General features: G+C 43.1%; 2 protein-coding genes and 1 pseudogene across 2 annotated transcripts; 2 read left to right on the top strand and 1 right to left on the bottom strand.

Annotated features, from left to right (window-relative positions):
* Nucleotides 1-19,213: 19,213 nt before the first annotated feature.
* LOC120017531 (molybdenum cofactor sulfurase-like) lies at nucleotides 19,214-28,458 on the top strand. The gene is made up of 16 exons (XM_038960353.1): nucleotides 19,214-19,571; nucleotides 19,829-19,918; nucleotides 22,062-22,128; nucleotides 22,256-22,900; nucleotides 23,050-23,126; nucleotides 23,337-23,536; nucleotides 23,734-23,850; nucleotides 23,959-24,345; nucleotides 24,583-24,745; nucleotides 24,882-24,969; nucleotides 25,742-25,866; nucleotides 26,064-26,160; nucleotides 26,367-26,505; nucleotides 26,604-26,708; nucleotides 27,024-27,109; nucleotides 27,427-28,458. The coding sequence occupies exons 1-16, from the start codon at nucleotides 19,427-19,429 to the stop codon at nucleotides 27,437-27,439; spliced, it is 2,544 nt and encodes an 847-aa protein (XP_038816281.1). The 5' UTR covers nucleotides 19,214-19,426; the 3' UTR covers nucleotides 27,440-28,458.
* Nucleotides 27,522-28,266, bottom strand: LOC120017387 (annotated as a pseudogene).
* An 8,449-nt stretch (nucleotides 28,459-36,907) lies between the features above and the next one.
* On the top strand, nucleotides 36,908-54,539 carry LOC120017530 (lysophosphatidylserine lipase ABHD12-like). The gene is made up of 13 exons (XM_038960352.1): nucleotides 36,908-37,168; nucleotides 40,811-40,938; nucleotides 41,036-41,141; nucleotides 41,355-41,474; nucleotides 41,551-41,581; nucleotides 41,676-41,721; nucleotides 42,093-42,222; nucleotides 51,235-51,272; nucleotides 51,413-51,492; nucleotides 51,614-51,696; nucleotides 53,492-53,570; nucleotides 53,759-53,883; nucleotides 54,004-54,539. Exons 1-13 carry the CDS (start codon nucleotides 37,083-37,085, stop codon nucleotides 54,029-54,031), a joined length of 1,080 nt encoding a protein of 359 aa, XP_038816280.1. The 5' UTR covers nucleotides 36,908-37,082; the 3' UTR covers nucleotides 54,032-54,539.
* Nucleotides 54,540-58,179: the final 3,640 nt, after the last annotated feature.

Raw genomic sequence — 58,179 nt, 5'->3', positions numbered from 1 at the left:
CAGCGGCCCCTAAATGGCATAAGCTGCTCATCAAAAGTAATGTTGGGGAAAGGGGTCCACCCACTTGTCCCACACTGACCTGATTGCAGCTAGCTTGTCTCTCTGCCGCCGAGCTGGTCTGGTGTCTCGATTATCGAAGCAGATAATCCTGGAAATAATGTGGAAGTTTTCCAGAGACATTGCTGCACGGAAAAGTTTTCTGCCAGTTTCTGCATCCCACAGGGATTCTGTGGATTCCCCATCGGATCTGAAAATCTGAAAACACCAGCAAGGATAAGAACCCCAAAGTATGCATGTAAATGAGTTTAGTCCATCTCCTTCCATCTCTATCGAAAAACACACATTCCCTCCAAATTAGTGCAGTCCAGAATGATTTTGTGGATGGTGTCTGGGATGAACAGTTCAACATTTGACTTTAAGTCCTGCATATGAGTAACCGCCATCCAAGTCGGCCTTGGTTCCATCCTTATCACATAGGCAGCCATGTGGGGTGGCTCATTCCTTGCGCAAGAAGACCATTCAATTTCACTATTTTTTTTACATCCATATTTCACCTCCTGCAGGCTGCTGATGAGCTGGTTGCTGACGGGCTAGTCCTTGGGCTGGCTGCTGACGGGCTGGTCCTGGGGCTGGCTGAGGGTCAATCTCATCCTCTTCTTCCAACTCACTGTCAGACTCTGAATTGCCAGAGACAAGATCCTCATATTCTGAAAATTCTTCATCTTCCAACGTGGAAGACGCTCCTTCCACACTAGCTTCTCACTCTGCAAAAATGATTTCTAAGGCCCTCTAGGCAGACATTCTTTTTGCCATACTGATTGATTGTGGTAAGGAGCCATACACGCAAAGCTATTTATTTGTTGTGTCCCTCCCACAATTTGCACCTGGCTGTGGTAGTGTGGGAAAATACAGCATTTTTTACAATGTATGGAAATAATGTATAGAAATAATGTATTGTAATAACATTGTGCGAGTTCCGGCAAGACGTTGTGTAGTTTCACACACTACAAAAGGTAAAGAGCGTGAGAAAAGCGGGAGACAGACAGGTTCTTGGTGCTATGTTGAAACAGCAGGCCAAGGGAAGAGGAAGACAGAGTGAAGGCACACAGCAAACCTTTTTGCCAACTTTTACTTGATTTCACATACACACACTTTTCCAGTGGACCCGAACACCACATGTAATATGTAATAAAAATGTGTAGGGGGGTGCACAGTGTGCACTCAATGAAAATGTGTTATTTTACATGTTCTTCACAGAAAATGAGCGAAGGCCAATGAGTCTGAGGTATCATTTTTCTTTTAGTAAACATTGAAAATGGGTCACACAGACCAGAACACCAGACAGCGGTTAAAAGGCCACTATTAAACAGAAAGACAATTTTAAAAATAACTGGAAAATAATTTATAATAGCTTAGTCCTGTAATTAAAGGCTACAGATTTGTTCAAACGTAAAATCGTTTTATTTTCTGTCATCTTAATTAAGAAGGAAAAGTTCTCAAATTTAGGTTACCGTAAAATTATTTTTGTTCAAAATGTGTGGTTTTAAGAACCAAAACGCAATTACATTATGTATGCAGACAGTGCTGTTCTATGTTCTTATGAAAGAAACGGTTGGAGACCCCTGCTCTTGTCTTGCCCGAACCGTTCAAATTTGATCCATATTAACAGAGCTACATTATATTATTTTTATTGCAGAGGTGCAATTTCAGGATATATATATCGGTCAAAAAAGAATCACATTGGATAATGCTAATTATTAATTAATAATAAGTATGCAATATTGTTTTAATGTGAACTTTTTTTATTTATTTCACCTTTATTTAACCAGGCAAGTTGAGAACAAGTTCTCATTTACAATTGCGACCTGGCCAAGATAAAGCAAAGCAGTTTGACACATACAACAACACAGATGGAGTAAAACAAACATACAGTCAATAATACAGTAGAAAAATAAGTCTATATACGATGTGAGCAAATGAGGTGAGATAAGGGAGGTAAAGGTTAAAAAAAAAGGCCATGGTGGCGAAGTAAATACAATATAGCAAGTAAAACCCTGGAATGGTAGATTTGCAGTGGAAGAATGTGCCAAGTAGAAATAGAAATAATGGGATGCAAAGGAGCAAAATAAATAAATAAATAAATACAGTAGGGGAAGAGGTAGTTGTTTGGGCTAAATTATAGATGGGCTATGTACAGGTGCAGTAATTTGTGAGCTGCTCTGACAGCTGGTGCTTAAAGCCAGTTTCAGAGATTTTTGTAGTTCGTTCCAGTCATTGGCAGCAGAGAACTGGAAGGAGAGGCGGCCAAAGGAAGAATTGGTTTTGGGGGTGACCAGAGAGATATACCTGCTAGAGCGCGTGCTACAGGTGGGTGCTGCTATGGTGACCAGCGAGCTGAGATAAGGGGGGACTTTATCTAGCAGGGTCTTGTAGATGACCTGGAGCCAGTGGGTTTGGCGACGAGCATGAAGCGAGGGCCAGCAAACGAGAGTGTACAGGTCGCAGTGGTGGGTAGTATATGGGGCTTTGGTGACAAAATGGATGGTACTGTGATAGACTGCATCCAATTTATTGAGTAGGGTATTGGAGGCTATTTTGTAAATGACATTGCCGAAGTCGAGGATCGGTAGGATGGTCAGTTTTACGAGGGTATGTTTGGCAGCATGAGTGAAGGATGCTTTGTTGCGAAATAGGAAGCCAATTCTAGATTTAACTTTGGATTGGAGATGTTTGATGTGAGTCTGGAAGGAGAGTTTACAGTCTAACCAGACACCTAGGTATTTGTAGTTGTCCACATATTCTAAGTCAGAACCGTCCAGAGTAGTGATGCTGGACGGGCGGGCTGGTGCAGGCAGCAATCGGTTGAAGAGCATGCATTTGGTTTTACTTGTATTTAAGAGCAGTTGGAGGCCACGGAAGGAGAGTTGTATGGCATTGAAGCTCGTCTGGAGGGTTGCTAACACAGTGTCCAAAGAAGGGCCAGAAGTATACAGAATGGTGTCGTCTGCGTAGAGGTGGATCCGAGACTCACCAGCAGCAAGAGCGACATCATTGATGTATACAGAGAAGAGAGTCGGCCCAAGAATTGAACCCTGTGGCACCCCCATAGAGCCTGCCAGAGGCCCGGACAACAGGCCCTCCGATTTGACACACTGAACTCTATCAGAGAAGTAGTTGGTGAACCAGGCGAGGCAATCATTTGAGAAACCAAGGCTATCGAGTCTACCGATGAGGATGTGGTGATTGACAGAGTTTAAAGCCTTGGCCAGGTCAATGAATACGGCTGCACAGTATTGTTTCTTATCGATGGCGGTTAAGATATCGTTTAGGACCTTGAGCGTGGCTGAGGTGCACCCATGACCAGCTCTGAAACCAGATTGCATAGCGGAGAAGGTGCGGTGGGATTCGAAATGGACGGTAATCTGTTTGTTGACTTGGCTTTCAAAGACCTTAGAAAGGCAGGGTAGGATAGATATAGGTCTGTAGCAGTTTGGGTCAAGAGTGTCTCCCCCTTTGAAGAGGGGGATGACCGCAGCTGCTTTCCAATCTTTGGGAATCTCAGACGACACGAAAGAGAGGTTGAGAGAGATCCTTGATGGACACCTGCTCCAGAGTGCTCAGGACCTCAGACTGGGGCAAAGGTTCACCTTCCAACAGGACAACGACCCCAAAACAACGCAAGAGTGGCATCGGGACAAGTCTCTGAATGTCCTTGAGTGGCCCAGCCAGAGCTCGGACTTGAACCCAACATCTCTGGAGAGACCTGAAAATAGCTGTGCAGCGACACTCCCCATCCAACCTGACAGAGCTTGAGGATCTGCAGAGAAGAATGGGAGAAACTCCCCAGATATGTGTAGCGTCATACCTACGAAGACTTGAGGCTGTAATCGCTGCCAAAGGTGCTTCAACAAAGTACTTAGTAAAGGGTCTAAATACTTATGTAAATATGATCTGTTTTTTTGTTTGTTTTTTATTTGCAATATTTTTGCTTTGTCATTATGGGGTATTGCGTATAGATTGATGAGGGGAAAAGACGATTTAATCAATTTTAGAATGAAGCTGTAACGTAACAAAATGTGGAAAAAGTCAAGGGGTCTGAATAATTTCCTTTATGCACTGTATGTCCACCCACGCTCTGACACTGGAAAAAACACAGTTCAGGCCCGGCTAATACTTATACGCTTGAGAGAGCATGCAACGGACCGAACTGGCCAGCGATGGGCTAGTTCGGAGCATCTGACCAATCACAGGATGCATGATCCTTTACCAAAAAGTCATACAGCATTCCTGCACAAAAATAGGAAGTCCTGCAGGATATGCCAAATTGTTTTCAGGGCCACTTCCTGTGGGACAATTCCTGCAAGAATCCTGCAGGATCCTGTAGGAATCATGCAGGTAGTCTTTCAGGAAAACAATCCTGCAGGAATCCTGCAGACATTTCTCAAATAAATCCTGCAGGTTTGTTTCCTGAAGGACTTCCTGCAGGAATTGTCCTACACCAAAAGGGACCCAAAATCCTGTGGGTACTGCAGGTAATTCCACAAGATTTCCAGGGTCATTTTCCTGTCGGAAAACCTGCTGGATTCCTTTCTCATCCTTCAGAGAATTTCATGTAGGACAATCATTCTTTCAACAGAATGGACAGATTGCACAAGATAAGATTGCATGGCAATTTTATTATCCCAATGATGAAACAGCTGATGTGTTTGATTGTCCATTTCCCCCGCACTGCATAAAATATTATTTGGAATAAATATGGTAAAAGCATATTTTGTAACAAGAGTGAGAGTAATGGTGACATCACATGAACAGCTTATGTGTATTCGTGTGAAGGGAAACAGATGACTGCAATGATACACTTGGTGGTAGTTAGTTGTAATGTGGCTGGTACACCAACAACATCTGTGAGTATCCATGTGTGTTAAGCTAAGTTTCAAAGGGAGAAATGAGAGGCTGAAACTATGTGTGGTGTTACCTTCGCCTGCATTGCAGTCCATTGCTGCCTTCTGTGGTAGTCAGTCTCACTGTTTACCGGCTCTGTCTTAACTGGGAAGGACAGGAGAGAGATGAGGCAGAGTTCAGAATATAACTGCAGAACATCTTGTGGGTTACATGAAAAACAGTGTAAATGTGTGTAAATTATATATTGTAAAAGACAACCTACACACCTTAATCTAGTAGACTACTGGACTAATTGATCTCATAATGAGACAATCGGAAACAGATGACTTCGTAAATGTATTATTTTCTTATGCACTTACCAACTCTAATGTGGTGTGGTGGCCTTCTGCTAAACTGTTAGAAATACAAGGTAAAGAACTACAGCGAAATACTAGGTGTGTGTGTGTGTGTTTTCTGTGCTCCCTGTATTATAAGTTGTAAGGGAAAAGAAGAGAACTCACATGGTGGTGGTGAAACTGTTCAAGCAAGCAAAAAGTAAGAGAGAAAGTCATGTTGAAATGATCCATTTCTATTTAAATCAAACTATTTGTATATTCAATTGTGACTTAATATATTTCAGTGAAAATAATGTGATATTTCATAAACGTTGTCTCTGTTCCACATTGCATACTTGTTCTATCTAGAGCGTATAGCTAGTACTAAAGTCAACTGTCATTTTTCAACTGCAATTCCAAACCTAAGAACGTGAAATGGCAAGTATGTACTAGATTTGCCGGAAGTTCTATAAGCATACTTGGGAGGTCTGGAAAACAAATCCTGCATATGACCATAAATTTCCGTTCCCTTCGCCAGGGACGCTATCCCATAATCCCTTGCAACACAATGAAAATTCCCCAAACTGCTGAATTAATGGCAGACTGAAGTAGGGTTGCCAACTTTCTCACTACCAAATAAGGGACAAAAGGTCACGTGCCAGTGCACGGTGCCACGGCGGTATGGGTATGGTGTTGTGTGAATGAATATACAGTGTATATTCTTATTCAATTGGAAATGCAAAACATTTGTATATTCCATTTAGTCTATAGCTTTACTAAAACATCATTATGTAAACTTATGTGAATAAAACTCAAAATAAATGATAAAAGAAATCACAATTTGGACCTTTTACAGCAAAAAAACAACTTTTCAAATGCAAAAGTGGAAAAGAGTGGCATGAGTCACTCACCAAGTCTACTTATTTTTTGCTGCTCTTGACTGATTCAAGCAGTCCTTTCTCCTCTTGCTTAGCCAGAGAGAAGTCATTACATGACAAGTCACAGTTCACAAATATTTGATGTTCATTTTTGATCAGCTCTGTGCTACATCTGTTTCTTGAGTCTGACCATTTAATGGTCATCAGACAGAAAATCTTCTCCATAAAGGCATTTGAGCCTGGCACACTGAGGACAAATGAGACAATCCTGAACATGTTGATCAATTTGGCTTTCCCTAGGTTTTGGAAAACTGCCACCCACTTCTCACTGGCGGATTTTGTGGTATCCTGTCTGGCTTTATGTATTTCACAAAACTCTTCATAGAGTTGGTCCATACTGACCGTCTCTGTCATTTTGAGGGCAACCACCACCTGCTCCAGGTCAGTGAAGGAGAGCTCCTCATAGAGGCCGATCAGTTTCACCATTACATTTACTGGTGAGAAATCAAACCACTTGTCAATGTATGTAATGACAGTGTCATAGAACTTCAAAGTCCTGTTGCTGCTTGGACCTTTATGCTGATAATTGTTTGTCCATCAGCTGCTTGGTCTGGTATCGGGAAAAAACTGTTCTGTTTCAGCTGAAGCATCTTAATTTTTTACTTTTAGACTTCCTCGTAAACATCTGTGATGGAGAGCGTTGTTTCCTCCAGCTTTTTTACGAGTTGGTCAAAAACACACCCACTTTGTGGAAAAAGCACAGATAAATCTCAGCAGCTTCTGTTTTTTCTTCATACTCAAAAATACTCTTCAGTGCCACAGGACAGGTCTCCCTAAGGGACCTGATGTATGATGTAAGAGCTGGCCAACTTTGCAGGAGACGATCGACAGCTGGATGAAGAGAGAGCCATCGTGTGCAAACATGTCGCAGAATTTCACGCCACTCAATGTCAACAAAGGCAAAAAAAAATGCACGCAGTTCCTCTCTTCGGGAAGCAGATGCTGATAAGTGGCTGTAGATCTGTAAAACAATTGTCTCAATATCCACTGACAGCTGATCGCAGGCGTGCTTGCAGGCATTATGAGCTATGTGGTGTGGGGGCTGTGCTTTGGCAAAGTGGGTGGGGTTATATCCTGCCTGTTTGGCCCTGTCCGGGGTTATCATTGGATGGGGCCACAGTGTCTTCTGACCCCTCCTGTCTCAGCCTCCAGTATTTATGCTGCAGTAGTTTATGTGTCGGGGGGCTAGGGTCAGTCTGTTATATCTGGAGTACTTCTCCTGTCTTATCCGGTGCCCTGTGTGAATTTAAGTATGCTCTCTCTCTTTCTTTCTTTCTCTCTCTCGGAGGACCTGAGCCCTAGGACCATGCCTCAGGACTACCTGGCATGATGACTCCTTGCTGTCCCCAGTCCACCTGGCCGTGCTGCTGCTCCAGTTTCAACTGTTCTGCCTGCGGCTATGGAACCCTGACCTGTTCACCGGACGTGCTACCTGTCCCAGACCTGCTGTTTTCAACTCTCTAGAGACAGCAGGAGCGGTAGAGATACTCTAAATGATCGGCTATGAAAAGCCAACTGACATTTACTCCTGAGGTGCTGACTTGTTGCACCCTCGACAACTACTGTGATTATTATTATTTGACCATGCTGGTCATCTATGAACATTTGAACATCTTGGCCATGTTCTGTTATAATCTCCACCCGTCACAGCCAGAAGAGGACAGTCCACCCCTCATAGCCTGGTTCCTCTCTAGGTTTCTTCCTAGGGTTTGGCCTTTCTAGGGAGTTTTTCCTACCCACCGTGCTTCTACACCTGCATTGCTTGCTGTTTTGGGTTTTAGGCTGGGTTATTGTACATCACTTTGAGATATCAGCTGATGTAAGAAGGGCTATATAAATAAATGTGATTTGATGTGAGCTGGGCAATTAGCTTTCAGAATGCGATTGTTGGCACTGCTCAATAACTGGTAAACGGAGAGGTGTTTTCCAATTTTGTCAGTTCCCGCAGTAGACGTCACGAAGAACGCACCGATATTGCTAGCACCTTTAGCTAGCGTGGCCTTGTGCATTTCTGTGGATGCATGCTGAGTTAGGTCATTCTCCCCTTCATGGCCAATTGAGAATTCCCGATGCATAAAGTACAGAAAGCTTTCGTCGAGTCACCACTGACGGGCTTTTTTGCTTCACATTGTTTGTTGTAGCTGCAGTCTTTTTTGCATGTTTATCCATATTTCCTTGATATGTCAAACCGACCGAACAATAACAGGTATGACTTTGCAGGAATTGGCGCGTTTATGCTATACTGTGATTGGATGAATATACGGGACAAGGGAGGTCCCGTATGGGACAAACCAATTTAGCCGAATATAATGGACATCCCAGCTAATACGGGACAGTTGGCAACCCTAGACCCTGCTTTGGAGAAAATGTTCCAGTGGAATAAGGAATAACTTTGTCAAATGTAAATATGTTTATTTATTCAGCAAATCATGTTAAAATGTTCAACAAATTGCTTTCATATGAATTTTGAAATGTAAATGTTGGGCCAAGCTACTTTAGTTCGTCGGACAGAATGGATAGCTAGCAGGCGATCTCATCCTGGTTATCAGCTGTTTAGGGATGCCAGGTTATTTGTGCATTTTTACATGATTAGTAAATACAATCATGCAGTGTCTGTTTACCTAACTTTCTTCTTGTCACTTCCCCTCTGTAACGATGTACGCTGAGAGTCGGGAAGCAAGTTCAGGGAGTGAATACATTTAATAAACAAACATGAACAGCACACCGACATGAAACAATAACATCTGGGGAAGGAACCAAAGGGAGTGACATAAATAGAGCAGGCAATCAAGGTGATGGAATCCAGGTGCGTGTCAATTGGCGCTGGTGCGCGTGCCGATGGTGACAGGTGTGCGTAATAATCAGCAGTCTGGTGACCTAGAGGCCAGAGGGGGGAGAATACGTGACACCCTCCCGTCGTGTTTCACCATTGCATACAAAGAAAATATTTTAAATAATGAAATTATCAAATAAACTTGATCAAGCCTATGAATATGAAAAACTGTTTACAAAACCATTGCACATTAACAAAGGTAGTTGCGGGTCTCAGCAACTTGAACCAGCACTGAAATTTGAGCAGTGAGGTTAATTTCTCCTCCCTTGGTCTTATGTTTCTGTTCTGTTCACCTCAGGTTGAAGCACATCCCACGCCATCACCCAGACAGATGTAAACCTCCCATCCACCAGGAAAATCACCCTTTCCCAGGAGTATAGTAAGGAGTTTATTCAGCAGTGTGCAACGTCACTATGTTAGAAGTAGATCCACACGTTATTCTCTATCATGCAGAATTGTCAGCTCATTGTAACATATGACACTCATTCTAAAATACAGACGTGGGTGATTTCTGCCCCAGGGTACTGCACTGTGTGCAAGTTTTTATTCCTGCCCAGCAAACACCATGTTCAACTATTCATCGTCTACAATTTAGACCACAATGAGTTGAGTGAAGTGTACTGAACAAGCTTTTGAATGTGAATCTCCTTGATGTTCCTCACTTTGGAACTAAAACATTTTATATTCTTTTGAGACATTTACTTTATGTTCGTAATATGATTTATTTCTTGTTAGATCTAGAGCAAAATGGGTTGAGGAGGGTGAGAAAAACACACTTGTCGATCTCCAAGGCATTTCTAGTCGAACGCCAAACATTTCTGTAAAAAACCCAACGAAAATGCCTTGTGTTCCTATTTTTTGTATTAGTCTCGGGCTATTGTTGGTAGGTGCAGACAATTCAGCTGCCCTGCGCGGCGGGTAGGCAAACTGTTGCCATTTCATGTGTCGGAAGGTACAAACTCTCCCTTCCCGGTAGGCGTGGAGAGGAAATCAAGTGCACTATGCTGTCGCTGGCCAATCAGATTGCTCAGATGACCGAGTCTGCAGTAACGTAGCAGGCATAGAAGAAAGCTACGACAAAATTGATACTGTGAGATTTCAAAACTTTTAAAACCATGACTAGAGAGAGACTCAACGAATACAGCAAAGAGCTGCGGTTTACGTTCTTACTCAGCACTGTCAACACTTTGTATTCAACACTTTTATAAGCCATAAAATGCGCGTTCTTCCTATTTCCACTCAGTGCTACAACAAGAGGTGCAGCAGTAATTAATAATTAGGAAAGTGTATCTATAGGCGTTATCATTAGCGGCTTGGATCTTTTTTAATATCAAGGAATATTTCACTTTCTCTGTTCATAGGAGTAACAAAATAATGCGGTGCGACTCGAGTTTCGACATCAGCTGGAAGACGGTGTGTCCCGTTTTGGTCAGTGTCAGTGGAGGAAAGGGAGAGCGGAGGGATGTTGAGTGACGGACCCTCAGTCAGCGGCTCTCTCCCTCCACTGAGACTGAACATCAGATGCAGGCACCATCAGCCCAGTAAAATAAAAAGCTAATTATTTAAATGTATGCTCACTCAGCTGTGCCTCACAAGTAATACAACAATGGATCTATTACCGGTGTGATTATATAGCCTACCTCAAATGTTGAAATATATCTTATAAAAATGTCCCGAACAACAATGCATTGGCAGGTAAATTAAAGCAAAGCCAGTATGCGGAGATAATGGCCTATAGCTTACTGCACAAACCTCATTGCTACAGTACTGTTTTTAATTGGTTAATGTTGCATAGGCTTACATTTTTTAAGTCATGAAATCCGAGCGGTAGATCTCGGCATGCATTTTGACTCAGAAAATGATTTTGACTGTCACGTCCTGACCTTAGTTCCTTTTTTGTGTCTCTATTTTAGTTTGGTCATGTCGTGAGTTAGGGTGGGCAGTCTATGTTCTTTTTTCTAGGTTGTTTGTTTTCTATGTGTTTGGCCTGGTGTGGTTCCCAATCAGAGGCAGCTGTTTATCGTTGTCTCTGATTGGGAGCCATATTTAGGTAGCCTGTTTTCCATTGTGTGTTGTGGGTGATTGTTTCCTGTGTTTGTTTCACATTTCAGGACTGTTTCGGTTTTCGTTATTATTCACTTTGTTATTTTTGTATTTTGTCGTGTTCAGTTTTATTAAACTATCATGGACACTTACCACGCTGCGCATTGGTCCGATCCTTCATACTCCTCGTCTGAAGAGGACGAGAATCGTTACATTGACTGCTTTAGCTTATGCTAATAGATTTAAAATGGGCCTAAACCACCATATTAATGAAACCCAAACTGGTTTCACGGAAGGTTGCTAAATAAGCTGTAACATTAGGTTCGTTTTAGACTTGATTGATGACGCTGATTCAGTTGACTCAGAGGCTATTATTTTATTCCTAACTTTTGTAAAGCATTTGATACAATTAAACACAAAATCCTAATACATTCGTTGTACACTTTTGGTTTCGGGACTAGCTTTGTCTCTGTTATCAATATGTTTTATAAAGATATTAATAGTTCTATTATGATTAGTCGCCGGAGGCTCCGGACTAGAGGGCGTCGCCGGAGGCTCCTGACAGACAGGCGGCTCAGGACAGATGGGCGGCTCAGGCGGCTCAGGACAGACGGGCGGCTCAGGCGGGGATTCCTGCAAGAATTGTCATGTCCTACAGGACTTGCCATATTCTGCAGGATTATCAAAATCCTTCAGGTTTCGATCCTACAGGATTCCTGCAGGAATTGTCATGTTTGTGCAGGATTTTCAAAATTTCTGCAGGATAAATCATACTCTTGCAGGATTTTGTCAATAATACAGGATTCCTGCAGGACACCTACACTATTCCTTCACAATGTCACGTTCCTGACCTGTTTTCCTTGTTTTTGTATTTGTTTAGTATGGTCAGGGCGTGAGTTGGGGTGGGCATTCTATGTTATGTGTTTCTATGTTTAGGTTCATTGTCTATTAGCCTGATATGGTTCTCAATCAGGGGCAGGTGTTTTACGTTTCCTCTGATTGAGAACCATATTAAGGTAGGTTGTTCACACTGTTTGTTTGTGGGTGATTGTTCCTGTGTCTGTGTATGTCGCACCACACGGGACTGTTTCGTTTTCGTTCGTGTAAGTGTTCGTTCCTGTTAGTGCGTTATGTTCTCTAGTTCAGGTTTGTTCACATCGTTTATTGTTTTGTATTTATCAAGTGTTCTTCGTGTTCGTCTTGTTTAAAATAAATCATTCATGTATTCATCACCCGCTGCATGTTGGTCCGATCCTTGCTCCTCCTCGTCTGAGGAGGAGAACGACTTAGACGAACGTTACAGAATCACCCACCAACCAAGGATCAAGCAGCGTGGGAAAAAGCAGCAGCAGCGATCGCAGGATTTCTGGACATGGGAGGAAATACTGGACGGTAAAGGTCCATGGGCACAACCTGGAGAATATCGCCGCCCTCGTGAAGAGCTGGAGGCAGCTAAAGCCGAGAGGCGGCGGTATGAGGAGGCAGCACGGAAGCAGGAGCAAAATCTGGACTACACTACGTGGGAGGAGATCGACAGGTGGGAGATCAACCCAGGGAGAATGCCGGAGCCCGCCTGGGATTCTCTGGCGCAGTGTGAGGAGGGATACCGGCGAATGGAGGCAGCACGACGACGCGGTAGGAAGCCTGTGAGTCAAGCCCAAAAATGTCTTGGGGGGGGCTACAGGGTAGTGTGACGAAGTCAGGTAGGAGACCTGCGCCAACTTCCCGATCTTACCGTGGAGAGCGAGAGTACGGGTAGACACCGTGTTATGCGGTAGAGCGCACGGTGTCTCCTGTACGTGTGCATAGCCCGGTGCGGGTTATTCCACCTCTCCGCACTGGCAGGGCTAGATTGAGCATTGAGCCAAGTGCCATGAAGCCGGCTCAACATATCTGGCCTCCAGTACGTCTCCTTGGGCCGGTGTACATGGCACCAGCCTTACGCATGGTGTCCCCGGTTCGCCAACACAGCCCAGTGCGGGTTATTCCACCTCCCCGCACTGGTCGGGCTACGGGGAGCATTCAACCAGGTAAGGTTGGGCAGGCTCGGTGCTCAAGGGAGCCAGTACGCCTGCACGGTCCGGTATATCCGGCGCCACCTCCCCGCTCCAGCCCAGTACCACCAGTGCCAACACCACGCACCAGGCTTCCTGTGCGTCTCCAGAGCCCTGTTCCTCCTCCACGCACTAGCCCTATGGTGAGTGTCTCCAGCTCGGTACCACCAGTTCCGGCACCACGCACCAAGCTTCCTGTGCGTCTCCAGAGCCCTGTTCCTCCTCCACGCACTAGCCCTATGGTGAGTGTCTCCAGCCCGGTACCACCAGTTCCGGCACCACGCACCAAGCCTCCTGTGCGTCTCCAGAGTCCTGTGCGTCCTGTTGCTGCTCCCCGCACTAGCCGTAAGGTGCGTGTCCTTAGCCCGGTACCTCCAGTTCCGGCACCAGGCACCAGGCCTACAGTGCGCCTCAGCCGGCCAGAGTCTGCCGTCTGCCCAGCGGCGCCTGAACTGCCCGTCTGCCCAACGCCGTCTGAGCTGTCCGTCTGCCAAGCGCCGCCTGCACTGCCCGTCTGTACTGAGCCTTCAAAGCCGCCCGTCTGTCCTGAGCCTTCAAAGCCCCCCGTGTGTCCTGAGCCTTCAAAGCCGCCCGTCTGTCCTGAGCCTTCAAAGCCGCACGTCTGTCCTGAGCCTTCAGAGCCGTCCGCCAGACAGGAGCCGCTAGAGCCGTCCGCCAGACAGGAGCCGCTAGAGCCGTCCGCCAGACAGGAGCCGCTAGAGCCGTCCGCCAGACAGGAGCCGCTAGAGCCGTCCGCCAGACAGGAGCCGCTAGAGCCGTCCGCCAGACAGGAGCAGCCAGAGCCGTCCGCCAGACAGGAGCAGCCAGAGCCTTCCGCCAGACAGGAGCAGCCAGAGCCTTCCGCCAGACAGGAGCAGCCAGAGCCTTCCGCCAGACAGGAGCAGCCAGAGCCTTCCGCCAGACAGGAGCAGCCAGAGCCTTCCGCCAGCCATGAGCAGCCAGAGCCTTCCGCCAGCCATGAGCAGCCAGAGCCGCCAGCCAGCCATGAGCAGCCAGAGCCGCCAGCCAGCCATGAGCAGCCAGAGCCGCCAGCCAGCCATGAGCAGCCAGAGCCGCCAGCCAGCCATGAGCAGCCAGAGCCGCCAGCCAGCCATGAGCAGCCAGAGCCGCCAGCCAGCCATGAGCAGCCAGAGCCGCCAGCCAGCCATGAGCAGCCAGAGCCGTCAGCCAGCCATGAGCAGCCAGAGCCGTCAGCCAGCCATGAGCAGCCAGAGCCGTCAGCCAGTCCGGAGCTGCCCCTCAGTCCGGAGCTGCCCCTCAGTCCGGAGCTGCCCCTCAGTCCGGAGCTGCCCCTCAGTCCGGAGCTGCCCCTCATTCCGGTGCTGCCCCTTAATCCAGTGGGGTTAATTTGGAGGGTGGTCATTAGGAGGAGGTTACGAAAGCGGGGATTGACTATGGTGGGGTGGGGACCACGTCCTGAGCCAGAGCCGCCACCGTGGACAGATGCCCACCCAGACCCTCCCCTAGACTTTAGGTGGTGCGCCCGGAGTTCGCACCTTGAGGGGGGGGTTCTGTCACGTTCCTGACCTGTTTTCCTTGTTTTTGTATTTGTTTAGTATGGTCAGGGCGTGAGTTGGGGTGGGCATTCTATGTTATGTGTTTCTATGTTTAGGTTCATTGTCTATTAGCCTGATATGGTTCTCAATCAGGGGCAGGTGTTTTACGTTTCCTCTGATTGAGAACCATATTAAGGTAGGTTGTTCACACTGTTTGTTTGTGGGTGATTGTTCCTGTGTCTGTGTATGTCGCACCACACGGGACTGTTTCGTTTTCGTTCGTGTATGTGTTCGTTCCTGTTAGTGCGTTATGTTCTCTAATTCAGGTTTGTTCACATCGTTTATTGTTTTGTAGTTATCAAGTGTTCTTCGTGTTCGTCTTGTTTAAAATAAATCATTCATGTATTCATCACCCGCTGCATGTTGGTCCGATCCTTGCTCCTCCTCGTCTGAGGAGGAGAACGACTTAGACGAACGTTACACACAAAAGGTTGAAATCCTGCAGGATTCCTGTCACACTTTTTTGTAAGGGCAGGATGAACAGTAATTCTTAAAACCCATTATAATCTCATGAGTCATAACTATTTAAAACTACTTAAGACAGTTTATGACAAATGCTATGTGTTATGTAGCCGTTATATAGGCTTTATAAATGCATGCATAAGGACACCTACAGTAAAGTGTTCCAGTACCCAAAAATCAAAACAGATCATCAAAATGGCAAATGTTTCAAAACTCTAACTCCATTTTCAATTGACGGAGTACAACAAACAAATTCACAAAGTCACTTGTTCACTGCACCGAATCAATCACCCGTACCACGGCTGGGTCTGAGTTGCAGGACGCGGAGATGGATTTGGTCGTTGGTTTGGGTCGAATGTCTCCCGACTCCTGTGTGCTCTGTCGCCGGTTACGGGAGGTTACTCGAAGAGAAAGGGGAACCAGGTTCTGTACAAGAAGAGAAAGGGGAACCAGGTTCTGTGGGTATTCCCAGCAGCCTGTCTGCCTTGGTTAAGCACCAATTTCCTCTCTTCCCAGAAGAGTTCGAGTCCCACCTCTGTGAGCTGATCCTATGTGGATTTTCGAGACCAGGCTAGCTAACAAGCGCTTCATAGTGTGCTAGCCAGGTTAACTAACTTGCCGAGGCAGCTAGCTATTCTGGAATCCTAATGGTGAAATTGCTTGGGTAGATCTTATGTTTAGTATACTGTACGTGGCTAGCTAGCATTGAGTCGCTTGGTTATTCTAGCATGCATAATTTCTGTCTAATGAAGCTTACTAGCTTTCCCCCTGGCAACCACAGTCCTATTGCCAATTCCAGAAGGTGGAGGAAGTGGGGCTTGCGGGCACCTCCGATGAGGAAGAAGCCTCCGGGTACTTGGCTCGGGTAACCCCTGGAGCGAGGGCCGAGTGGCCGATGAGCCACTCCACGAAAACATTACTGGGACATCAGTGGTTATGGCCAAACGGGGTGCTATGTCAGCCTTTGCCAGAGGCCTCTGTGTCCATAAGGGGCCAGAGTTCACCCAGGCTATACAGTCTCACGGACCCACAACTTAGTTTGGAAGCTTTTCCAAACTAAGCCATCTCCCAAGGGTGAGTAATAATTTGCTCTCTGTCCACAAAGGGGCACTCCCCCCCACTTGTGTAAAACGAGTCCGTTGTGACAGAAGTACCCCCAAGGGGCACTGCCAATCGAGGTACATCACTGATTGTGGGAGCCACCAAACACAGAGTGGACCGGGCTTCGGCAAACCTTGGCACATAAACACGATTGTGTCAACCCAAAGTTCCAGTGTTCACGGGTGTCAAAAGGGTTGCGTCTCCCACATGAAAAGTTCCAGCTAGCACGGTGGATCTGAGAGTCGGGGAACTCGGCTGAGAGTCAGACTCGGCCGACTTCATGTGGCCCGAGTCTGGGCCACCTTCGGCAGTATTACTTATGACTAGGATGCAGGGATTGAGCTCGGGACGATTCCAGTGTGAGGTATCTGGCCCAAATGTATTACTTGAGGTTCGGGATGATTGTGGCTTCTCTCTGGCAGATGATTACACAGGCTGCTTTATATAATTAACATTTCATTATTTATTTATTTTTCCATATTTTCTCATTGTTTTTGTGATCAAAAAATTAAATGTACATTTAAATTAAATTCTTTAAAAGTCCTTTTTAAGTAGTATTTTAGTATTTTACCAAATAGGGCTCTCTTTTGTATACCCCCTACCTTGTCACAACACAACTATTTGGCTCAAACGCATTTAAAAGGAAAGAAATTCCACAAATTAACTTTTAAGAAGGCACACCTGCTAATTGAAATGCATTCCAGGTGACTAACTCATGAAGCTGGTTGAGAGAATGCCATGAGTGTGCAAAGCTGTCATCAAGGCAAATGGTGGCTATTTGAAGAATCTCAAATATAAAATATATTTTGATTTGTTTAACACTTTTCTGGTTACTACATGATTCCATATGTGTTATTTCATAGTTTTTATGTCTTCACTATTAATCTACAATGTAGAAAATAGTACAAATAAATAAAAACCCTTGAATGAGTAGGTGTTCTAAAACTTTTGACCGGTAGTGTACATGTCAGTATAAACACAAAAAGTAGGTCACATGGAGGAGAGGCGTTGTGCCGTGAGGTATTGCTTTATTAATTGTTTCTTTTACCAGGTTTGCTGTTCACTTGCGCCATATGGGATGGAAGGGAGTTCCATGCAATCATGGCTCTGTATAATACAGTATGTTTCCTTGAATTTGTTCTGGACCTGGGGACTGTGAAAAGACCCCTGGTGGCATGCCTGGTGGAGTATTTGTGTTTGTCACTGCTGTGTTTAAGTTCACTGTACAAACAATATTCATGTTTCCTGAACTCTTAGCCAAGAGACACTGGCATGTATATTGATATTAGCCCCGTGATTACAATGAAGAGCAAAATGTGCCGCTCTGTTCTGGGCCAGCTGCAGCTTAATTAGGTCTTTATTTGCAGCACTTGACCATATGACTGTACAACAATCAAGATAAGATCAAACTAGAGCCTGCAGGACCTGCTTTGTGGAGTGTGGTGTTTTGATCATGACAGTTTACAATCTAAGGTAACACCAAGTAATTTAGTCTCCTCAACTTGCTCAACAGCCAGACCATTCATTACCAGATTCAGCTGAGGTCTAGAACTTTGTACAAAATATAATGTTCTTAGTTTTAGAGATGTTCAGGACCAGTTTATTACTGGCCACCCATTCTAAAACTGACTGCAACTCTTTGTTTAGTGTTGCAGTGATTTCACTAGCTGTGGTTGCTGACACATATCGGGTTGAATCATTGGCATGGACACACAGGATTTGCTTAATGCCAGTGGCAGGTCATTGGTAAAAATAGAAAAGAGTAGAGGGCCAAGAGAGCTGTCCTGCGATACACCACAATTTACATGTTTAACATTAGAGAAGCTTCCATTAAAGAAAACCCTCTGTGTTCTATTTAATAGTTAGCTCTGAATCCATGACATGGCAGAGGTTGAAAAGCCATAATGCATAAATTTTTTCAAAAACAGGTTATGGTCAATAATATCAAAGGCTGCACTGAAATCTAACAGTCCAGCTCCCACAATCTTCTCATCTGACATTTGTGTCAGTGCAGTACATGTTGAGTGCCCTTCTCTATAAGCATGCTGAAAGTCTGTTGTTAATTTGTTCACAGAGAAATAGCATTGTATTTGGTCAAACACATTTATTTTCCAACAGTTTGCTAAGAGCTGGCAGCAAGCTGATAGGTCAGCTTTTAGAACCAGTAAAGACCGCTTTACTATTCTTGGGTAGCGGAATGACTTTGGCTTCCCTCCATGACAAATCTATGCACAGTCACTTTAATAACTCTACCTACATGCACATACTACCTCAACTAACCGGTGCCCCCGCACATTGACTCTGTATCGGTACCCCTCTGTATATAGTCTCGCTATTGTTATTTTACTGCTGCTCTTTAATTATTTGTTACTTTTATCTCTTATTCTTATCCATATTTTTTTTTAAACTCCATTGTTGGTTAGGGGTTCGTACGTAAGCATTTCACTGTAAGGTCTACACTTGTTGTATTCGGCGCATGTGACTAATACCATTTGATTTGATGCCTGAGGACAAACACTTTCCTCTAGGCTCAGATGAACGATATGACAGATAGGAGTGTCTAGAGTCAGCTACTATCCTCAGTAGGTTTCCATCTAAGTTGGCAATGCCAGGAGATCGATAACAATCATTTTCCCACCTCTCCCCCACACTAACTTAACAAAATTAAAACTTACAACGATTTTCTTTCGTTATTTGTTTTGGAATGCATGAGTATGATGGCTCACCGTTCGTTGGTGGCATTTCCTGCCTAAGTTTGCACACTGCCAATGAAGTAATCATTTAAATAATTGGTCTTGACTGAATAGGAATTTTAATTGTTCTGGTTAACACACTAAATCATTGATAACAGCAACAGTATTTTATTTTCATTAGCCAGTAATGTGTTTTGCTCACTTATTGCCCCCTATTGACAGACTCAGTCCACTTCCATACGTACTGTAGTTGATGTTCTATTCCATTTCCTGCTATCCCAGTCATAGACCTAGTATTATCTCAGTCCCCTTATCTTGATCTGTTGAACGCGAGGTAAATCGTTAAGATACAAATGACTGTTACTGTCCGTTAGAGATGCAGTGTGGACTTAGAACTTTGTCAATGAGTAAGTGTTTGTCTTTTAGCTACCACTACTGTCATTCGACATGTGCAAGTTCAGTTGTAGACAGAACTTCAAAGTTACATTTTTAGGTAGGTAGACGCGAAAATGCCGCTGCAAGAGGCCACGGAGAAGGAATCGTTGAATTTTAATCAACTGTGCACGTTTGAGCGCTTCGAGGAAGTTTGGAGTCATTACGGTTATAAGAGTGACTTCAAAGACGTAATAGAACGGGAGTTCTCAAGGACTAAAGGTACAGTACTTTTGCGTGGGGCTTCAGTCACAGCGCCAAACCTGTTTAAAGTTAGTAAATCAACTTATGCTGATCCATCGCAAACCGGTGCAGCACATTGTAACACAGGCCTACTGTATATGTTGTTGTGTCCTTATGGCAATACGTCTACTTACCACTAAGTGGTGCAAGTGTTGTTATTCGATGCACATAAGTGATTATCCACAAAGAAACTCATTACTAAGATTTCTCAAATTCAAAAACCAACTTTTTGACAGGCATTACATACCTGGATCATGCTGGAACAACACTATACCCTGAGTCACTGGTGAGAGAATTCTATCAGGATATCTCCAGGAATGTATATGGTGAGTCTTTCCTCACATACCAAATATAATTAGGTTCAACTGATATAATGTGCTGAGTTGTTAAAAGTGTTAAAAAAAAAAGACATAATTCTATTAAAGGGGAAATCTGGAATTGCTACATACATTTTTGGACTGTTTATGTAAATGATGCCCTTGTTTTCATTAACGAGTTAAGTATTGGCCATTGCATGTCAATTGTATTACCATTCAAGCATATTATTAACACTGTCTATTGAGAATTGACCTGTTTAAAGTTGTATGCCAGGTTAGGTCAGGTCCTTTTAGGGCCATGTTCTCCTTATTCATGGAGAGCTGTTTGTTGAGGTAACATTCTGTTACATTTTAGTCATTTAGCAGATGCTGTTATCCTTAGCAACTTACAGGAGCAATTACAGTTAAGTGCCTTGCTCAAGGGCACATCGACAGATTCTTCACCTAGTCATCTCAGAGATTCGAACCAGCGACCTTTCAATTACTGGCCCTACGCTTTTAACTGCTAGGCCCTACGCTCTTTAACTCTGCCAAACTCAGATGTGTGAGTTTATGGGCGTTTTGCCCTGTGTTAAATTTTTTGTCAAAAAATTATTTTTGTCAACTATTTTTCAGAATACACTTAAATACTGAACTTTGTATCCAGTCTTCATCACTTCCTGCACTGTAAATAAATGCCTCCTATTTTTGCACCTGAACCTCCTACTCTGAGACTGTTGTTGCTCCTCATCAACTAAATAGGCTGCCGGGTCCTCTATTAACACATCATTTGAGTCAATCGGAGGTGTACCTGTGGATGTATTTCAAGGCCTACCTTCAAACTCAGTGCCTCTTTGCTTGACATCATGTGAAAATCAAAATAAATCAGCGAAGACCTCAGAATTTTTTTTTTTGATTTCCACAAGTCTGGTTCATCCTTGGGAGAAATTTCCAAACGCCTGAAGGTACCACGTTCATCTGTACAAACAATAGTACGCCAGTATAAACACCATGGGACCACGCAGCCGCCATACCATTCAGGAAGGAGACACATTCTGTCTCCTAGAGTTGAACGTACTTTGGTGTGAAAAGTGCAAATCAATCCCAGAACAACAGCAAAGGACCTTGTGAAGAAGCTGGAGGAAACAGGTACAAAAGTATCTATATCCACAGTAAAACGAGTCCTATATTGACATAACCTGAAAGGCGACTCAGCAAGGAAGAAGCCACTGCTCCAAAACCGCCATAAAAAAGCCAGACTACGGTTTGCAACTGCACATGGAGACAAAGATTGTACTTTTTGGAGAAATGTCCTCTGGTCTGATGAAACAAAAATAGAACTGTTTGGCCATATTGACCATCGTTATGTTTGGAGGAAAAAGGGGGATGCTTGCAAGCTGAAGAACACCATCCCAACCGTGAAGCACGGCTGTGGCAGAATCATGTTGTGGGGGTGCTTTGCTGCAGGAGGGACTGTTGCACTTCACAAAATAGATGGCATCATTAGGTAGGAAAATTCTGTGGATATATTGAAGCAACATCTCCAGACATCAGTCAGGAAGTTAAACCTTGGTCGCAAATGGGTCTTCCAAATGGACAATGACCCCAAGCATACTTCCAAAGTTGTGGCAAAATGGCTTCAGGACAACAAAGTCAAGGTATTGGAGTGGCCATCACAACGCCCTGACCTCAATCCCATAGAAAATTTGTGGGCAGAACTGAAAAAGCGTGTGTGAGCAAGGAGGCCTACAAACCTGACTCAGTTCTGTCAGGAGGAATGGGCCAAAATTCACCCAACTTATTGTGGGAAGCTTGTGGAAGGTTACCAGAAACATTTGACCCAAGTTAAACAATTTAAATGCAATGCTACCAAATACTAATTGAGTGCATGTAAAATTGTGACCCACTGGGAATGTGATGAAAGAAATAAAAGCTGAAATAAATCATTCTCTCTACTATTAATTCTGAGATTTCACATTCTTCAAATAGTGGTGATCCTAACTGACCTAAAACAGGGAATTTTTACTTGGATTAAATGTCAGGAATTGTGAAACTGAGTTTAAATGTATTTGGCTAAGGTGTATGTAAACTTCCGACTTCAACTGTGTGTATGAATACACCTGTATCCCGATTTTAATATATTCTTCTATTCTTTCAATATTTTTGTCTTTAGGCAACCCTCACAGCCATAACCCCAGCAGCAGACTGACGCATGACACAGTAGAGCATGTCAGATACAGGTAAGCCTCTCCTTTCACAGAAAGAATTACTCATCATTATTCCATCCGAATGAATGTAACTGTGTGAACACTTATTTATGCCCTGCTATTGAGGATATGTCCTGAACAGAAATGTATTTTCTTGCAGGATATTGCAGCATTTTAACACCACTCCTGAAAAATACTCTGTGATTTTCACCTCTGGCTGTACGGCAGCTCTCAAATTAGTCGCTGAGAGCTTTCCCTGGAGGCCTCCCACTGCTACGGAGCCAGCCAGTCAGTTCTGCTATCTGACTGATAACCATACCTCGGTGGTCGGCATAAGAGGAGTTACTTCAGCACTGGGTGTAGTTTCTCTACCTGTCTCCCCCGAGGAGATAGAGGCCAGAGCCAAAGATGTAGCCCAGAGTGAATGCAGAAGTGGCCAGACACCACACCTCTTCTGTTATCCAGCACAGAGCAATTTCTCTGGCAGAAAGTACTCCCTGGGGTACGTGAGGGGCATCCAGGCGAGGAAGCTCTACCCAGCGTGTGACAGCCAGGGCCGGTGGTTCGTCCTGCTGGATGCGGCCTCTTTTGCCAGCTGCTCTCCGTTGGATTTGCAGGAGCACCCAGCGGACTTTGTTCCCTTCTCCTTCTATAAGATGTTTGGCTTCCCCACAGGTTTAGGGGCTCTTCTGGTCCGGAATGATACAGCTGCCCTCCTAAGAAAAGCATACTTTGGTGGGGGGACAGCAGCGGCCTACCTAGCGGGGGAGAACTATTATGTGCCAACGCCAAATATGGCTAACCGGTAAACTATTCCATGAGCCTTGAAATTATATTATGGTTGTGAATGCACAAAAAATCTTTATGAAGTTGAATGAGCCTGGCTTAGAGAGGATAACATTGTATTGTTTGCTACTTTTTTTGTGATCAACCCTGTTTGTTTTCTGATTTAAGGTTTGAAGATGGCACCATCTCTTTCCTGGACGTCATTGCTCTAAATCATAGTTTTGACGCTCTACACACACTCACAGGTATGTACATATGAATAATTTAAAGGCACGGATGAAACAAAACGAAGTTGCTCATATAATGCATCAATATCATCTGCCATTACATTAAGTGTCAAAGTAAGACCTGTGCATTTAAAATAATTCAATTGGTTGAGTGGTTGTTCATTACATCAATATGACAGAAATCTAAACTATTGTAATGTAACCTTGTTTCCTTGTTTTCGCCTTCAGGAGGCATGGACAAGGTCCAGCTGCATACATTTGGTTTAGCACGCTTTACTTACATGTTGCTGTCGAGCCTTTGCCATGGCAACGGACAACCAGTTGCTCAGATATACTCCGACAGCGAGTTTGAGAACCCGAGCACGCAGGGAGCCATCCTCAACTTCAACTTGACGGACTGTCACGGACAAATAGTTGGATACTCTCAGGTTCACTCAAATGAGCCTATTTGATTCACTGCACCCTACAGTGTTTGCGTTTAGTAATTTCGCTCATCCAAACTTATGTGAAAGAGGAGATTACCAAGTCAATTCATAATTAACATAGCCTGGGTATTATGAATGCCCCCCAAAAAATTCTGCTGATTGATTAACATTTCCAACCATTTTTCTTTTTCTCTTCTCAGGTGGACAAGCTGGCTAGTCTTTTCAATATCCATGTGCGGACAGGTTGCTTCTGCAACACAGGTGCCTGTCAGCTCTTCCTTGGCATCACCAATCAAGACGTGAAGAGCAACCTACAGGTGAGTCGTGGATTTGAGGTGTCGTCGCGCATGTGTTTGTGCAAAAGACGATAAAAGACGATGAAGATGATAATTCATATACTGTTGTCCTCTCCTGTTTTCTTCAAGGCGGGTCATGTCTGTGGAGACGACATAGACTTGGTTGATGGTCGTCCAACAGGATCTGTGCGTGTGTCCTTCGGTTACATGTCAACCTTCCAGGACTGCCAAAACTTCTTGAATTTCGTGGTGGAGTGCTTTGTGGAGAAACCAGTCGAAGTGGACCAGGTGAAACTAGACAGACTGAAATCGAACACCTCTTCTAAAGGCTCCAGTCAGTGTCTGCTTACCAATGGGAAACCTAAACACATAGACAATAGAGAGCATGCCTCTACAGATCCAGTTGTGAATGAATATGGAGGCAAGGCCATCACCAAGGAAGCAAAGAGCCAAGGGAAGGCCCAGTATCTGACTAATATCTACATATATCCAATCAAATCCTGTGCAGCGTTTGAGGTTTGTGCACATTTCTCTTTCAGTATTGTTTTCCTCTCGTTAAATCGACAATGCAAATGATGATCGTTCTCCAATACCCATGTTATGTTTGGATAAAAGTCACCTGTTGTTGAATATTTGTGGTAAGAATGACTTTCATCAACTAAACAGAATTATAATGTGTGTGCCTATCGGTATACTGTATCAATTGACTTGTTACTACTTCTGTGTTTTTAATTGTGATGTGTGTTTATGCAGGTGACTGACTGGCCAGTGGGCCCTCTGGGTCTGCTCCATGACCGGGGCTGGATGGTGGTGAATGGTAATGGAGTGTGTCTGAACCAAAAGAGAGAACCACGCCTATGCCTCATTCATCCGCAGATCTACCTGCCCTCGAACACACTGCTCCTGCAGGCCTCAGGTCAGACATTATAAATATATCGTCTTTTTTGTTGTTGTGACACTCCAGGAGTCTTTATTCAGCAGCAACCCTCACATATATTTCAGTCAGACATTGTTTTTAAAACTCTTCTAAAGGAGTTCCTCTTATCTTTCAGGAATGGACACTATTTCTGTCCCTTTGGAAAACCACAATACGCCACACCAGAGTCATGGGGTGTGTCAAAGCAAGGTGTGTGGTGACAGGTGAGTTTTTTTATTTATAATAATAATGAAACTACTAGCTATGTCTTTGAAAGACATGTATGATCAGTGTCAGGAATGACATACAGTATTTATTATGATCCATTTTTTTTTCATAATCATTGGTCGACCAGAAGTCTGCCACTTTGACTTCAGATGGTATAACAGATCACTTAAAATAAGCATACAGTGGCTTGCGAAAGTATTCACCCCCCTTGGTGCTCCGTGAGATGTTCAAAGTTTCAAATATTTTTTTATAACCCAACCCTGATCTGTACTTCTACACAACTTTGTCCCTGACCTGTTTGGAGAGCTCCTTGGTGATGCCCCTTGCTTAGTGGTGTTGTAGACTCTAGGGCCTTTCAGCACAGGTGTGTATATATGCTGAGATCATGTGACACTTAGATTGCACACCGGTGGACTTTATTTAACTAACTATGTGGCTTCTGAAGGTAATTGGTTGCACCAGATCTTATTTAGGGGACTCATAGCAAAGGGGGTGAATACATATGCACGCACCACTTTTCAGTTTTAATTTTTTTTAACTTTTTTGAAACAAGTTCCTTTTTTTAAATTTCACTTCACAAATTTGGACTATTTTGTGTATGTCCATTACATGAAATCCAAATAAAAATCCATTTAAATTACAGGTTGTAATGCAACAAAATAGGAAAAACGGCAAGGGGGATGAATACTTTTGAAAGGCACTGTATTTGACCATCACCTTGATTCAGAAATGTTGTAGTGGTTGTTATTGTATTCTCTCCTTCCCAAGGGTGCAAACAGTAGATTGTGGCGATGAAGCTGCATCATGGCTTTCAGAGTTCCTTGGACAGCCTTGTCGTCTGATAAGGCAAAGTCCTGATTTCATTCGCAACATGAAAAAGGGCCATGAAAAAGGTGAAAGGGAAATGTCCTTGGTAAACCTAAGTTCAGATACCATACTAGGGTATCCATCATAATGGTTTCTTCAGTAATTCCTATTGTCTGCAAAAATCTATTTTGTATGCATGAATGTTGAAATTTACTTTACCCCAATGGGATTTCTTTGCTCTCTTTAATTCATAATGATTTAGACTTTTTTGTCATTGCCCCAGGGGTCTCATCCACTGCCCTCTCCTTGGTGAATGAAGCCCAGTACTTAATGATCAACCATGCCAGTGTTGATTTGCTTCAGAGACACATCACCAGCAGGTATAGTATAACATGTTATTATGCCTACGGGACTCACACATTCCTGGTGGAGCACATTTGGAATTTGTGACATACTAAATTATACAGTATGTAGGCCTAGTGAATTACATGTACAAAGATCGTCATAGGTAAACCTTTTGCTATTGGTTAATGTGAGCCATCCTTTTTTCTTGTTCCTTGTGGTTTGTCTAACCACTACGGGACAGACAGGAATCCTCTGACCATCAGCCTCTTGACATCCATGAGCTTATCAGTCGGTTTCGTGCAAATTTAGTCATCTCTGGATTGGAGCCATTTGAGGAAGATGATTGGTCCCACTTGATTATTGGAAACACCCATTTCCAGGTGAGGATGCAAATTGGTTTTCATATATGGTGACACGTATTACTGAAATGGTAACAAAAATCTATAACTGCATCAACTCTTTGTGATATGACGTGAAGGTGGAAGGTCGCTGTGGCAGATGCCAGATGATCGGGGTTGATCAGAACACAGGAGCCAAGACCAAAGAGCCTCTTCTGTCTCTCTCTGCCTATCGCAAGGGGAAGGTCAGTGCGGGGGGGGGTTGAGTTTTCAGATAGTCCCTATCCCATGACATGTTATCTGACTTACTACTGGGTCGACTGCATTTGCAACGGTCTGTGTCATTGACCTTAGACTAGAGGTAGGTATAGTACATAAAAAACAAGAGCATTAACTGACAAGGAAAACACACAGCAGAGTATTCAATATACAGTATCCCTTATCTGAGAAGGACCCCATTTTGGATACATTTTTAGGTTTGTTGTCTGTTGTTCTCACTACCATTCTGGCCATTCAGTGAGTATGCTGTAAATGTGTTGTGTTGTGATTTTGTTTTTTAGGTGACCTTTGGTGTGTACCTTGTCCACCAATCACTGGATGGCTCTAATGCAACCCTATCTGTTGGCGCTCCTGTAATGTCTCAATGGTCAGGATAAGGTTACCATTTCCAGATGTTTTTATTTGTCTGCACTCAAAATTATTTTAAGAAAACATTGTTCGGTTACCATTTTAACTTAAGTGTTTGCATATTGTAGGAAGACGACCCAGGTAATCACAGAGCTCATACAGACCAAAGTGTAAATCAATTACTGTACCTTTTAGTTTACATGATTTTAATGTTTCGTAAATTAACAAAAAAAAAAACAGTTTCTGTTGTCTTTGAATAACTGATTTGGTTGACTTTTCGTTTTAAATAAGTTGAGTGTGTTTGCCTTCCCAAATAATGTTTTTTATCTTTACCAGGGTGCCAACTTAAAAAGCAATCACACCGTTCTCGGTCATGTTGCCATCCCCTCTGTTCCTGAACCCAGTTAGAAAGACTGGGGACTTGCCTTTAAAATAATTGTATTAAATTCATTGGAGGACATTACTTTAGGAAAGTAATGCCTTCCCTTTTTTTGAACGTTCCACCATAAGCATCCTGCACCTGACCTAGGATTATGATGGGTTTTCCATTCACCTCACTCCCCGCTGTGTATCCCAGCTTCCTTGCACTTGGCTTCCCATTGATCCAAACCTGACTGAGTCCCGTGGCGGAGTCCCAGCTCCCACACAGAGACATCCACATGTTCTGCTTGCCTGGCAGCCCTGTGAATGCACTTCCCACATATCTGACAGGTAGCTCCATGGCACCATTGGACTCTTTGAACAATAGAAAGTCATTGGTGCTTGTTGGAGTTGCCATGGAGAAGAGAGAACACCCTCTTGACATCTGTGAAATATATTTAAGAGGTTCATAATACAAACATTAGCTAGGCCTTGGAATTACATTATGCAGCTGAAATTAACTAAATGCTAAATATACATATTATTAACACCTTATTTACCAAGCACTACCACTGATAAAGCCAATAATAATTCCAAAGGTTTTTGACTGCTGCTCACACCATGGTATTTGCCAATATGCATTGCAAAGCTTTCTAATGTGAAATACAAAAACATATGGAAGTATGGAATATCACATTGATTACCTTAGACATACTGTCACAGAAGAATAGTTTTCTCACTTTTTGTCAGTAGCCTCACATGATCAATGTCAAACTCCTTTGGAAATGTGAACATTTTACCTGACAGAGAGGACATGGTAAATACTGGTAGCCTCTGTACGATGAACCAAATATTTACAGTACAATGTATGCTCTGATATAAATGTCAATGGCCTATAGGATGGAGATATATCTGAATAATTATCATATTTGCCATGTGGAGAGAGTGATGTCAAGCACCAACACCATTGAGAGAATGTATTCATTTTAATTAAGTATTTTAATTATTCATCTTTGCATTTATTGCCTTCATTTCTAACCTGTTTTCTCCAGAGCTTTTGGATATTTTGGCACCTACTGTCTGTCTCAGAAAAAGGATACATACATAAAGAAATAGAATACATAGACAATATACATGTCACATGACAAACTTTAGGGCACATTGTAAACAGGACATGAAATTGAAGTACATTTATTTTTCTTAATAGAAAATTACATAAAAGAATACAAAATATACATTACATTATATTTACACATCTGTACACATATACAGTGCATTCGGAAAGGATTCAGACCCCTTTTTCCACATTTTGTTACATTACAGCCTTGTTCTATAATGACAAAGCAAAAGCAGGTTTTTATACAAAAAAAGTCTTAAAAATAAGAAACAGAAATATGTTATTTACATACAGTACCAGTCAAAAGTTTGGACACACCTACTCAATCAAGGATTTTTACTATTTTCTACATTGTAGAATAATAGTGAAGACATGAAAACTATGAAATAACACATATGGAAACATATAGTAACCAAAAAAGTGTTAATTAAACAAATCTAAATATATTTGAGATTATTCAAAGTAGCCACCCCTTGCCTTGATGACAGCTTTGCACATTCTTGGCATTCTCTCAACCAGCTTCACCTGGAATGCTTTTCCAACAGTCTTGAAGGAGTTCCCACATATGCTGAGAACTTGTTGGCTGCTTTTCCTTCACTCTGCGGTCCAACTCATACCAAACCATCTCAATTGGGTTGAGATCGGGTGATTGTGGCGGCCTCCTCATCTGATGCAGCCCTTACACAGCCTGTAGGTGTGTCATTGTCCTGTTGAAAAACAAATGATAGTCCCACTAAGCGCAAACCAGATGGGATGGCATATCACTGCAGAATGATGTGGTAGACATCCTGGTTAAGTGTGCCTTGAATTCTAAATAAATCACAGTGTCACCAGCAAAGCACCCCCACACCATCACATCCTCCTCCTAATTCACGGTGGGAACCACGCATGCGGAGATAATCCGTTCACCTACTCTGCGTCTCATAAAGACACGGCGGTAGGAACCAAAAATCTCACATTTGGACTCATCATACCAAAGGACAGATTTCCACTGGTCTAATGTCCATTGCCTGTGCTTCTTGGCCCAAGCAAGTCTTTTCCACTTAGTGGTTTCTTTGCAGCAATTCGACCATTAAGGAATGATTCACGCAGTCTCCTCTGAACAGTTGAGATGTGTGTGTGTGTTACTTGAACTCTGTGAAGCATTTATTTGGGCTGTAATTTCTGAGGCTGGTAACTCTAATGAACTTATCGTCTGCAGCAGAGGTAACTCTGGAGATGTGTTGGGTCATTGTCCTGTTGAAAAACATTTATTTTTAAGTGTATTTTTTATTTCACCTTTATTTAACCAGGTAGGCCAGTTGAGAACAAGTTCTCATTTACAACTGCGACCTGGCCAAGATAAAGCAAAGCAGTGCGACAAAAACAGCAACACAAAGTTACACATGGGAAAAACAAATGTACAGAGAGATACTGGGGTGCAAAATAGCAACAAAAAAAATAACAATGTGGGGATGTGGTGTGCTATTTACAGATGGGCTGTGTACAGGTACAGTGATCGATAAGCTGTTCTGACAGCTGATGCTTAAAGTTAGTGAGGGAGATATGTCTCCAGCTTCAGTGATTTTTGCAATTCGTTCCAGTCATTGGCAGCAGAGAACTGGAAGGAAAGGCGGCCAAGGGAGGAATAGGCTTTGTGGATGACCAGTGAAATATACCTGCTGAGGCACGTTCTACAGATGGGTGTTGCTATGGTGACTAGTGAGCTGAGATAAGGTGGGGCTTTACCTAGCAAAGACTTATATATGACCTGGAGCCAGTGGGTTTGGCAACGAATATGTAGCGAGGGCCAGCCAACGAGAGCATACAGGTCGCAGTGGTGGGTAGTATATGGGGCTTTGGTGACAAAATGGATGGCACTGTGATAGACTACATCCAATTTGCTAAGTAGAGTGTTGGAGGCTATTTTGTAAATGACATCGCCGAAGTCAAGGATCAGTAGGATAGTCAGTTTTACGAGGGCATGTTTGGCAGCATGAGTGAAGGAGGCTTTGTTGCGAAATAGGAAGCCGATTCTAGATTTAACTTTGGATTGGAGATGCTTAATGTGAGTCTGGAAGGAGAGTTTACAGTCTAACCAGACACCTAGGTATTTATAGTTGTCCACATAGTCTAAGTCAGAACTGTCCAGAGTAGTGATGCTAGGCGGGCGGGCAGGTGCGGGCAGCAATCGGTTGAAGAGCATGCATTTAGTTTTACAAGCATTTAAGAGCAGTTGGAGGCCACGGAAGGAGTGTTGTATGGCATTGAAACTCGTTTGGAGGTTTGTTAACACAGTGTCCAAGGAAGGGCCAGATGTATACAGAATGGTGTCGTCTGCGTAGAGGTGGATCAGAGAATCACCAGCAGCAAGAGCGTCATCATTGATGTATACAGAGAAAAGAGTCGGCTCAAGAATTGAACCCTGTGGCACCCCCATAGAGACTGCCAGAGGTCCGGACAACAGGCCCTCTGATTTGACACTGAACTCTATCAGAGAAGTAGTTGGTGAACCAGGCGAGGCAGTCATTTGAGAAACCAAGGCTATTGAGTCTGCTGATAAGAATGTAGTGATTGACGGAGTCGAAAGCCTTGGCCAGGTCAATGAAAACGGCTGCATAGTACTGTCTTTTATCTATGGCGGTTATGATATTGTTTAGGACTTTGAGCGTGGCTGAGGTGCGCCCATGACTAGCTCGGAAACCGGATTGCATAGTGGAGAAGGTACCGTGGGATTCAAAATGGTCGGTGATCTGTTTGTTCACTTGGCTTTCGAAGACTTTAGAAAGGCAGGGCAGGATGGATAGGTTGGGTCTCCCCCTTTGAAGAGGGGGATTACCGCAGCAGCTTTCCAATCTTTAGGGATCTCAGACGATACGAAAGAGAGGTTGAACAGGCTAGTAATAGGGGTTGCAACAATTTCGGTGGATAATTTTAGAAAGAGAGGGTCCAGATTGTCTAGCCCAGATGATTTGTAGGGATCCAGATTTTGCAGCTCTTTCAGAACATCAGCTATATGGATTTGGGTGCAGGAAAAGCGGGGTCTATAAGGGGGTCTATAACAAGTGGCAACAGTGAGAGACTTATTAATGGAAAGGTGGATTTTTAAAAGTAGAAGCTCGACCTGTTTGGGCTCAGACCTGGATAGTATGATAGAACTCTGCAGGCTTTCTCTGCAGTAGATTGCAACTCCACACCCTTTGGCAGTTCTATCTTGACGGAAAATGTTGTAGTTGGGGATGGAAATTTCTGAATTTTTGGTGGACTTCCTAATCCAGGATTCAGACACGGCTAGGACATCAGGGTTGGCGAAGTGTGCTAAAGCAATGAATAAAGCAAACTTAGATAGGAGGCTTCTGATGTTAACATGCATGAAACCAAGGCTTTTACGGTTACAGAATTCAACAAATGAGAGCGCCTGGGGAATAGGTGTGATGTTGGGGGCTACAGGGCCTGAGTTAACCTCTACATCACTAGAGGAACAGAGGAGGAGTAGGATAAGGGTACTGCTAAAGGCTATAAGAACTGGTCATCTAGTGCGTTGGGAACAGAGAATAAAAGGGGCAGATTTTTGGGCGTGGTAGAATAGATTCAGGTCATAATGTACAGACAAGGGTATGGTAGGATGTGAGTACAGTGGGGGTAAACCTAGGCATTGAGTGACGATGAGAGAGCTTGCATCTCTGGAGACACCAGCTAAGCCAGGTGAGGTCTCCCATGTGTGGGGTCTGTGACAAAAGAGCTATCTAAGGCATATTGAGCTGGACTAGGGGCTCTACAGTGAAATAAAACAATAATTAACCGAATTAACATAGTAGCGACAGAAAGCTAGCGGGCCGGGGCTAGCAGATGGGTGACATCGCAACGGAAAAGCCTGTTGAAACCACATCGGATGATTACGTCGGCAGACCAGTCATGATGGATCGGCGGGGCTCCGTGTCGGCAATAAAGGGCCCAGGCCAATTGGCAAAAGAGTTATTGTAGCCCACGAATTAGCGGGTATACCTCTTCGGCTACCCGGGAGATGGGCCTAGCTCGAGGCTAGCTCAAGGCTAACTGGTGCTTGCTTTGGGACAGAGGCGTTAGCTAGTTAGCTAGTGGTAGCCACTCGGTTGCAGCTAGCTAGCTGCGATTATCCAATGTAATGGCCCAGAGCTTGCGGCAGGAATCCGGTGATGAGGTGGAGAAAAGCAGTCCGATATGCTCTGGGTTGATATTGCGCTATGCAGACTGGCAGGTATTGACCGAGCTAAAGCTGGCTGGTGTCCGAGCTAAAGGTGAAGACCGCTAGCCATGGTTAACAGTGACTATTAGCACGTAGCTAGTTAGTTGGCTAGCCTCTGATGGAGGTTCCAGTTATAACGTATAAAAATAGCAGATCTGTACCACATTGGGTGAGGCGGGTTGCAGGAAAGTATATTTAGATCTTAGGTAGAAAGTGGGATTAAAATATATGAAAAAAACGATAAAACCGACAATTTACATGGGACAAGACAAACACACGTCCGACTGCTACGCCATCTTGGATGCTAGTTAAGTGATAGTACCACTAAGCCAAAACCAGATGGGATGGCGTATCGCTGCAGAATGCTGCGATAGCCATGTTGGTTAAGAGTGCCTTTGAATTCTAAATAAATCACAGACAGTGTCACAAGCAAAGTACCCCCACACCATAACACCTCCACCTCCATGCTTTACAGTGGGAAATATACATGCGGAGATCATCCCTCACAAATACACTGTGGTTGAAACCAAAAATGTCCAATTTGGACTCCAGACCAAAGAACAAATTTCCACCAGTCTAATGTCCATTGTTCATGTTTCTTGGCCCAAGCAAGTCTCTTCTTATTATTGGTGTCTTTTAGTAGTGGTTTCTTTGCAGCAATTCGACCACGAAGGGCTGATTCACACAGTCTCCTCTGAACAGTTGATGTTGAGGTGTGTATGTTACTTGAACTCTGTGAAGCATTTATTTGGGCTGCAATTTCTGAGGCTGGTAACTCTAATGAACGTATCCTCTGCTGCATAGGTAACTCTGGGTCTTCCTTCCCTGTGGCGGTCCTCATGAGAGCCAGTTTCATCATAGCGCTTGATGGTTTTTGCGACTGCACTTGAAGAAACTTTCAAAGTTCTTGACATTTTCTGGATTGACTGACCTTCATGTCTTAAAGTAATGATGGACTGTCATTTCTCTTTGCTTATTTGACCTGTTCTTACCATAATATGGACTTGGTCTTTTACCAAAGGGCTATCTTCTGTATACCACCCCTACCTTGTCACATCACAACTGATTGACTCATACGCATTAAGAAGGAAAGAAATTCCACAAATTAACTTTTAACAAGGCACACCTGTTAATTGAAATGCATTCCAGGTGACAACCTCATGAAGCTGGTTGAGAGAATGCCAAGAGTGTTCAAAGCTGTCATCAAGGAAAAAGTTGGCTACTTTGAAGAATCTCAAATATAAAATATATTTGGATTTATTTAAAACTTTTTTGGTTACTACATGATTCCATATGTGTTATTTAATAGTTTTGATGTCTTCACTATTATTCTACAATGTAGAAAATGGTAAAAACCAAGAAAACCCTTTAATGACTAGGTGTGTCCAAACTTCTGACTGGTACTGTAAGTATTCAGACCCTTTATTATGAGACTCAAAATTTAGTTCAGTAGCATCCTGTTTCCATTGATCTTCCTTGAGATGTTTCTACAACTTGATCGGAGTCCACCTGTGGTAAATTCAATAGATTGGACATGATTTGGAAAGGTACACATCTGTCTATATAAGGTCCCAAGGTTGACAGTGCATGTCAGAGCAAAAACCAAGCCATCAGGTTGAAGGAATTGACCGTAGAGATCTGAGACATGATTGTGTCGAGGCACAGTTTTGGGGAAATGTACCAAAACATTTCTGCAGCATTTTAGGTAACCAAGAACACATTGACCTCCATAATTTTTTAATGGAAGAAGTTTGGAACCACCAAGACTCTTCCTAGAGCTGGCTGCTCGACCAAACTGACCATTCGGGGGAGAAGGGCCTTGGTCAGGGAGGTGACCAACAACCCGATGGTCACTCTGATAGAGCTCCAGAGTTCTTCTGTGGAGATGATGAGAAACAAGATTCTCTGGTCTGATGAAACCAAGATTGAACTCTTTGGCCTGAATGCCAAGTGTCACGTCTGGAGGAAACCTGGCACCGTCCCTACGGTGAAGCATGGTGGTGGCAGCATCATGTTGTGGGTATGTTTTTCAGCGGTAGTGATGGGAGACTAGTCAGGATCGAGGGAAAGATTAACGGAGCAAAGTACAGAGAGACTACTGTACAGTAGTTCCCTGATGAAAACCTGCTCCAGAGCGCTCTGGACCGACTGTCCACCTTCCAACAGGACAACGACCCTAAGAACACAGCCAAGACAACGCAGGAAGTCTCTGAATGTCCTTGAGTGGCCCAGCCAGAGCCCGGACTTGAACCCTATCGAACATCTCTGGAGAGACCGGAAAATACCTGTACAGCAACGCTCCCCATCCAACCTGACAGAGCTTGAGACAATCTGCAGAGAATAATGGGAGAAACTCTCCAGATACAGGTGTGCCACGCTTGTAGCGTCATACCCAAGAAGACTTGAGGCTGCAATTGCTGCCAAAGGTGCTTCAACAAAGTACCTTGTAAAGGGTCTGAATACTTATGTAAATGTGATATTTCAAACTGTTTTTGTTTTTTCATTATGGGGTATCGTGTGTAGGTTGAGGAAATGCACTGTATATTACACAATATAATGCTTTAAATATGTTCATGTTATAATAATGTTATCTTAATGTTATGATATGTTGCCTACCTTGTAGGTTTTGTGAGATGTAGCTTAGAGGATCCCTTCTCCTGTTATTTAAATACTCATCATCATTCATTGCATAACAACATGCAAGGGAGTAGCCTTTATTGTAAAAAGCCCCTGGCTGGCAGAATTTACATTTAGCAAGTTATGCGCTTTCACACAGAAATAGTGTGGTTTGAGCCAGTGCCTAAAAATGATGGTCAAGAAATAGTTTTCTGACTTCCCCATTACCATTAACCATGCTACAGTAGGAGTTCTAATGTATCTTCAATTGTATGATGGTCTTTTTCTGACATTTCCTGGATCAGGTTTTTGACCATATAATAGAACAGAATAGAGATTAGTAAAGTTTTAATCTTGGTTATCCCAGAAAACAAATAATCAAACATTTGGTCAGATGCTCGTAGTGTATCCACGAGAGATTGGTAAAGTATTATATTCCAGTGGATTATTTTATTCTATATAAGCACATACAAAACAGCACACAGTAGTAGTGTAGGTCTACATCATAGGCCTACACTGTAGATAGACGACTGAATTGTATATGTGCCATGTGAAAAGATCCCTCTAACAAAATGATTTTAAAACCCCATCTAGTGTACAAACTGAAGTATGCAATAGGCCTTTGTGCTTTGGGATTGTGTTCTATGAAAGACTGTTTTCCTTACTTTCAATGATTGCCACACATACAGTGGGACCACTGTACAGTACTTTCACCCACATCAGAGACGGAAGAGGAAGCGAGACATTCCACTCCCTCATTTTTTCTGTTACAAAGCAGGTCAGTGAACTAAGTAGACCAGACCCAGCTGCCATTGCATTGGTGCCTATGGGAGAGCCACCCCCTTAAGCAGACAGGAACTGACTTTATCCGCGATCTTTGACCACATATTATAGAGCCTATGAGTTATGCTGCATTCATAACCAATTGGGAAGTGGGAATGTACCACCTTAGAGTTAGATAGAGGAGACTAGATAGATTGAACATGTTTTCACATGGACATTACCATTGAGGGCTTAAACCATTGTAAAGTAGTCAACTGGGTGGGACTTCCTATGTTTGAAGGAATGATCCCATTATTCCATCCGGGTCACCATAAGGGATCAGCCAATGAATTACACTTGTGAGCAAATATTCCATAATTGTGGGTGGTAGTAAATCGCGATCCTTGGCTTCATAACTGTTCAAATAACGCACTCTAGGTGGCAGTATTCAACCTTTCAGTTTGTTTACCAACTCATAGAAGCAGTAAAAGAAGAAACCGGACTACTTTGAAATGGAGATAGCCTCAATGGCGCTGCTTGTGTGCTCACAAATGCCATCATAGGACATATATAAAAATTATATCTCGTTGGTTCTCTGTTTACCACATAGGACTGGGGAAAAATCCATTTGTATGGCCCTCTAACTGGAAATTGCTAGTGGGAAATGGTGGAAGCCCTCAATGACAAACAGGTTTTATCATCTAGAGTCCTCTAACTCTATAGTGCTAACTTCCCACTTGGTTACGAACGCAGCATTCGACAAAAGAACAGACGTACAGTTGGCGACAAAGACAAAGTCCAGTAGTTAGTCACATAGCCTATATGTCAATCTAGATCAGACCATATTGTTTCACGACAGTGTTTTTACCGGCTGCATTGGTTATGCAGAGGACTGGAGGCTCATATAGTAAATAGTTTAGTAAACGTCTCAGGATGAGGAAGAGGACTGGTGACCGTGACTCCAAGAAGCAGAAGACTGCGGGAGATGAAGCTGGTGTGTCATCGAGTACACAGCCGAGGTACAATTGCGTAAAGTTATGCTCTCTAGACTAGAGTATAGTAAATAAATACGCCTGTTAGGAGCACGCCAGTTTGTAGTCCTAAAAAACAGAAATGAAACCTCGGGTTCGTTCAGCCATTCCTATGCGGGAAATTAATGAGGTTTTGGGATAAAGGCCGAATGAAAATAAGGTCTGAGCAGTGGCGATTTATAATGTAAATCTTGGTGGAGCAAACGCACCATTTTTTTGTTGATGCATGCCAGCAAAGCCACTACACTATACAACACTAAACAATACATTAATTGAACTATAACGGTGACAAACGGTTAGGGCCTACATAAAGCTGTCCTAACAGCAGCCCAAACACGTTACCACTGCTACACTGGCAGCGAAACAATTCATTCAGCCTCATTTACTGCCTTAAAAAAACATTGCTGATATGACTGACTTGCTTAAACAAATGTTGTTTCTACTGAAAATTGAGATGTACAAACTATGGCATAAGGGGACGATGAGAGGCAATCCGTAATTTCGATGAAGACATTAATGAGCGAGCTAGGATGGACAGTCAAAATAGGTATTTGTTCAGCACTTTTGAAATGTAGAGCGACAGAATTCAGAAAATGGGCCGTTCTTACAGTATTCTCCTCCGTGTACACCAAGTCAGAACTGTACGATAAATAAAGGGGGCATATAAGCAGACAATGAAAGCTCTTACAATATTCATTGATGACATTTCTCTAAAACAGGCTATAGGCTACATGTGCACCACCAAGTCAGAACAGTAGGCTAAGTTATGAGGAGGAAAGGGACTAAATTATTAGGGTGAGGATCATGGGTTACTTACAGCTTACTACATAACAGGTAGCCTAGGGGTTAGAGCATTAGGCCAGTAACCAAAAGTTGCTGTATCAAATCCCAGAGCTGACAAGGTAAACATCTGTCGTTCTGCCCCTGAACAAGGCAGTTAACACACTGTTCCCCAGTAGGCTCTCATTGTAAATAATAATTTGTTCTTAACTGACTTGCCTAGTTAAATAATGGAAAAATAAAAAAACGTACACTCAGCATTACTTTCTTAGCTATGGTATACATGTCTCCCTGGCATATTACATAATTTATGCAGCAGCATACAATATATTTTTGGACTCACCTTGTTGTGCTGTGCTCACTTGAACAGGAAGGTGGCACGGCTGTCCTTCGTGGGCAAATTTGTCATCAAACTTTGTCGCCAAAGTCTGGCATTTTCTGTATTTATGGTGCTTTCAAGACTGGGAACTCGGAATAAAACAAGGTCTAATCATGACGTCAGTGATCTTCAGGTCGGAGCTCTTGAAAGAGGCCAGAGTTCCCGACTTGGAATTCTGAGTTGGATGACCATTCAAAACTTATTTTTCCAGCCTGAGCTTGTTTTTTCTCAGTTCCCAGTTGTCTTGAACTCACTGAAGTCTGAGATTTCCAGTAGTTTTGAACGCAGCAGAAGTCATGCTGGATTGACAGCATGGCCAATGTTGAATGTTTATCCTTTTAAGCTTGGAAAAGACCTCCTCACCTCCCTGACCAAGGCCCTTTTCCCCCGATTGCTCAGTTTGGCCGGGCGGCCAGCTCTAGGAAGAGTCTCGGTGGTTCCAAACTTCTTCCATTTAAGAATGGTGGAGGCCACTGTGTTCTTGGGGACCTTCAATGCTGCAGACATTTTTTGGTACACTTCCCCAGATCTATGCCTCGACACAATCCTGTCTCGGATCTCTACGGACAATTCCTTCGACCTCATGGCTTATTTCTTGCTCTGACATGCACTGTCAACTGTGGGATCTTATATAGACAGGTGTACCCCTTTCCAAATCATGGCCAATCAATTGAATTCCAAGTTGTAGAAACATCTCAAGGATGATTGTGGCGGAAGAATCAGAATTAGTTGGGTAACATAGATAATTAAGATGTCTTATCTGCATAATATGCTTATGTGATATACTTGTTATTAGAATGTGTCCCTTCGGACTATGGTGTTGGCAGTTGCACTTCTTCCTCTCAGCTTGGGCTCAGTCACCTGGGGCCCAGAGAGGGGAGAGGTCAGGCTTGTCTTTTACATGTCCCTGGTGCTATGCAGAATATCAGAAAGGGAAGAGGACAGGAGGGAACATTGTCTTCATATGTGAATGTGTCTTTACCTATTCTAAACCATATGAAGGGATGGTGTGATTAATGGGGAACCAATTACTGGTTTCCACAATGTTTGTGTGCCAGTCACTCCCTCCTTTGGCCTTGGGGGATGTGTGTGGTAGTGTCTGGAGTTGACCAATGGCATAAATCAATTGTCGAGTTGGTGTTTTTGTGCTAGGAGTAACAGGAACGAGATAGGAACCTCGTCTTAGGGACCAAACTGAACGATAATTTATAGCGAATGCTATCTGGCTACGGGATACTCCTTTCTCATTTAAAAAGTCTCACCTTGTGACCCATTCTATGTATCTGTTGTTCGTCATGTATGTTGGAAGGGGTGTATCTTGGCTATAAAAGACTTTGTACTTTTGTCTTGCCACTCTCAACGGATCATTAGAAATGGTGAATCGTTGACAAGTCATTGCTATTGCAAAGCTCTCATTATTAAAGATTTAGTTTAAGTATAACTCTGACTTGTGTGATAAGTTTGTCTCCTCATTTGATAGTAAATAAATGAACCACCACATGATCAATGGAAGCAGGATGCACCTGAGCTCAATTTCGAGTCTCATAGTAAAGAGTCTGAATAATTATGTAAATAAGATATTTCAGTTATTTATTTTTTCAATTAGCAAACATTTCTGAACCAATTTTTGCTTTGTCATTGTGGGGTATTTTGTGTAAATTGATGAGGGGGGAAAAAATCATAATTGAATCCATTTTAAAATAAGGCTGTAACGTAACAAAATGTGGAAAAGGTCAAGGGGTCTGAGGACTTTCAGAACTGTAATTTCAGAACTGTAATTGAGTGTAGCGACAGTCGAAAATAAAAGCAAAGCAGAGTAACAGTAGGAGCATGTCCATTGCTTCCGTGTTTATAAATACCATAAGGGTTGTGATGTAGACACAGGGACAGCACTTCCGTTGCAAAACTTCCTCAATACTGCCCCTCAAGTCTGCTCAAGGAGCTATACGCTGCGTTCCAAATTTCTTGGGTCGCACTTGTGCATACAAGGAGCAGCCCATTTTGTGACGTGAAATGACACTGCAGTGCTCCGTCGGATCCGTAGAGGCCTTTAGGAGGTCTTATTCGGTTTTATTCTATCAGATAATATCAGCCAGTTAACATGACCTTTATTAATTATGAAGCCTTTATGTGCTTATTTTGATTACATAAGCTTCAAAATTAAAAAAGTGATGTTTGTTGAATATTATCTCATAGAACAAAACGTATAAGACCTTCTAAGCTTATGTTTGCCACAGACCTTATTCTCTGTGTTTATCCAAAAGCCCATTTATTTCTCCATAGGCTTTGGCCAACGAGCCATCGCGGAGTTAGTCTCCATTAGCGCCTACAAAAAGACTCCATAACTATTGCGCCCTATTATTGGCCTAAAATGCGCTTCAATGCCAATATCCAGTAAGGTCTGCTGACACAGCATGGACCTTTGTCATTGCAATGTTGACGCTTTTTGTCTCTCTCTCTCTATCTCTCAGACCTAGCTCCCGTTTGTTGTGGTGGGTCAAAAGAGGTCTCCTGGTTGTATGTGTCATTTATGTTTCTGTGCCTTTCATGATGCGACTGTTCCCTGACATCATAAAACACCTGGTGTATTCTCACAGAGGTGAGTGTAAGCTAATCATGATCATTTTCCAAAATACTGGACAAATCAGGAATAACAAATCATATAACATATCGTCTGTTTCTCTCCTTGTTTTTAGTCAGGGTCCCATTCTTCGTCAACCTTAGCCAGCCAGCTGACCTGTATCTTAACCACACTGTGAACATGTACCTTAAATCTGAGCAAGGGATCTCATTGGGTGTTTGGTGAGTAGGCTTTCTCCAGGTTACTTTGTGAGTAGGGTAATGTACCCTACCTACCTTACTTTGGAAGTACACTCACTGCCATTGGACAGTATAGCTTTTATAAAGACAGCATTGAACTTTAAACATCAACGTCTATACATCGTCCCATCCACGTGTTGTCACTTCCTAATGTTGTTGCTTACAAGTGTTGTCTCACTGTACAATATCTTCAAGGCACACAGTCCCTGAAAGTCAGTGGAAGGAGGCACAGGGAAAGGACTTGGAATGGTACCAAGATTCTTTGGGAGCTGGAATTCCGATTATCATTTATCTCCATGGCAATGGAGGCACAAGGTAGCAAGAACAATGGATTCCTATACAATAATATTGTTCTCACTTTGAATCTAAAAGTACACATTCTTTCAAACAGGGCAGCAAGTCACCGCGTGGGATTAATACGTGTAAGTGACTGTCGACTACATCAAAAGTTACTTCATCATGGCAGAAAATGACATTGGTGATTGATAAATTGGTGATTGGTCTTTGTGTCCACAGGTGCTGAGTGCAATAGGTTACCATGTTTTGGCTTTGGACTACAGAGGTTGGTTAAACTTACATTTGACTAGACTGTTGAAACATATTTGCTTTATTTATTTAGTCTGAATACATTTGTATAATCGTTACACACATCCTTGATAACCGAGCATTAGTCTACATTTTGTGGTGTGACAGTGTTATTTTACCTTGCTTGCTGTGAAGAGAGTCCGATAACCAACTCCCAATTCCTTACACTGCAGTAGAGCTCACCCTCTGGTGTGGGTTCGCTGTGACTGCCCCCTTGTGGTCATATACAAATCATTGCACAACTCTGCATTAAGTTTACCTTAGGCAGACAGACATGACATGATAGGCCTATACATAGTCTAGTATGTTTGCATAATGAACAACCATTGATATATGAAACTCTAACAGGTTTTGGGGACTCCACCGGAGAGCCCACTGAAGTTGGTCTAACCACTGACGCCCTCTACTTGTACCAGTGGGTAAAAGCCCGCAGTGGAAGCAGTCTGGTGGTATTATGGGGACACTCTCTTGGCACTGGGTGAGTGACCAAACGTGTGCCTTCAGGTGAATGGTTCAGTTTGTAGAGATGAGATAAGCGAGTGGAAATTATTATTTATGTCATTGCGCAGCAGACCTGGGCAAACAATAGTTGTATTTGGAAGTTTATTTTAAAATACTAACTTTTCAAATACTCAAGGTAGTCTAAAATAGTTTATAGAGTTTCAACTAAAAGGCAACTATTTTCTTTAATATTCAAATACATGTCTCAAAAAAACATAATATTTTAAAGTATTTTGAATACCTCTCAGAAAACCAAATAATATTTGAAGGTATTTGGAGAAAAAAAATGATGCATTTGATGGCTGCCAAGTATTTGATGAAGAACAGTTAGTTGAATTAGTCTAAATATATCATCATTAGCACATGGTTTGGAGGGCTCTCCGATATAGATATGAATCTTAATATAATTTATAGCCTAGAATTAAATACATGAGGGACATGGAATCAATCACCTCAACATTAGAGTAGACCACTTTTGCAGCTTCAAAATTACTAACAAATGTATTTTCATAGTGAGTGAGACATCAAGTTCTTATACATGTGTAGTACTAGTACCTTTGTGATTATTAAAATAGCAACATAGTTGTTACATAGAACTTTGGAAATTGCTTTATAATTGAATAATAATGGAGTGATTGCATAAGTTGAATAAGGAACAGTCACTTTTCCTGTGTACTGTACTTTCAAAAATGCTCAGCTCATTGCTATGTAATTAAAATGCAATTACCAAAGTATCATGTAACAGCATACTAATAAAATGTTGCTCTATTAAGTATTAAAAAATATCCAAAAACGGCCTTCTTGAATTAACTACAGCCAAGGTAGGTGGAAAATCATGTTAGTTTGTATTTTGAGTGAAATTCAGTGTAAAGTATCCCTTTAAAGATGGTATAGTGTGTGTTTGAAATAAGAACCATTCCCCTCAGATGGACAAAGAAGTTCTAAGTTGCTAAGCATCCAACTTGCTGTTTGCAATGTTTGCAAAAATTCCTTTGAATTTCTCTTCAGTATTTTCAGGTATCATAAAATGAATTGCTGCTTTTGACCTTTTTCAGTGGCATGTTGAAAGAGTCACTCACAACTTATTTATACATATGTACTAAATATAATTGGTTAGACTTGATTATGTACACCAGAGGCAATGGACATTCAGGAGAATTTACATTTACAGAATGTTCCGATATAAATGTATTGTGTAGATCAAATATGACTGTCAGATTGGAATACCATAGGAGATTGTGTTCTATTCATTCTCTTTCTATATGCAGTTCCATACAACTGTGCCATTAGTTGAAGGCAGCCAATTCCAATAGTTTCTGAAAAGTAGTCACTCCCAGTGTAACGGCTGTCATAGTCATTCTCCTCCTCAGACGAGGAGGAGCATGGATCGGACCAACACGCAGAGTGGTTAGTGTTCATTATTTAATGAAAGTAAAACAGAACACTTCAAGACACAAAACAACAAACGTAACCAAACCGAAAACAGTCCCGTGTGGCACGAACACTGACACGAGATACAAACACCCACAAAACACACGTGAAACCCAGGCTGCCTAAGTATGATTCTCAATCAGGGACAACGATTGACAGCTGCCTCTGATTGAGAATCATACCCGGCCGAACACAAACATCCCAACATAGAAAATCACACATAGACAAACCCACCCAACTCACGCCCTGACCAACTAAATAAATACAAGACAAAAGAAAACAGGTCAGGAATGTGACATAACCCCCCCCTTAAGGTGCGAACTCCGGGCGCACCAGCATAAACTCTACGGGAGGGTCTGGGTGGGCGTCTATCCACGGTGGCGGCTCTGGTGCTGGTCGTGGTCCCCACCCCACCAGAGTCAATCCCCTCTTCCGTAGCCTCCTCCAAATTAACCCCACTAGATTAAGGGGCAGCACCGGACTAAGGGGCAACACCGGAATGAGGGGCAGCACCGGACTGAGGGGCAGCACCGGACTGAGGGACGGATCCTGGCTGGCTGGCTCTGGCGGATCCTGGCTGGCTGGCTCTGGCGGATCCTGGCTGGCTGGCTCTGGCGGATCCTGGCTGGCTGGCTCTGGCGGATCCTGGCTGGCTGGCTCTGGCAGCTCCTGGCTGGCTGGCTCTGGCGGCTCCTGGCTGGCTGGCTCTGGCTGGTCCTGGCTGGACGGCTCTGGCTGGTCCTGGCTGGACGGCTCTGGCGGATCCTGTCTGGCGGAAGGCTCTGGCTGCTCCTGTCTGGCGGAAGGCTCTAGCGGCTCCTGTCTGGCGGAAGGCTCTAGCGGCTCCTGTCTGGCGGAAGGCTCTAGCGGCTCCTGTCTGGCAGACGGCTCTGAAGGCTCAGGACAGACGGGCGGCTTTGAAGGCTCAGTACAGACAGGCGGCTTTGAAGGCTCAGTACAGACGGGCGGCTTTGAAGACTCAGTACAGACGGGCAGCTCTGACGGCTCGGGACAGACGGACAGCGCTGGGCAGGCAGGCAGCTCAGACAGCGCTGGGCAGGCAGGCAGCTCAGACAGCGCTGGGCAGGCAGGCAGCTCAGACAGCGCTGGGCAGGCAGGCAGCTCAGACAGCGCTGGCCAGGCAGGCAGCTCAGACAGCGCTGGGCAGGCAGACAGTTCAGACAGCGCTGGGCAGGCAGACAGTTCAGACAGCGCTGGGCAGGCAGACAGTTCAGACAGCACTGGGCAGGCAGGCAGCTCAGACACTGGCTGCGCTGGAGAGGAGGAAGGCTCTGACAGCGCTGGACAGGTGGGAGCAACTGGAGAGAGAAAACGGAGAGACAGCCTGGTGCGGGGGGCTGCCACCGGAGGACTGGTACGTGGAGGTGGCACCGGAAAAACCGGACCGTGAAGGAGGACACGTGCTCTTGAGCACCGAGCCTGCCCAACCTTACCAGGTTGAATGATCCCCGTAGCCCTGCCAGTGCGGCGAGGTGGAAAAACCCGCACTGGGCTATGCTGGCGAACCGGGGACACCATTTGTAAGGCTGGTGCCATGTACGCCGGCCCGAGGAGACGCACTGGAGGCCAGATGCGTTGGGCCGGCTTCATGACACCCGGCTCGATGCCCAACCTAGCCCGGCCAGTGCGGCAAGGTGGAATAGCCTGCACTGGACTAAGCACGCGTACTGGGGACACCGTGCGCTTTACCGCATAACACGGTGTCTGACCAGTACGACGCCCTCTCACTCCACGGTAAGCACGGGGAGTTGGCTCAGGTATCCTACCCGGCTTTGCCACACTCCGCGTGTGCCCCCCCCCCAAGAAATTTTTGGGTCTGACTCTCGGAATCCCAACCGCGTCGCCGCGCTGCCTCCTCATACCAGCGCCTCTCTGCCTTCGCTGCCTCCAACTCCGCCTTGGGACGGCGATATTCTCCTGGCTGAGCCCAGGGTCCTTTGCCGTCCAGGATCTCTTCCCAAGTCCACAAGTCCTGTGTCCTCGGTCTCTGCTGCTGTCTGTTCCCACTCTGCTTGATCCTTTTTTGGTGGGTGTTTCTGTAACGGCTGTCATAGTCGTTCTCCTCCTCAGACGAGGAGGAGCATGGATCGGACCAACACGCAGAGTGGTTAGTGTTCATTATTTAATGAAAGTAAAACAGAACACTTCAAGACACAAAACAACAAACGTAACCAAACCGAAAACAGTCCCGTGTGGCACGAACACTGACACGAGATACAAACACCCACAAAACACACGTGAAACCCAGGCTGCCTAAGTATGATTCTCAATCAGGGACAACAATTGACAGCTGCCTCTGATTGAGAATCATACCCGGCCGAACACAAACATCCCAACATAGAAAATCACACATAGACAAACCCACCCAACTCACGCCCTGACCAACTAAATAAATACAAGACAAAAGAAAACAGGTCAGGAACGTGACACCCAGAAGTCTGTATTCAAATGTTTTTTTAAGTAGTTGTTTTCTCATATCTGTATTCAAATAGTTTTAAAAAGTAGTCATTTTTTGTGATTTGTATTCAAATAGTTGTAGTCAAAGTAACTATTTATTCCCCCCAAAACGAGTTACTTTCCACAAAGCATAGTTAAAACTATACAGTGCATTCAGAAAGTATTCAGACCCCTTCCCTTTTTCCACATTTTGTTACGTTACAGCCTTATTCTAAAATAGATTAAATAAAACATTTTCTTCATCAATCTACACAGAATAGCCCATAATGACAGCACGAAAACAGGTTTTTAGAAACTTTTACAAATGTACAAATAAAAACAGAAATACCTTATTTACATAAGTATTCAGAACCTTTGCTATGAGACTCAAAATTAAGCTCAGGTGCATCCTGTTTCCATTGATCATCCTCGAGATGTTTCTACAACTTGATTGGAGTCCACCTGTGGTAAATTCAATTGATTGGACATGATTTGAAAAGGCACACACCTGTCTATATAAGGTCCCACAGTTGACAGACATGTCAGAGCAAAACCAAGCCATAAGGTCGAAGGAATTGTCCGTAGAGCTCCAAGACAGGATTGTGTCGAGTCACAGATCTGGGGAAGGGTACCAAAAAATGTCTGCAGCATTGAAGGTCCCCAAGAACATAGTGGCCTCCATCATTCTTAAATGGAAGAAGTTTGGAACCACCAAGACTCTTCCTAAAGCTGGCCGCCCAGCCAAACTGAGCAATCGGGGGAGAAGGGCCTTAGTCAGGGAGGTGGCCAAGAACCCAATGATCACTCTGACAGAGTTCCAGAGTTCCTCTGTGGAGATGGGAGAAACTTCCAGAAGGACCACCATCTCTGCAGCATTTTTTTCAGCGGCAGGGACTAGGAGACCAGTCAGGATCGATGGGGAAATGAACGAGGTAAAGTACAGAGATCCTTGATGAAAACCTGCTCCAGAGCGCTCAGGACCTCAGACTGGGGCGTAGGTTCACCTTCGAACAGGACTACGACCCTTAGCACACAGCCAACACAACGCAGGAGTGGTTTCGGGACAAGTCTTTGAATGTCCTTGAGTGGCCCAGTCAGAGCCCGGACTTGAACCCGATCGAACATCTCTGGAGAGACCTGAAAATAGCCGTGCAGCGATGCTCCCCATCCAACCTGACAGAGCTTGAGAGGATCTGCAGAGAATAATGGGAGAAACTCCCCAAATACAGGTGTGCCACGCTTGTAGCGTCATACCCAAGACGACTTGAGGCTGTAATTGCTGTCGAAGGTGCTTCAACAAAGTACTGAGTAAACAGTCTGAATAGTTATGTAAATGTAATATTTCATTTTTTGTGTGTATATTGATAAGGGGGAAAAAAATGTTTTAATCCATTTTAGAATAAGGCTGTAATGGAACAAAATGTGGAAAAAGTCAAGGGGTCTGAATACTTTCCAAATGCACTGTAGTTATCCCAGATCTGATGCAATGTTTCAAACAATTCTGAGGGGTGGGAAAAAATCTAGTGAAACAAGTAAGCTTTAAATTAATCTATACACTGGAGTCTCTTAAATGAGCAATGTGAGCTTTCAAATCAAACAAATAACAGTCAAATCATATAACCACGATTCGAATCATGAAAAACCTTCAAATTAAATGTAATGAAATTGGGGTGTAGAGCAAAGGTACAGATGTAGGATTCTGAATTTGATCACTGTTTTGTTGCTGAGAATTTTCCTGCTCAGCAGGAAATGCAAACTTGTAGTGTATTTGAGTGTTATAAAGACTTCTAAAGTTCGTGATTTCCACTTTAAAATGTCAGACTTGATCTGACCTAATAAAAAATGAATCAACCACTAGAAAATGTCAATTAATTATAATCCACATAATAATTCACATTTCCTGTTACTGCAGGATTATTTTCCTGATGTAGCTGTCACGCCCTGACCATAGAGAGCCCTTGTTTCTCTATGGTATAGTAGGTCAGGGCGTGACTAGGGGGGGTGTTCTAGTCATTGTATGTCTATGTTGGCGAGTTGTATGGATCCCAATTAGAGGCAGCTGGTAATCGTTGCCTCTAATTGGGGATCATATTTAGGCAGCCATTTCCCCACTCTGTTTTGTGGGATCTTGTTTATGTGTAGTTGCCTGTGAGCACTTCATTTACTTCACGTTTCGGTCGCTCTTTATTGTTTTTTTTGTGCGGTTCATTCAATAAACATGTGGAACCCATATCGCGCTGGGCTTTGGTCCGAATGTTATTACGACAAACGTGACAGTAGCAAACTGGCTCAAATGAAGATCCTTTATCTGTAAAGGTAATGTCGCGGAAATTCTTACACAGGGACACTCAAAGTCAATCTGAAATTAATCTTTCTTTATTGTCAGCGCGCTGGAGAGGTTCCAACCAACTCAATGCACCACAGTACACATGTCAATCAGGAGCTCTACCTGGGCAGACCCAGCAGTTGTCTTATATACGGCGATACACAGACAAGTTATATTTGCATGATTTAGCATAATTAATTAATCATTATCCTTTTTTGTTTCATCCATGTGACAAACCAATACTGTTTCATAACATGTGACTGACCAATACCTGACCAGGCTTCTCCTCTCTAAGCTGAGACCTTGAAACTGAGATATCTTTCATTCTCAAAACAAGGTCTGGGCGTACTGCCAAATTGCAGCTACTGATAGTGAGGATTTGTACAGTCAGCCACTTGCACGAACACAGAAATTGGTCTATAGAACAGCACATGAATAGAACACAGAAATGAGTTATAAGAAAAGCACAAACATTAAAATTACAGTAATCAAAGGTAATATTGTGTCTGTTACTAAGCAAGCAAACACAATATTACCTATGATTACTTTGAACGTTTTTACATTTACCTTGATTAGCTTGACCTGTACCTTTGATTACCTTTGCCTTACACTCCAAATAGATATGTATTTAATTCCACTGGTAGGCTTTTCATGATTTAAATCATATCATATTTAACTGTTTGTTTGATTTGAAAAGTAAGCATTGTCCATTCGAGAGACTGTACGGCAGTTATCCTAGGAGTAACCAAAAGGTTGCTGGTTCAAATACCCAAGCCGACAAGGTTAGAAATCTGTCGATGTGCTCTTGAGCAAGGCACTTAACCCTAATTTGCGCTAGGGGCACCATACTACTATGGCTGACCCTGTAAAAAAACAACACATTTCCCTGCACCTATCAGGTGTATGTGACAACTTTTTTATTTTATTAATACTTATTTGTTTCATTTTTTGCTTGTTCCACCCCTCATACACAATATACAGTGGGGAGAACAAGTATTTGATACACTGCCGATTTTGCAGGTTTTCCTACTTACAAAGCATGTAGAGGTCTGTAATTTTATCATAGGTACACTTCAACTGTGAGAGACGGAATCTAAAACAAAAATCCAGAAAATCACATTGTATGATTTTTAAGTAATTAATTTGCATTTTATTGCATGACATAAGTATTTGATCACCTACCAACCAGTAAGAATTCCGGCTCTCACAGACCTGTTAGTTTTTCTTTAAGAAGCCCTCCTGTTCTCCACTCATTACCTGTATTAACTGCACCTGTTTGAACTCGTTACCTGTATAAAAGACACCTGTCCACACGCTCAATCAAACAGACTCCAACCTCTCCACAATGGCCAAGACCAGAGAGCTGTGTAAGGACATCAGGGATAAAATTGTAGACCTGCACAAGGCTGGGATGGGCTACAGGACAATAGGCAAGCAGCTTGGTGAGAAGGCAACAACTGTTGGCGCAATTATTAGAAAATGGAAGAAGTTCAAGATGACGGTCAATCACCCTCGGTCTGGGGCTCCATGCAAGATATCACCTCGTGGGGCATCAATGATCATGAGGAAGGTGAGGGATCAGCCTAGAACTACACGGCAGGACCTGGTCAATGACCTGAAGAGAGCTGGGACCACAGTCTCAAAGAAAACCATTAGTAACACACTACGCCGTCATGGATTAAAATCCTGCAGCGCACGCAAGGTCCCCCTGCTCAAGCCAGCGCATGTCCAGGCCCATCTGAAGTTTGCCAATGACCATCTGGATGATCCAGAGGAGGAATGGGAGAAGGTCATGTGGTCTGATGAGACAAAAATATAACTTTTTGGTCTAAACTCCACTCGCTGTGTTTGGAGGAAGAAGAAGGATGAGTACAACCCCAAGAACCCATCCCAAACGTGAAGCATGGAGGTGGAAACATCATTCTTTGGGGCTGCTTTTCTGCAAAGGGGACAGGACGACTGCACCGTATTGAGGGGAGGATGGATGGGGCCATGTATCGCGAGATCTTGGCCAACAACCTCCTTCCCTCAGTAAGAGCATTGAAGATGGGTCGTGGCTGGGTCTTCCAGCATGACAACGACCCGAAACACACAGCCAGGGCAACTAAGGAGTGGCTCCGTAAGAAGCATCTCAAGGTCCTGGAGTGGTCTAGCCAGTCTCCAGACCTGAACCCAATAGAAAATCTTTGGAGGGAGCTGAAATTCCGTATTGCCCAGCGACAGCCCCGAAACCTGAAGGATCTGGAGAAGGTCTGTATGGAGGAGTGGGCCAAAATCCCTGCTGCAGTGTGTGCAAACCTGGTCAAGAACTACAGGAAACATATGATCTCTGTAATTGCAAACAAAGGTTTCTGTACCAAATATTAAGTTCTGCTTTTCTGATGTATCAAATACTTATGTCATGCAATAAATGCAAAGGAATTACTTAAAAATCATACAATGTGATTTTCTGGATTTTTGTCTTAGATTCCGTCTCTCACAGTTGAAGTGTACCTATGATAAAAATTACAGACCTCTACATGCTTTGTAAGTAGGAAAACCTGCAAAATCGGCAGTGTATCAAATACTTGTTCTCCCCACTGTATATATTTGTGGGATGTTTAAGTTAGAGAATCTGTCACTACTACTACTACTACTACTACTAATCTACCACCACTAACGGTGATGATTGAAATACTCCAATCAATAATTAGAAATATGACAGAACATTTTGTCAGTGACTCAAAGTACGAGACATGATCAGTAAACACCATTTTACCCCTCATGTTTGTACAGAGTGGCCACTAACACTGCAGTCAAACTAATTGAACAAGGTAGGCTTTACTGAACCCATTCAACTTTTTATACCCTCTAGTTACAGTACAATACACATTTCATGAATGTTTTTTGTGTGACTCAGTTCATGGAAGTTGATCTGATGTACTTTAGACTCAGAATATTTTGCTTTTATCAGGGATTGTTGTTGATGGTGTGATTATTGAGGGAGCATACACCAACATTCGACAGGGGGGTGCCCATCATCCGTTTGGCTGGGTAAGACTCACATACCGTCCTCTCCATGGCGATACAGTACATCTTAAAACGCCACGATTTAGAATTTATTAATGTACTAAACTGCACTTCTCTTCCTCTTTAATTGTCCTTGTGTCCTCAGTTTTATTGGACGTTCCCAGGTTTTGAGTACTTTTTCCTGGACACAATGGGAGAAAACAATATCATCTTCCCTAATGATGAAAAGTACGTATTTTCTCGATTTGGATTCAAATGAAAACAAAACATTTTGTTGTAAATTTATTTTGGTTTATGCAACTTTTCAGTGTACTTATCATCCTTTATTCTGAGATTATTAATACAGGTTTGCAATATGCGATAACAAATCAAATCAAAATAACTAACTGTTACGGTGCCTTCAGAAAGTATTCACACCTTTACTTTTTCCACAATTTGTTGTGTCATAGCCTGAATTCAAAATGGATTAAATTGAGATTTTATGTCACTGGCCTACACACAATACCCCATAATGCCAAAGTGGAATAATGTTTTTACAATTTTTTACAAATTAATTCAAATGAAAAGCTGAAAAGTCTCGAGTCAATAAGTATTCCACCCCTTTGTTATGGCAAGCCTAAATAAGTTCAGCAGTAAAAATGTGCTTAACAAGTCACATAATAAGTTGCAATAACAGTGTTTAATGTGATTTTTGAATGACTACCTCCTTTCTGTGAATTGCAAACACAGATTTTTCAATTTCTAGCAAAGAAGGGCACCCATTGGTAGATTGGTAAAAAAAAAAGCAGACATTGAATATCCTTTTGAGCATGGTGAAGTTATTAATTACACTTTGGATGGTGTATCAATACACCCAGTCACTACACAGATAGACGTCCTTCTGAATTTAGTTGCCGGAGAGGAAGGAAACTGCTCAGGGATTTCACCGTGAGGCCAATGGTGACTTTAAAACAGTTACAGAGTTTAATGGCTGTGATAGAAGAAAACTGACTATGAATCAACAACATTGTAGTTGCTCCACAATACTAACCTAAACGACAGAGTGAAAAGAAGGAAGCATATACAGAATAAAAATATTCCAAAACATGCACCCTGTTTCCAATGAAGCACTAAAGTAAAACTGCCAAAAATGTGGCAAAGAAATTAACTTAATGTCCTGAATACAAACATTATGTTTGGGGCAAATCCAACACATCACTAAGTACCACTCTTCATATTTTTAAGCATGGTGGTGGCTGCATCATGTTATGGGTATGCTTGTCATTGGCAAGGAATAGGGATTTAAAATATATATATATGTATATATATATTCTAACATGTATTGACTCAGAGTTGTGAATACTTATGTAAATTAGATATTTCTGTATTTAATTTTTAAATAAATTTGCTAACATTCCTAAAAACATGTTTTCACTTTGTCATTATGGGGTAGATGGGTGAAAGAAATGTTGAATTCAATTAAAATCAAATCAAATTGTATTTGTCACATGCGCCGAATACAACAGCTGTAGACCTTACAGTGAAATGCTTACTTACAAGCCCTTAACCAACAATGCAGTTTTAAGAAAGATACCTAAAAAAAGAAAATAAATAAAAGTAACATATAATTAAAGAGCAGCAGTAAAATAACAATAGCGAGGCTATATACAGAGGGTACCGGTACAGAGTCAATACCAAATATTTTCAGTCTCCTGAGGGGGAATAGGTTTTGTCGTGCCCTCTTCACGACTGCCTTGGTGTGCTTGGACCGTGTTAGTTTGTTGGTGATGTGGACACCAAGGAACCTGAAGCTCTCTACCTGCTCCACTACAGCCCTGTCGATGAGAATGGTCCTCCTTTTCCTGTAGTCCACAATCATCTCCTTAGTCTTGATCACATTCAGGCTTTAACACAACAAAATGTGGAATAAGTCAAGGGGTATGAATACTTTCTGAATGCACTGCAACCAAATGTGTTTGAGAATCGTTCAGAGAGATTGAGTTTGACTGTTCATGAAAAGCGATGCTTCATCAATTCTCCACAGCTTGAAGAGGATGAGGAGTCGTCTTCTGATCCTTCATGCAGAGGATGACCACATAGTGCCCATCCACATGGCTCAGCAGGTGTGGCATGATACTTTTACTGTAACTCACAATCATTTCTCTATTGTCATCTGTATAGTATCCCAAGCAACATTTCTGATATTATCTGTATGGGTTGAATGAATATATATCAAGAAGAGTTCCTGGAAACATGATATTTACAATAAAGAAAGTTTCCACCCCTAATTCTTTGTTGTGTTCCTTTCAAGCTGTATGAAATAGCACAGAGCGCCCAGAACTCTGAAAATCAAGTGAAGATGATACCGTTTGCCGGATCCCTTGGGTACCATCACAATGGATTATACAAAGACCCTCACCTGCCAGACATCATCCGGTTAGAAAATCTTGTCAACTCTTCAGTTGCAATTTCTATTTGGCAAAAATTGCAATTCTGATTCTAAATCATTTAATTCTAACAATAAACGTAAAAATGTTTTCATCCATATTGTTACAGGGAATTTGTACATACATTGGCCCCCTAATCCAGTGACCTATGCAGAAGAGCCTTTGGACATCAAGTGTTTCAACACATCTAGAGGACCTCAAATCCTAGATGCACAGTTTGCACATAAATGTGTCACTTTACCTTATGGCAAATCAGTAGGATGACCTTCAATCACATGGTCCAATCATTGACCTAATATCAGATAAACGTTACATTGTTAGTAAAGTTAAGCAGTTACTTAGCCGGGGGGGGGGGGGGGGGGTCATTATTATCCAATGCATTAATTATTATCTAGCTGTAGCCTATGTGCAAATGACAAAACCTCAGAGATGGAAGCAATGAATTTGCTTACTGTCGGTTTATGAATGACAAATGTGAAGAATGATGACTAATCAATGTTTAAAGTGTCAAACTTAGGTGAATTGTTTGTATTGATTACAGAAAAGTTACTGCTAAAAACTAGTATTTTTGGCTAGTATTATCCCCAGATTCCAAAATCATATTTGCAAGTACAAATAAAACCTGATCGATGCTCATGAATCTTACGCCATGACTGCTGCTTCTTTGTTGATTATGAACTTGTTTGTTTACCCGGCCGTGGGAAAGACCACCCACTGGGCAAAAACTGGTTGAATCAATGTTGTTTCCATGTCATTTCAACCAAATAATTCAATGTGAGGATGTTGAATCAACATGGAAAACTGGTTAAATTAGCAAAAATGAAATTGTTTGTTGATTTCAATTTGAATTCACGTTAGTTGACAACTGACGCCTGTTGAACTGACGCCTGTGCCCAGTGGGAATGTTTGTTTCCACACTCACGACTCTGACTCATGGTTACACAGACAAGTCCTTCCATCCTATTCTAACCCTCTCTCGCCGGCTTTGTATTCATGTTACCTGATGAAATTGCTGTACAATATGATCTTGTTGCCATCTGATGCACATTCAAATGTCATAAAAAATCTACACTGCAAAGCTCTCCCTGTCTTCTGCTGTGCCCTGATTGTATTACTGCTGATGATATGTGGAAATGTGCATGTACACCCTGGCCCGTCTATTGTTGATAGCCCCAATAGAGAGCAATAGTAATGCTGTCTTTTTGTAGGCAATATAACGCCACCATGGTTCATTGGACAAAGCCTATGGGAAAATTAATGGAGTTTTTGGGGGGTTTTGGATAAGCGCCCACCGTGGCTATCTGGAAGGCCAAAGTCAGTTACTTTAAGGAGCTGTTCTCTCTGGTTCTAACCCCAAGAAGTTCTGGAAAATGGTGAGATACCTGGATAATTAACCCTCCCTTCCTACAGCTGCCTATGTCACTTAATGTTGATGTGGTTGTTACTGACAAGGAACGTATGGCTGAGCTCTTTAATCACCACTTCATTAAGTCAGGATTTCTATTTGACTCATCCACACCTCCTTGCCCGTCCAACACTTCCTCATCTCCCAGCCCTTCTAATCTGACTAGCCCTGATGCTCCTCCCTCTTTTTCCCATGCCAAGCTTCCACCTGAAGGCGGTCACAGAGTCTGAGGTGCTAAAGGAGCTCCATAAACCTGACCCTAAGAAAACATCTAGGTTAGATGGTTTAGATCCTTTCTTCTTTAAGGTTGCAGCCTCTATTATCGCTGAGCCTATCTCTCACCTTTTAAACCTGTCTCACCAATCCTGAAGTTAAGGATTTCTCACTGCAACCTTAAAGGCCCTAAATGATGTCACCACTGCCCTTGACTCTAAGCAATTTTGAGCTGTTATCTTTATTGCCTTTGCCAAAGTTTTCGATACAGTAGACCATTACATTATTGTGGGTCGGATAAGGAGTATTGGTGTCTCTGAAGAGTCTTTGGCATGGTTTGCTAACTACCTCTCTCAAATAGTGCAATATGTAAAGTCAGAACATCTGCTGTGTCATCAAAGGGAGTACCCCAAGGTTCGATCCTAGACCCTGCGCGTTTTTCAATTTACATCAACAACATAACTCAGGCAGTAGGAAGCTTGCTCATCCACTTATATGCAAATGATGTAGTCTTATACTCAGCTGGCCCCTACCCGGATTTTATGTTGAACGCTCTACAACAAATCTTTATTAGTGTCCAGCAAGCTTTCTCTGCCCCTAACCTTGTTCTGAACACCTCCAAAACAAAGCTCATGTGGTTCGGGAGGAAGAATGCCCCCCTTTTTTGTACATAATGTATCCGTCATCATTCCTATGACCGAAAACAGCTTCTGGACATCAGAACAGCGGTCACTAACCTCAATTTGGACGAACATTTCTACATACCACAACCAGAAGCCATGGATTACAGGCAACATCCGCACTGAGCTAAAGGCTAGAGCTGCCTCTTTCAAGGAGCGAGACACTAATCCGGCCACCTAAAGGAAATCCTGCTACGACCTCCAGCAAGCCATCAAACAGACAAAGCATCAATACAGGACTAAGATCGAATCCTACTACATCGGCTCTGATGCTCGAAGGATGTGGCAGGGCTTGCAAACTATCACGGATTACAAAGAGAAACCCAGTTGAGAGCTGCCCAGTGACGCGAGCCTACCAGACTAGTTAAATGTCTTCTATGCTCACTCCAAGGCAACACTGAACCATGCATGAGAGCCCCAGCTGTACCGGATGACTGTGATCTCACTCTCTGTAGCCGATGTGAGTAATCCCTGTAAATGTGAGTAAGACTTCTTACTGCAGTGGGCTAAATCAGGGTCACACAGAGTGTTTGTTCGTGGTCTTAAACAAATCTACTTTGATACAAAAATATACACTTTACACATGTATATGGGCTTTAAAATAAATAATACCTGTACCATTTCAGATATAGAGTTGAAATGTATTCAATTTTGAGTTTGCATCCCTATATTACACTTTATATACATCACAGAAGACTGAAATATAACAAAACTGTTTGACATAGAAACACTGGATTGTCAGTGTTAAAAAATGAAAAGTTTATTAATTATGGAATTATGAAAAATATTAATAACATTCCACCTAAGAGGCCACTAGGTCATTTGACAGCAGGAAAGGCATACACAGGTTAACATTCGCAAGGTCGCGGGGCCAGACGGAATACCAGGATGCGTACTCAGACCAGGCGCTGACCAAGTGTCTTGGCACCCTGCAAGGCACCCGACTGCAAGGCACTACAGAGGTTGGGGAGCACGGCCCAGTACATCATTGAGGCCGAGCTCCCTGCCATCCAGGACCTCTATATCAGGCAGTGTCAGAGGACGGCCCAAAAAATTGTCAAAGACGCCAGCCACCAAAGCCATAGACTGCTCTCTCTGCTACAGCACTGCAAGTTGTCACAATCGTCGTATTGTGGAAGAGAGGAGGACCAAGGCGCAGCGTGATAACAATACATCTTCTTTTATTCACGAAGACGAACACGAAACGAACACTGACAAACTATACAAAAACAACAAACGACCGTGAAGCTATAAAACGAAAGTGCAGACACAAGCAACTAACGTAAAGACATAGACAATCACCCACAAACTACCTAATGACTATGGCTGCCTAAATATGGCTCCCAATCAGAGACAACGATAGACAGTTGTCTCTAATTGAGAACCAATCTAGGCAACCATAGACATACAAACACCTAGACTGAACACTGCCCCATAAACATACAAAAACCCTAGACAATACAAAACACATACATCCCCCATGTCACACCCTGACCTAACTAAAATAATAAAGAAAACAAAGATAACTAAGGCCAGGGTGTGACACAAGTGGTATCAGTGCACCAAGTCTGGAACCAACAAGACCCTGAACAGCTTCTACCCCCAAGCCATAAGACTGCTAAACAAGGCTGCTAAATAGCTAATCAAATGGCAACCCAGACTACCTGCATTGACTCTCTTGCACTGACTCTATGCACACACACTGGACTCTACCCACACATTCACACATATATACACTGACACCCCCCACACATATACAATGCACGCACATGCATACTGAGGCCACACACACACAAATACTCACACTTTCACACTCAACACACGCTGCTGCTACATGCCAGTCTATTATCTATCCTGTTGCCTAGTCATTTTACCCCTACCTATATAGTTTCCTCAATTACCTCATACCCCTGTACATTGACTTGGTACTAAAATTCCCTGTATATAGACACGGTATTTTTAACTCGTTATTGTTATTCGTTATTCA

Source organism: Salvelinus namaycush, chromosome 22 (genome assembly GCF_016432855.1).
Source record: "Salvelinus namaycush isolate Seneca chromosome 22, SaNama_1.0, whole genome shotgun sequence".
Classification (NCBI taxonomy): Eukaryota; Metazoa; Chordata; class Actinopteri; order Salmoniformes; family Salmonidae; genus Salvelinus; species Salvelinus namaycush.
The sequence above is the reverse complement of the archived record's forward strand: the minus strand, read 5'-3'. Positions and strand labels throughout refer to the sequence as shown.

Coding starts and splice junctions, on each gene's coding strand:
- LOC120017530 (XM_038960352.1), top strand. CDS start 37,083: ATGAGGAAGAGGACTGGTGACCGTGACTCCAAGAAGCAGAAGACTGCG. Junction 41,475..41,550: donor CATGGCAATGGAGGCACAAG/GTAGCAAGAACA, acceptor TCTTTCAAACAG/GGCAGCAAGTCACCGCGTGG. Junction 53,571..53,758: donor CCATCCACATGGCTCAGCAG/GTGTGGCATGAT, acceptor GTTCCTTTCAAG/CTGTATGAAATAGCACAGAG.
- LOC120017531 (XM_038960353.1), top strand. CDS start 19,427: ATGCCGCTGCAAGAGGCCACGGAGAAGGAATCGTTGAATTTTAATCAA. Junction 19,919..22,061: donor TATCTCCAGGAATGTATATG/GTGAGTCTTTCC, acceptor TTTTGTCTTTAG/GCAACCCTCACAGCCATAAC. Junction 26,709..27,023: donor CTGCCTATCGCAAGGGGAAG/GTCAGTGCGGGG, acceptor TTTGTTTTTTAG/GTGACCTTTGGTGTGTACCT.